The sequence below is a fragment of the Camellia sinensis genome, chromosome 13 (assembly GCF_055761805.1).
Source record: "Camellia sinensis isolate YWXY chromosome 13, ASM5576180v1, whole genome shotgun sequence".
In the NCBI taxonomy this organism is placed as follows: domain Eukaryota; kingdom Viridiplantae; phylum Streptophyta; class Magnoliopsida; order Ericales; family Theaceae; genus Camellia; species Camellia sinensis.
Genome location: NC_138973.1, coordinates 58,171,954 through 58,244,042, shown reverse-complemented (window position 1 = coordinate 58,244,042; position 72,089 = coordinate 58,171,954). Strand labels below are relative to the sequence as shown.

Genomic DNA, 72,089 nt, shown 5'->3' with positions numbered 1-72,089 from the left:
TGCCCCACAAAACTTCAAATTCTGAGCTAAAACATACACAATGGGAAGAACAAGAAATAAATTCTCTGGTTAACCATAATTGTAGTTGTGTAGAACTCTACAATCTCCATTGTGAACGTAAATGAAAAACTCAAGCTTCAGCCTTTTTAGATATCAGACATTTTTCTTCATATCTATTGCTTAGATATAATAATAGATCAATTTTATACAAATTGTAGTGTAAAGAAAAGAAAAATTCCAAGTTGGAAAAGGCATTCCCTACAGCAGGAGACCCGAGCACTTGAAGCCCACAAACGTGCCTCTTAAGCAACAAATGTATTTAAGGCCTTGAAGTTTGGGAATGGTAAAAGATATTCAAAGTTGGAGTGAAGAAAACATAAATTTTCAGGTCATAATTAACAAAATAGAAATTTGTTGGATACATAGATACAGACCAAATGACTATTTCATTGAGTTAATTTTGTTAAATCATGAACTCACCCATTGATATGATCCACATCTTCCCAAACCAGTGGTTGCTTAGATTTGTCCCTGCAAACCTGTTAACACATAAAAGCTAGCTAACTAAAATGATGGAAGATATTATATTCAATGAATTTACAGCTGAAGATCACAATTAATATCGACCAAACATGCCTGAAGTCCACCAACACCATCTGTTGCTAGAAGGGTTATCATTCCATAGTCTGAAAGAGCAGAAGCACCAAAAATTTCTTCATCAGAAAGCCCCAATTCACCTGAAATCAAAATAGAGAGGCAAAAGAGCTTTAGTTAAATAGCCATTCTTTTTAGTTCCTACAAATCAATAATCATTTCCTTAAAAACAGCTTCAATCCAATCCACAACTGTCAAATTAAAGCATAATGTTTCAGATAAAGTGCACGCAGAGACATTGAGAAAATAGTATTTTTTATCTAGTCAATTTCCAATTACATTTTCATATGCATCCTTAATTTTCTGGATTTCATCCTGCTATCACAAAGTGTTGCAATTTTACTGACAGTAAGACATACAAACAAAATGCTAAGCTCTTTTTATAAACCACACATCATACAGATTCCTGAATCTGTCCATGTATGAACCCAGATAATAAAAAGAAAGACTATACAGACAAAGCAGATAAAGCCAAATTTTGATTCAACCAGGATAGTGTATAAGACGAAGAAATGGCATTGGTGAATTGAAAGCCCCAACTTTCTCAAAGAAGTCTTCATCCAAGTTTAAAGCCAGAGCAATTAAAGAGATCAACTTTTTTCCAGCAGTCCTGAGGCAGCAAAAATCAACACCAGCCAAAAGTCACACACAGCCTTGTTCTTATCAACATAAGGAATTATGAGCTATTTGATCAATCAAAACTGCTGCACCACTTTTTACTAAGGCATCTTTATATAAAAGTCATCTAAACTATTCCTGTTAGAATTTCCCATCTTTACCTTCACCTACTCCACTACACACTCCACTTCACCTACCTCCACTTCACCACACACTCCACTTCACCTAACCCACTATCACCTCCACTACACCTACTACCACATTTTCTTCTATATATAGATTGTATAGGAATTGTAATTAATATATCTTGTAATACATCAATCAATAATCCATAAATTATTAAATGGTATCAGAGCAAGGTTAAAGATCTTGGTGTTCTCGGTGTTCTCCGCCTTCCGGCGGGCGGCAACCTTGCCTTGACCGCCCGCCGGATCCTCTGCATCAGACATGATCCCTCTCCCTCATGACCATGGCAGCTAAATTTACATGTTATCATCTTCATCATCCGAGGATTCTTCTGAACTATCACTTGATTCCTCTTTCTTCTTGACAAACGGAACAGAAACTTTGCTACCAGCAGTTGATGGCAACTTCTTGGCTTGGGAGGTCTTCTTATCATCTTCCTCATCTGACGAGTCATCAGTGCATGACTCACTCGTGTCCTCCACTTCCTCCACTTTTTGCGGGACAGCAACAGGCTCCTTCCCTCTGCCTTCTTTGTTTCAGCTGCAGAAGATGGCCTTTTTAACGAGACAACTTTGGTTGCTGGGGCCTCATCTTCATCTGATTCAGAATCCTCAGAGCTGTCACTTGTTTCAGTTCCCTTATTGGAAGCCACCACTGTTAAAGGTGGCAGTGTTGGTGGCGATGCCAGTCCTCTTCTCTGCTTTGTTTGTCTATGGCAACTCTTGAGGATATTGGGGTCTCTGCATTCATCAACATACTCGGTACTTTTGCCTTCTTGTTGGCCTTTGCTCTTCTTCGGATTCAACCCATCAATGACAGAGTTTACTTTCCCAAGTTGTACATTAGTGGGGGCAGAACCAGTCCCAAGCACCGGAACTTTGTGGGAAAGTTTGTTAATCTCAATTGCTGGACTTACATTACCTTCCTCCACTGGATGCCTCAAGCTCTTAAGATGAGTGAGTTCGAAATCATCAACCATGCTGGTCTTGATTCTGCTGTTTTTTAAGGTGGTGCGCATGTGCGTATGGGGGAGGGACGGACTCACAAACAGACCCACTATCCCTCTCTCTCTATCTGGTATATTCCCTCTCTCTCTCTCTTTTTGTCCCCCACCATCATTGTTTCCATCACCCACTTTAATTCTATATTCCCTCTCTCTCTCTTCGAAGTTTCATATATATTATATATATACATACCATACTTCAAGACCAGACACCACTCAAGCAAACCCACGTTCTTTCACCTTTTCCATTTATTTTAATATATATATATATATATATATATTTTTATTATAATATATTTTTCCCTCTCCTGGTTAGTGAGCATCCCCGTTTTTTCCATTCTCTTATTATTTTTTTTTTTTATATTCCACAAAAAAATAATAATAATAATAATAATAATAATAATAAAAAAAAAAAAAAAAAAAAAAATCACACTGCTGGTTTTCTTATCACCCATCCACAACTATTTTTCTCTATTTTCTTTATCAATTGCTTTCTTTTATTTTATTTTTCTTATTAAACAAAATAACACCACCAACTTTTCACAATCTTGTCATTTTATTCATATCAGGGGATCAACCCCGATCACACTTTTACATCCCAAAAAAAAAAAAAAAAAAAAAAAAAAAACAAACAAACAAACAAACAAACAAACCAAAAACCGACATCCCTTCTCTACTCTGCCGCCGGTCTCTTCTTCTTGCCTCCGTCTTGGCCAGTCCTTGACGGTGCTGCCTCTGTGTTTTCCACGCCGCCCAGCACGTTCACTCTCCCATACTCTTCCACTGCAGCATATGGCGGACCTCCAAAACGGAACATCACGGTGGCCTTCCGCTTCAGTTCCTTATTTTCCGCCTTTAGCACACTTATCTCTGCTCGCGCATCCTTATACATGCGTTGGAGCAGAGCCAGCTGGGAGTTTAAATGCTGCACCTCATTTGTCCTACTCTGCAGCCGGTTCGACAAATTTGTGACCGCCGTCATGCTTTCCACGCATGCCTTCAAAGTATACTGGTTGGCCTCCACATCTGACTGCACTGCCATTCTTTGCTCCACCGACCGCATCGGAAAGTTCAACGGAGCAAACTCCGGGGCGCTTGGTTGAGTTTCCAGTGCCACCGCACCAGTTCTCTCTCTCGTTGACTCGTTGAGGTCGGGAAAGAGGGTGAGCAGCCCGCGGGAAGACGATGAAGCCATTTTCTAGGCACCAGAGTGTTACACAGTATCTCTCTCAGAATTCTCTCTCAGAAAACAGAGTGTTACAGAATCTCTCTCAGAAATCTCTCTCAGAATATCTCTTGCAGGTTTTTTGCCTCAGCCTCAGCCTCTGTCTTATAGCCGAGGCAGCCACGCGTATCGCGCGCCTCTTACCACCAGCCGACAAACGGGCACGCAAGCCAAGGCGCCCACGTGCCTCGCCATCATGTCCGGCACACTTTTTGATGAATTGGGCACGCCTTTTGATGGCACGCCTTTTGACAAAATTGGGCACACCTTTTGAGGGTGCCACTTTTACAAGGGTCCGACAAGACTCTGTAAACTGTCCCGACATTTGATTCCGGTTAGCTTTTTCAAGGGTCGGACAAGATTCTATAAACTGTCCCGACATTTGATACCGGTTAGCTTTTTCAAGGGTCCGACAAGACTCTGTAAACTGTCCCGACATTGATTCCGGTTAGCTCCTTTATGGGTCCGACAAGACTCTGTAAACTGTCCCGACATAGATTCCGGTTAGTTTCTACAAGGGTCCGACAAGACTCTGTAAACTGTCCCGACATTGATTCCGGTTAGTTTCTACAAGGGTCCAGCAAGACTCCGTAAACTGTCACAACATTGACTTCTACAACGGTCCGACATGACCCCATAAACTGTCTTCTACAACGGTCCGACATGACCCCATAAACTGTCTTCTACATCGGTCTGACACCACCATACAGTGTCCTCTACAACGTTATGACACCCCATACAGTGTCTTCACCAACGGTCTGACACGACCATACAGTGTCTCCTATCCTTTTTTATTTTTATGTATTTTCTTGTTTTGTTACTCTCTCCAAACTCAAGTTGGTTAGTTTCTCTCCTCCTTGAGTTTGCGGGGGGCTGTTAGAATTTCCCATCTTTACCTTCACCTACTCCACTACACACTCCACTTCACCTACCTCCACTTCACCACACACTCCACTTCACCTAACCCACTATCACCTCCACTACACCTACTACCACATTTTCTTCTATATATAGATTGTATAGGAATTGTAATTAATATATCTTGTAATACATCAATCAATAATCCATAAATTATTACAATTCCAAGCATTAAGTATCACATCTCAGGCCCCAAAAATTAGTTAAAAAGACACAAGTTTTTCAAAATCATGTAAATGCTTAAGAAAGTCATAGAATTAACATGAGCAAAACTTCTGATTTTGTATGAAGAAATTAACGTTGATTGAAGAAAATGAACTTACTAGGCAGGCATAGTTTAAGTGAATAGATCTACTATGATTTCTGATCACTTTCTACTCTCTTTTCAGAGTGTGACACAAGAATAAACAATGGGGAAAACTTACAGGACTCTTTCATAGTAAGATTCAATAGTAGGTCTCCAAGATGGCAAAACTTCTGGAATTTCCTAGCCAGACAACACCAGAAATAATGTTATCACCTCAGGAATCATGTACCCATTGTACAACATGTGTGCTAAATGACAGATTACAAAATGTAGGAGAAATGAAATTGTTATATGAGAACATGTTAAGAGAACATAAACAAGTGAAAGCACACAAAATTATTAAAATACCTTCTGAAGGCCATTGATTCAGATTACTATGACTTGAAATGCTTTCCAGAGGACCAATATAGAAACTCTCTTTTGAGTCACCTGTACTCCAATCAGTAGAAGACAGTCAACCCTAAGTTCTTTCTCCATTACACCAATGAAATATGCATTAATGAGAAGTGTCACGCCCCAAAATTTGGACAATTATATATTAAATTAGGACTAAACCCCAATTAATATTCCATCATTCAAATCCTAAGGGTGAAACAAAAAAACTAAAACGCCAACCAAACCATCCACCATAAATTCATAACTATCTAATACTTCTAACGTTAAAGTAACAATAAATACTTCAAAACAACTTAAATAATGTAAGGTTACGACCTATGCCAAATTTTCAAAATACTAAGGTCATTAAAAAAAATAATAATTACATAAATTAGTATCAACCCTAAGCTCAAAAAAAAAATAAAAGAACTCCAAACGACATGTCCTACGATCACGGTTATTTCTTGTCACCACCAACGCCTCTACTAATCCTGCAAAGGAAGCTCAGCTGCGCTCCAACAGAAAGCACCCGAGTTGCCAAGAGACAAAACGGGTCAGTATACAGATATACTGGTATGAGTATAAGAATTGACACCCACGTGTCCACCAGACACAAACAAAAAGTACATTATTTCTTATCACGGGATAAGACAAGTAGTTCCAACCGCACCGAGACGAATGGGTAGTTTCCCGAGATACAGTGGCATTTAGTTTCTTGTCCATATATAACGAAATATAAATTGATTATAGAATAGACAATATAGAAATAAAAATATGGTGGATCAGTCCTGCATAAAAAGTTAGTAAGATCCACCATACTGCAAAACAAATAAAGTTAGTATAATTTAATCATAAGTAACTTGTTGAAACAAATATAAAATTACACCGTTTCATACTTAAATAATTCGAATTGATCAAAACTCAAAGAACAAAAGTTGTACAGAATCAAATTTCCTAAAAGACAACGTGAACGAATTTAACAGAAACTGAACAGGTTAAGAGAAAAATTTGATCTAAAAATCTAGACGGAATTCAATCGAAAAATATGAAGCTGAAAACGAACAAAAACTGCTATAAGATGATTTTTTCCGAAAAAGTTCAAAACATGAAAAGTGTGCAGAATAATGTTTTACTTCAGTTTACGTGAAACCAATAAAAATGAACTCGTTTCGTGGTTAAAACAGCCTATAAAAAATCTGCATTACCAGAGTGAATCAAACCGACAATAGCCAAGGTCATCTGATTATAAGTTCTAATCGATCTTTTTAATAAAAAGCTACAACACAAAAGTTGTCCAAAATCACGAATACACGCTTCTGCTCAAATTTCATAATTTATCAAGATCGTTTACTATTTTTTTATCATGTACATACCAATACCATACACACTATACTAATAAATTCATAATTAAATTCTTTGTTCCTTAACTCCACCACTTCGGCCCTCCCCTTCCGGCCTACACATATATCCCATGTGCCTCCCGTATACCTAACACCGCTCCGAAGCCAAACTTGCATGGGGATATCGTCCCGAGTTTGACTCACACTCCCCGGATGGTTAGCATATACATACGCGCGCAAATCAAAGCACTCGTCTACTCATGAGAACGAGGCAATAATATATATATACACAACATCTCACACATGAGAATAAACATAACAATGCCGCGCTTAAGGCATTCAAATAAATCTCATAATCCTCACTTTTTTTATACACTCTTTCTCACCATCACTCAAATAAAACAACAATCCACGGAGTCATGTGGAGTATAAGGAATTTATCTATAGGTTTTTAATTAATTTTAATTTCATATGACCATGAGTGTAATTACAACCATAAAATAAATCCATATAAAAATCCTAAACATGGCATATACAACTAATCAAAATAATTAAAAATCAATCCATCATCTACATGCAAATACAAAATCAATCCAACATCAAATAAAAATAAATAAATAAAAAAATAACGAATCAATCCATCCTCTAACCAATATCTATGGATTCTAAGTTTATTTTAATTTTATATAATCATGAGTGTGATTACAATCATAAAATCAATCCATATAAAAATCCTAAATCTTGCATATACAACTAATCAAAACAATTAAAATCAATCAATCATCTAAAAACCTTGAACCTTACATACAAACTAAACAAAATAATTAAATTTAATCAATCATCTAAAAATCCTAAACTTTACCTACACAACTAATCAAAGTAATTAAAATTAATCAATCATCTAAAAACTCTAAAGTTTACCTACACAACTAATCAAAGTAATTAAAATCAATCACTTATCTAAGAACCCTAAACTTTACATATACTATTAGTCAAAATAATTAAAATCAATCTATCATCTATAAACCCTAAATCTTATATTCACAACTAATCAAAATAATTAAAATTAATCTATCATCTTTATGTAAAAACAAAATCAAACTAACATCAAATAAATAAAAATAAATAAATAAATGAAAACAACGAATTAAACATAAATCAAGGGAAGTGGAGTTTGTACTCACAATTATTTTTGAAGATCAAAGAATCACTCAAAAAATTAATAAAGTCACCCAAAATAAAACCCTAAACCTTGCATACCCAACTAATGCAAATAATTAAAATCAATTAATCATCCAAAAACTCTAAACCTTACATACACGTCTAATCAAAATAATTAAAAATTAGTCAATCATTTAAAAATTCTAAACCTTACATATCCAACTAATTAAAATAATTACAATCAATTAATTATCTAAAATCTTAAACCTTACCTATACATCTAATCAACATAATTAAAATTTATCAATCATCTAAAAAATCCCAAACCTTACGTACCCAACTAATTAAAATTATTACAATCAATTAATCATCTAAAAATCCTAAACCTTACATATACGTCTAATCAACATAATTAAAATTAAACAATCATCTAAAAAATCTCAAATCTTACATACCCAACTAATTAAAATTATTACAATCAATTAATCATTTAAAAATCTTAAACCTTACAGACCCAATTAATCAAAACAATTAAAATCAATCTGTCATCTTCATATCAATACAAAAATCAAATCAATAGTAAATAAATACAAATAAATAAATATAACGAATCAAATGTAAACAAAGAAAAATGGATGTTGTACTCACAATATTATTTTGAAAGTCAATAAAATATTTAGAGAACTAAAGGAGCCACCCAAAACAAAACCCTAATCTTTTTTTTCTTTTTTCTTTTTTTTTTTCTTCTCTTTCCACGCCACACACACAGCACAGCACCCTTTTTGTTCTTCTTGGATGATCAATCAACACCTCTCTCTCTCTCTGGGGTTGCCGCCGCGCAAAACTTCCCTTTCCTTTCTTTTTGTTTATAACCTAATTCACTACCTATTATATATATAAACCTAAATCTCATACATAACACCTAATAAACTATCATATAATATTATACAACAAATTATAATATATATAAATATAAATATACAATAATATATATATATATATATATATATATATAAATAACAAATATAAATACACTTTTTTTTTTTATGTATAAATGAATATATAAATATAAAGATTCTGGTTAATTATAAATAATTACATACCACATTAAACAAATTAAATATCACATTAAATTAACAGAATAACACATTTAATTTTCATGTAACCACACCATTAATAAAACCAATAATAAAATAAAATCATAATAATAATAAATAAATAACTAAAAACTTACAAAAAATTAGGATCGCTACAAGAAGAGAACCTATTAGAGTTTCTCCATCTAATATCAATCATACCATCAATCAATGAGTTTCAACCCTGGCTTTAAATTCATGAATTGGAAAAAAGTTATCTTTAGGACCACATCCTATTTAGACTGAATCACAAAATCTTTGTAAAATCATTGTCAAACTTGCTATTATTTGTCAGTTTATGCTTCCACCAAAATTTGACAGCATTCATTCAAATTTTCAACATACTCAATCTCGATACTAAACTGATACACTTTTCTGAATTTATTTTTTTAATCTGAAAATTTTAGCTTACATCGGCACATTTCCCACTTTATATACAATTTGAAAGCATCACAAAATTTGTCAAAAGTGAGAGAACAGTAAAACCTTTAGAACTTGAAGAAGGGTTGAGATTCTCGGCATACAGTGGCGTATAACCTCTTGTTTCTCTGTGAAGCAATTTCATCTTCTCTTCAAGGGGGAATGAGAAGAATCTTTTGCTCTCATCAAACACTTGCTTAAGCAACTCCTGCTCTACCCCATGGTTTATGAGGTAAAAAAAACCACATTCTATGCATGCCTACACCACACATCCGAATACTAATAAATTTGGGAACAACATGATGAATCATTCTAAAAAACAAACCAAATTAATATTATCATTACTGGCCCATTTCTAACAGTTTATAAGCTTTTCAGTTAATTGGCTTACCTTAACAATTAACAACCATATGCTTATCAGAAAGAATTCTTTAAGCTGTGTTTGTGGAGAAAAAATAAAAAAGGAAAGAAAATGTGGAGGGGAAAAAAAAAAAAAAAAAAAAAAAAAAAGCTTAATTCAAATTTCCCTTCCCTTTTCTTTTCCCCATGTTACAAAATAAGGAGTTGTTTGGATAACCCAAGAAATTTAATAGTATCACTGCACCATTCATAGCTTTTAACATCATAAAGTAACATTGCATAATTAATGAGTTTATCTATTCTATTATATAATGCTAGCACCCAAGTTGGTGTGAACACTGTCACCCATTTTACCATTCCCAAACTGCCCTTATGCAATTACCTCAGTATGTAACTAGTTGATTTTCAATACACACCGTCTAGTTAAGCAAATGACTTCCCAAATGACACTATATCACTTGTCCACTATAACACTGCTGCTTTTCTAAGCTGAAATATAACTATGTAAACATTCAAGTCCAATGGGCTGTCCAAACACGCCCTAAATGCACAAACATGTAACGTGATTTTAATTTGTGGGTACTTTTGTCTTGATTTGCATATATAATATACCAAATTTGAAAAAAAATTAAATTAAATTAATTAAAAACAAAAACACACACCTGATGAAGATAAACGTAATTCTTGAAAATATTCTATTGATGATAAAATAAAGCTGATATATAAGGCAAATATGCAAATACAGATTTGTATATATATATATATATATATGCAGTGATAAGGTGTGAAGAAGAAGAAGAAGAAGAAGAAGAAGAAGAAGAAGAGACCTGACGGATGGAATTGGCAGTGGAGATTCGATCAAGAGAAGCGAGGTCTATGATGGGAAGTTGTAGAGCTTTCGCCATTTCTTCCCCTGCAAATTAGTATTCAAATCGAATTTGATACAGTCTGTCTTAGACCATCTACAACATGTATTCTTGTTTTTCAATGAAATAAGACCATCTACAACATGTATTCTTGTTTTCCAATGAAATAAGTCAAGTTGCCAATCTTGACATTATACCCATATACCCATAATGGACAATGATGGCTCGTGATCAAAAGAGCCGAAAACAATGCAAAAGCAATGCACTGTATTACATATTATATTAATCGAAAGTTGCACTATATTTATGCACTATATTATATTACTAACAGTAGGCACTATATTATATTACTAAGGTCAAGTTTGACAACATCAAAAATAATTTATTTTTTTATCTTTTTTTCATTATATTATTTCTCTATTTTTCTGCACATCTTTTCGTAAAAAGACAAAAAGTATACTTATTTAGATCATCCCAAATAACCACTAACATTTACCAATGAAATAAGTCAAGTTACCAATCATGACATCATACCCATATCAAATTTGTTTTCCAATGAAATAAGTCAAGTTGCCAATCTTGACATTATACCCATATCAAATCGATGATTATTTTTGACTTTTCATTAAATTGAAATATCTCCAACAAATTGAGGATATGGTTCTAGTTTATTTATATAAAACCAGTCGATTGGCCGGACATCTATTTGGTCGATAATTTGATAAAAAATATAGAAATTTCATTGGAACGTTTAGGTGTAATTTGGTAATACTAAGTATTAGATGAAGTTTTTATTCAAATTTTTACTTAAATTTGATAAAATAAAATAAAATAAAAAAGAATATGAGTTGGAGATGTTTTTAGAGGAAACACTTATGGAGCTTTTAATTAAAAATAAAAATATGGCATAATATTAATTTTTTTAAATTATAAGTTAAAAAAATGTCATAACTTAAAATAATTAAAAAATTCATCGATTATAACTAAAATAATGTCATTACAAAAAAAAAAAAAAATTAAAACTTAAATTTTTTTTAAAAAAAATATAATTAAAGGACATAGAAGTGTGTATATTAAAATTTTTCTTCTTAGAAACCCAGCCAGCTCATATATTGACTTCGTAGGACTAGACCAGAGCTTTCTCAAAATTCATTTTTGAGTTAATTACAATTTTTCCCAAAATAATTTGATACAATTTCATTTTATTTGTATAGTATTACTAAAATGGTTGTCAATTTTGTTAGGTATATACATACATAAAATTAATAAAAATTTAGACAAAATAATCAAATTGAAATTGAATTTTGAGTGTAAGAACCAAATTATTTGATTTAAAATCATATGAACTAAAATTAAAATTGAGTCTATATAGAGTTGAAATTGACTCAACTTTTTGATTGCCTTCACGTAAATTCAAATATTTTTCAAGACCTCAACGCAATAATACAATATTATTATTCTATTAGGCTATAATATTTTTTGAATTATGAATGAGAATAATATATGAATATGTAATTTATTTTGAGTGTTGCTAATAAAATTTCATTTCAACACAAGGAAAAAATAAAAATAATAATAATAAGGATAGATTATTTCATTATTTTTTGAAAATTTTTAAATCTTTTTATTTTATTTTCTATTTCCAACCTACTTTTATTCCAATCTTGAATTAATCATTGGCTCAAGTCACTTGTTAATATTTGTTTTCATTTTTGTATGAATATTCTATAATTTGTTGGAGAAATTTACCTTCTAATTAGCTAAACTTATTTAGTAGTAGTTTTTGGAAAGACTTCACTATAGACAATGATGGGGGCAATTTAAAAGAAACTTTCACACTACAATTTCATTTGCATTGGACTCATTGATGCATTGTGTATAAGTGGCTTTTTGGTAGTTGTTTACTTTAGCCATTTTTTTTTTTGTTGATTTTTATTTTCTTGGTCTTTATTAAACTTGTTTAAAATAATTATCAAAATTTTTTACTCTTAAAAATTGAACAAGAAAAAATTGGACATGCAAGCCTTAATAAATTTTTAATGATGCATCTCTCCATTTCAACTTCACAGAATGATTGAAATAGCTATTTTAACTCCAAAAAAATCACCTTTAATGTTCGATAACACACAAGTAGTTGTAGTATAAGCTAAATAGTAATAAAAAAAAAAAATCTTTGTAAAAAGAGTCCGATCACAAAATGAGACACAATTGTAAGTATAAATGTCTAATTCTATGATTAAATTTTGTGCATGTAGAAGAACTGAAATAGTAATAATATACTACAAAGAAGTCTCAGTCATACCACAATATGAAAATGCATTCATGCCTAGCTAATATTAAACCACTAACTAGTGCACCATGTAGTAAAACATATGCAACACAAAATATCCAGAAGACATTGTCACTACCATGTTCAATACACATATCAAACACATAAACTTCTCATCTCCTAACAGCGATTCAAAGCTTCAATGAGCTTGGAATTGGCTAGAGGTAATCAAACATGTCAGCCGGCAATTCATCAAAGAAACTATCAGCTCTTCCATCGTTCCTCCCCGTGCCATCCAATTCAAGGAATGGTGAGCCAAAGTTGATCTGTGACACATTTTCAAGTTCAACAGCTTGTCGAGTGCTCGCGAACACATCAAGAAAGTTGGATTCACTGAGGCCCAAGACGGCGTCGTGGCTTTCGGGCAAGAATGGGAGGTGGATGAAGGAGTGTTGGAGAGGGGTTTGAGTTGAGGACTTGTTGTGATGGTCAGTCTCTATGGTGTCAAGCAAGGGCATGGTTGTTGAGTCTAGATTGATCGAGTTTGGGGTCATCATGAAATTGGGTAGTGACATTATCTGCAATATTTCAGAGTTTCCCATGGAAGAAGAGGGGCAAGATTGACATTTTGAAGATGATGATGCTTCTTCTTTCATTTGGGGGGTATTGAACTCTGGTGCCTGATATATAAGACACATGCTTACTATAAGAAAACATGGGGATAATTGGGAAAAACTATGATTGAACATAGTAGCTTTACAAATTGAAAATTGGGAAACTCAAAAGATAACAAATGAGAACAAGTGAGGCTCTTGTACATTTTGTTCTTTTCAGACTTTCCCTATGAGTTGTTCTTTTAATTAGTAATTATAATTATACAGAATTTTTTATCTCTCTATTTTCTCTCTCCTTACTCCATGAAGTGCCAACTTTTAATTAATAATTAATCATTTTAACACATCGTATTATAGTTCTCATCTCAAGCAAATTTTCCATTTTTTTTAAAATAAAAAATTTACATAATGCTTTCATTCTTCCAAAGCTCACCAAATTTGTGGGAAACTTGTTTGGTTAGTTTTTATTTTTATTTTTCATATTTTTAGAGAAAAAATAATGAAAAGTTTAAAATACCGATCCTTTTCAAATTTTCTTTTTTGTGCAAAAATAGTTTTTAAAATTTGAAAATAAAATTTTGGTGTTTCCTAAAATCGGTCACGTTAGAAAAAAAATTTGAAAATAAGTTCGTTAAACAAATTGTGTGTGTTTACTGAAAATGAAAACGCAATCAAACAAATTGGATATGAAATCGCCTAACATCTGTTGACCTATCTCAAAACGATGATATTATCAACTAACTTCATGCTTTCAGTGATGCTTAGAATCTAATTATACAAAAGAACATGAACTTTCAAGTTTTCAAAACAGTAGTCCATGGTAAGTGTAAAGCAAAATTTAGTTCTGTTTCACAAAGTAGAATTTTTGGAAGTGTTTCTCAAAATAAAGAAAAAACTTCCCATAGAATTAAGGATAATGTCAGTATCAATCCATAACATGCATTTAAACACACACACACACACACACACACACACACACACAAAAGCCAAAATAAACCACCCACGATCACTTAAATAGATTAAATTGTCAAAAAAAAATGTGAAAAAATGACTAATAATTTGCAAATTGAAGAACCAAAAAAAAAGAAATCATGACCAGTGAACAAACCAGATTATATATGCATAAAATTTAAGCATTTAAATACAACACGATTAAATCAAACAAATTTTTCAAGCAAAAAACCCAAAAATGATTTAGATATTGTCGATTTTGTTACCTTTGGAGTTGGCATCTCATGAACAAGAGCATGAGATTTTCCTTTAATTTTCTCCAAGGTGCTCGTTAGAGGCGATGACGGTGAATGCAGAATTCTTGCCAACCTCTTCTGCCTAGTACTCCAAAAGTTCTTGACATCATTGTCTGTCCTTCCAGGCAAATACGACGCGATTGTCGCCCATTTGTTCCCAAATCTTGCTTGCAAGTCTATCACCACCCTCTCCTCCTCTGCCGAAAACTTGCACCCACTATTTTTTTTTTATATATAATTAACAATCCATTAGCTACATATTACAACAACAAAAAAACATAAAATTGAAGGGCCCTTTTTTTTTTTTTTAAATTTCAAAATGGAAGGGAAAGAAAAAGTTGAAGATGTTACATTTTGAGATTGGGTCTAAGCTTGTTGACCCATCGGAGGCGACAAGATTTGCCAGTTCGGGGCAAGAGACCCATGGATCGAATGGAGCTCCAATCTTTGGGACCATACTTGTTCACAAAATTCATGAGTACTTCGTCTTCTTCGGCGATCCATGGCCCTTTTTTGATCACTTGTTCATCTCTGTGTCTTTCCATAAAACAATTTCTTTGTAAATTACCCGAATGAGATTGGTTCTGGGTTTTTGATTTCTGATTCTTTTCAAGTTATGGGTCCGAGTAGTGTTCAGGTTTGATTCTTTTTGAGTTTTTTTTTTTTTTTTTTTTCATTTTGACTTGTGTGTGTGTTCATTTGAAAGTGGCGGTTAAAACGGTTAGTGGTAATGGCCATCACACCACGTTCGTATTTTTCCCTCTTGAAATTCAAAATATACTGAAATTACGATAGTGTCCCCGATTGCATGTGTTTTGTCCCTAGATTGAAAAATATATAATTCAAAAGCTTAACCAGATAAATGGTATCAAAAGACCTTATTAATCCATATTCATTCATTTAAAAAAATTAAATTATTGGGTAAATTATAAATACACCCCCTATAGTTTGATTACAATACAAATCGCCCCCTGTGATTTTGAAAATTATATTCCACCTCCTGCGGTTTTTAATTTCATAACAAATCGCTCTTTTTATTAATAAATTATCAAGTTAATTAACAGTTTTTAATGATGTTATAAATATGTTTCAATTAATAATTTAGGTAATAGGAGAGCAATTATGAATTTCATTTTTTTAGTTAATTCTGTTAAATAAAAAATACTAATAAGGAGGTATTTGTAACTTTTCAAACTACAGGGGACAATCTGTACTGTAAGCAAACCTCAAAAAGTATATTTGTAATTTACCCTAAATTATTTAGACATTTATTTTTCTAGGTATGATGAATTTTTTAAAAATGTCTGCATTTTCTTCTTTTACTTTTTTTCTTTTCTTTCTTTTTCCTATGTAAAATAATCCCGGTTCCAATATACAAAACTTGGCATTCATAAAATGAAAAGAAAAATTGTTTTCTTTCTTGTTTTCCCTTCTAATTTTAAAAACATTAGATCCAAAAAGAAAAAAATTATGAAATGATTGTCAAAAGAGAAATGATATCTAGGACTAAAAAAATCTCACATACCTCCAATATATTTTCTTATTCTCACTATTTTCCATGGAAACCAAATTAGAAGTGAACAGTGACTTCTCAATTAACATAACCATGAGCCAAGGCAACTACAATTGCACCCCAAACTGGCATTTTAAGTAATTATTTTGGAAGTTTGAACTACATAATCTTCATTTTCAATTTCTATATAAGATGCACAATGCACTTGCACAACATGATTCATTAGCTATCAAAAGGGGGGGGGGGGGGGGGGGAATGGAAAAATTTTTAAAACTTAAAATGGCAAGAGCCATGAATTTTACTTCAAAATAAAATACAAAAATTTCTCCGACTCTACATAGGATAGTATTTTCAGTAAAACTTTTACCGACACTACAAATAGAAAACAAGGAAATGGCCAATTAAACCTAGCCTTCATCCTCTGTAAAACTCAGCTCCTTGAGCCACCCCTCTCACTTCTCCCCAACTGGTAAAATCTGAAACTAGCACGCTATTCTCATTGATCTCCCACGTTACGCAATCGGAGGTATCACAGAAGGCCAAGTCTATCTTTGTTAAGGTCACAACATGAACACAGTTCATCATCTTCTGGCTAACCTGCTTCTTCTTACTCCCCTCATAGCTGTAGAATAAGAAGTCGGTCCTGTGAGTCTATCTGGACTCTGCAGTTCATCTTCGCTGGTGTCATCAGACCTCCATCTTGGTCCACCATTTCCATTTCCATCTCCATCCTCCACAGAACCCTTCTCTCCATGGCTAAAAATTTACAAGTGCAATATTAAAAAAGTGAAAATTAAATTACTAATAACAGATAAAATACCGATTTCCAAAGGTCAGGAAGAAAAGGCGGACAAATATTTTACCTCCAAGACATGCCCATTGGATCATCTGAGGGGACTGCCTTCAAAGGTTTATAAGGTCCATCTGATGGGACCCGTTTACCAGATGCTGCAAGGGAAGACGGCCTGGTATTTTGAAGTCTGTGTGTGAACCCATTTTCTTCTTTTTCTGGTGACACTTCATCAAATTGATGATCTTGGAAGGTTCTATTCTGAGGCAGTCTTGATGAACTCCTGTTGAACTCTTTTAGTGGGGTTACCATCATTGCACTAACGTGACGAATACCAGGGGTACGGGTGTCTTCAAATTTGAACTTCTTGCTAGCACCGCCTTGAGGCTTCAGGACTCTTTCTGCATTGGTAAAGAAACTCCCTTGCAGAATGGAGGGAGTACCATGGTTCCCGAGTTCAAAATGGGAAATGTTGGAAAATCCACCAAGTTTTGATGGAGTTTCAAGAACTGAATGTTTCGAGGAAGGGATTGCTTTCTCCATCCGAAAAAGAAGGGAAGAATCAATAGAGGCAGGAACCAATAAACTCGTTGAATTTGGTTCCTGGAAATTCGCAGGATCAGACCTTGCAGGAATTCCAGTATCATTAACAGGAGAAACAGCAATTTCAGGCAATTTTCCAGTCTTTGCTTCTTCTTGTTGAACTTCTGGCAGCAACTCTATGCTCTTTTCCTATTAAAAAAGAACACAAGAATAAACTTTATTTTTTGATTGGCAAAAATAAAAGCATAAACTTTACTTTTCTTCAAAAATTGTATTTGTTATAATCAATAGTAAGCACTACCACATAGGCACGTAATCCTCTATAATGTGACTCCTGAATTTCTCACTCTCAATCATTAGTCTCTGTGCTTGTCTCAGTTCATCAAAAAGTAACGATTATGTTGATTGACAGATGCAGAAAGTATAGAATTGCAAGAAACACATTCCATACAATATAGCCCCCTACCCCACCAAAAAACCAACACACAGAAAAGCATGTTTGCCAGACATTTACTGCCAATCTCAATATATTTTGATTATGGGAGAACTTAGCAAAGATTGTACTTAGCTTGCTACATGAGGATAACTAGCTGAATTTAGCTTAAGATGGTCACTTCATACTTTACTTTTCACAAGTTGAGATGCAAAGACCTTGATCATAAATAGAAATAACAAGCATACAAAGTTGAAGTCCATCAAAAACATATCATGCATGAATTCTCAATTCTGCATAAAGTGATTCACAGCCACAACACAGAACTTATTTGGAATACAAACCAACAGTCCCCAAACAGACAACAGAGTAAAGAAAGTAGTTTCTTTTCCATCAGAAATCAAGGGTGAGTAGAAAGCTGTTCATTTGAGGGTAAGGCATAATATAATTTTCAAAACTGAATTGTAGGCGTAATATAATTTTCAAAACAGAATTGTAGGCATAATATAATTTTCACCAATTCAAAATACTTACAACCAATCCTGCTCTCCAGTGACTCGCTGATCTCATTCTGAATAAGAATTCTTCACTAACAGAATTCTTTGAAATGAAGTCCTGCTCCACACTCTGAAGTTTACGGTCAATTTGGTATGCCTCAACATACCGGTAGCGCTGAAATGGGTTAAAAAAGATAGGACAAGTCAGTGAAAGTAGTAGGCAATATATGTGACAAATATTTGTTGTTACATAAGGAGGTAATGGTTTCAATTCACTCTCAAAAGTCATGAATCCACCCAGACCACAAATTTACAAGAAAAACGCCTAAAAAAATAATCATACGTGACTATCATATCTGAGTTAACAGTGTTATCTGCTACTGACAGTTGGCAAAACAACGTCAAAATCACATGAATCATAGGAAAGAACATCGTTTTCAACTTGGAATAGATTTAGAAGTTACCTGCAGATAAAAAACCACAAGAAGACTTCCAACTGTCGTTGAGGGATCATCAAGAGCAAAGTCTAAGAGGCTCTTGTGGAGATATTTCTCTTCGACTGAATTCCATGGCAATTCTATCATTCGATCTACCAAGTTTCTCCGGATGCAAAGACAACAAATTTCAGTAACCAGTGCCTCCATCCAGTCCACCCAGGTCCTGCACTCATCTTTTAGATCGTCTAAGTGCCCATGCTTCAGCTTCTTTTCCTTAACTTTCATGCAGAGCGTTCTCTGGTACATAAATGCTTCAGTCAGAAGTCCACACTCCACTCTCACTTGAACAGCAGTGACAGCCTCACCTAGTGAAACCAACTGTGCTCCACCATCAAGCCCACACCACCTTAGAACCATAAGAGCAGCATCAGGATTTTGTCTTTCCAACAAAACTTGTGCAACCTTCGGATGAGTTGTTGGGCCTGAGATTTCTGGGAGAAGGTGACAAGCTTCCTGTACCAGACAACATATGAACAATTAGCATACACAACAATGTAATGAATCAGATAACTCTGCAAGGACCAAAAAGAGGTCTACCTTGTACCCACCAGCATGCTATCAAGGACTGAAGTCAGGCTCTAATACGAAAATATCATTTTAAATGTGAGCTAAATAGGCCTAACACAAAAATATTTCTTTTGTAAGAAGGGCCATAGCTCTGATAAGACAGATAACAAATCCTCTTTCTAGACTAAGTAGAAATATAACCAAAAGTAGCTAATTCAATTTCCTCAGGTAAAGTTTGATGTAGCCAGAATAATCAACCTTGTTATTTCTAATTCAACATGTAAATATTAGTTTCATTAAACAATTAATTGACTATATTTAAGTCTTCAGTGATACTTTAAAACTGCATTCTAACCGACTTAGCGTCTACTAGAGCATTGCACTTGTTACTATAATTATAAAATCAATAATGAACAGTATGAAAGAAATAGAGTAAGAATTTTTAAGCACCAGAAGATATGGAGAAATACCATAAAATGGATAGGCTTAATATTACACGTAGGGCCTCAACCAAAAGCACAATTATGTATTCATACTCAACAAATTTCTGGAGAAAACATGACAAGTTACCTGCAGAGCATCATCAGTGTAGTCATCCAAAAGATAAAAGGTAAAAGATTCCAGTAAGGAATGCCTGGTTATATTAAATGTAGCTGCAAAGTCGTCTATAATGTGTCTCCATTCCCCTCCAGGCCTTGTCCAGTGCTGATCAAACAGGTAATAGAGAAACTGAAATAAAATTAAGGAAACAGAAGTAGGAATGAAATGAGCCAAGTCAAGCCAAACACTCAGCTATACAAAATCAACTCAGTGCTGGTGTTATGATTGACCTTGAATCGAGTTCAGATGAAGTTTTGTCAGCCTTGATCAAGCTTGGATTGTCCCACAGTAATGAGTTTGAATTTGGCTCAGCCCAGCTCAAATGAAAACAGTAAATAAAGACCAATTCAAAAAAATTATTGGATATAAAGCTGATGGCAAGATGGTCAATAAACATAAAACTTTGGGGACACTATGGTACAAGTAACATGTATTTAATGCAGGAAAAATTAAAAATAGTCCATGTCTGTTGTTCTAGTAGCATTAGCCAGATTCAACATGGACATGATAAAGCTCATATAGGTGATGTGTAGGCAAGGAGTTCTTTAATGCTTGACTTCTGTTTTCATTCCAAAAAAGCATAGATTCTTTGGTGGGTAGCCTTTAAGAACGTGAAATTATCATTTGCTCTTTATTCAATCATGGGTGTATGTAATGATTGTGGCTTGTGAGGCTTGCATCCTTTTACCGTTTGGCAGTTAACCAACCACTACATCAATTGATCCCATTACATAATTAAACCTTGTGGCTGCTCACTCTTTGATTCAGTGATTCACTGACCAAAAGATCAATGATGAATCTCTCCAAAATCTGTTCTTCAATCAGTGACTCACCAGCCACTATTATCCAGGGCAGACTTACATGCTCTTTCAAGCTGAACATAAGGTTGATCGAGCTCAGTTTATTAGATAAATGAGATCACAATTTCAGTTTATACTGAGCTTGACAGAGTTTATGAGCCAAGCCAAGCCAAGCATAAAATTGATTAAGCTGCTCGAGCAACTCGGTTCATTTTACACCCCTAGACAAAAGAAAATACTCAACTAATCACAAAATATGTTCCATCGGCAAAAGCACCAAGACACAATAATGAGAAGGATACTATTGCTTGCTTTGCAAGCACCAAATCAGAACTCCCATGCAAAAAGAGTACATCAGCAGCAGCTCGCAGATTTTCAAATGGGTAGCATCCTGCCATCCCCTCTATCTTAGACCTGAAAAATGATGAGCTTTCATCCTTCTGCAAGGATGCAATTTCTAATTCCCCTGCCCTTTCATGTGTGTATCCCTGATCTATATCAATATTCGACAGTGCATCTTCAATAAAAAGTGTGGAACCGTTGGTTCTACCGGATCCTGCAGAGTTATTTACTGAATCAGGCCATGAACGCATAATTGCAGCTGATTTCCTTTCACGGACAGCAGCACGCCATGATGTGATATTAGTATAGCGAGGCTTGACATTCTCCAGAAAGTGATGCCTTATGCACCATATCATCATCTCCATATGCTGGAAACCCACAACAATGAAGAAAAAATTAACAAAATGTAAACAAATCAAAGTGATTTTCTACAGAGCTTTAGACCTGAAAATTTTCAAAGTAGACTCAGAACAATAACCAAATTCAAAAATGAAATAATATCCTAATAAAACCATGCCAACAAATACATGAAAATAAACTAAAACACACAGAGAAAAGCATGTGCAAGAAAATGTGGCCACACATCAATGAAACAAAGTGTTAGAATTTACCATAACCCACTCCACCTACCACCTCCACTACCACACACACTCACCTACTTCACCTACTTTCCTACACCTACCACACACACTCACCTACTACCCAAATCCTCTTCTATATAATAGGAATCCTTGTAATATCAATTATAACAACAACACATCAAAGATCAATCAATAATAAGATCATCAGATACATTTATTCTCTCTGTATTTTTCTCTTTATACATTGATTATTTTTTACATGGTATCAGAGCAAGGTTAAGAACCTAGTCATTCTGCTTCCCCGGCGGGCGGCAGCCTCGCCTTGGCCGCCCGCCGGACCTCTACACATACCCTGGCTGTCCTGCTACTAAACCCCTCCTTTTTCTTCTTTGATTCATCACCATCCAATCTTAAATGTATATATATATATATATCATCACACCAAATATTTGTTTATCATTATCATACAACAGATCTGCTCAAATCCAACAGAATTCAACACACACAAAGATGGAAGAAACCTAAGATCTTTATGTCGGATCTGTCTGTAATTGAGAGGAGAAGGGAAGGTTTCGGCGGCGGCGGGTGGATCTGTAGATCGGCGAACTCTTTCTCCGATCATTCTCTGAATCGCCTCCGCCAACGAGCTTCGACTCTAGCACCGCCACAGAAGTTATCCGAGCCTCGGTGATGTAGTAGTCGAAGGAGATTGGTTGTCTCGCTAGCATTGGATTCAATGAGTTGGATGTTCGGCGACGATGTTGCAGACGGTGACGGAGCCATAGATCACGGGGATGGTGGCGGATGAGCTGCCGACGGCGTGGACTGAAACGACGATGACTAGGGTTTGGTTTGGGCAGGTGAAGAGGAGAGAAGAGATTGGGATTTTAAAGTCACTATCACAGAAGCTTTCTCTTAATAATGTGTTTGCTTGGTTTTCCAATCTCTTTTGATCTGAGCAAACCACACAGAGAGATACAGAGGCATGTGCTCTCTCTCTTGGTCTCTCTCTTAAAAAAAAAAAAAAAAAAAAAAGAAAAAAAAAAAAGCTGCACTTTCACTCACTCTCCTATTACACACCAATACACGCACTGATACATAGAGGCGTGGCCATCCTTGCATCCACTAGCCCACTTTAATCACATCTCATGATTCCCCTCTTTATTTTGTCAGGCTCTACACCCCCACATTATGATGTCGCCAGAACCCACCATTCATCCCACTAGCATATATCAAATATATATATATATCTATATTAACAATTACCAAAATCATCATTCTTCACTTTTATACCCTCCCCCACTTGTATATTATTTTATTATACATATATTTTATTATTTTAATATTTTTAAAATATCTTAGTATCATATCTCCACCAAATCACGGAGTCATACTTCCGTAGGCACTCCTCCTCATTCCACCCATAATATATATATTAAAAAACAAAAAAAAAAATAAATAAATAAATAAATACATAAATAAATAAATAAATTACAGATTTGCACAACAACTTAGTTTTATTTATCTTAGGGCTCACCCCGATCACCAAAAAAAAAAAAAAAAAAAAAAAAAACAACACAAAACAAAACACCCACACCCACAGTGGGATTTTTCTTCTCTACTCTGCTGCAGGTCTCTTCCTCTTGCCTCCGTCCTGGACGGCCCTTGCCGGTATTGCCTCCGGATTTCCCACGCCACCGAGCACATTTACTCCCTGCTCCTCCACTGCAACATATGGCGGACCTCCAAATCGGAACATCACGGTGGCCTTCCGCTTCAGCTCCTTGTTTTCTGCCCTTAGCACGCTTATCTCTGCTCGCGCATCCTTATACATGCGTTGGAGCAGAGCCAGCTGGGAGTTTAATTGCTGCACCTCATTTGTCCTACTCTGCAGCCGGTTCGACAAATTTGTGACCGCCGTCATGCTTTCCACACATGCCTTCAAAGTATACTGATTGGCCTCCACATCTGACTGCACTGCCATTCTTTGCTCCACCGACCGCATCGGAAAGTTCAACGGAGCAAACTCCGGGGCGCTTGGTTGAGTTTCCAGTGCCACCGCACCAGTTCTCTCTCTCGTTGACTCGTTGAGGTCGGGAAAGAGGGTGAGCAGCCCGCGGGAAGACGATGAAGCCATTTTCTAGGCACCAGAGTGTTACACAGTATCTCTCTCAGAAAACAGAGTGTTACAGAATCTCTCTCAGAAATCTCTCTCAGAATATCTCTCGCAGGTTTTTTTGCCTCAGCCTCAGCCTCTGTCTTATAGCCGAGGCAGCCACGCGCATCGCGCGCCTCTTACCACCAGCCGACAAACGGGCACGCACGCCAAGGAGCCCACGTGCCTCGCCATCATGTCCGGCACACCTTTTGATGAATTGGGCACGCCTTTTGATGGCACGCCTTTTGACAAAATTGGGCACACCTTTTGAGGGTGCCACTTTTCCAAGGGTCCGACAAGACTCTATAAACTGTCCCGACATTTGATACCGGTTAGCTTTTTCAAGGGTCCGACAAGACTCTGTAAACTGTCCCGACATTGATTCCGGTTAGTTTCTACAAGGGTCCGACAAGACTCCGTAAACTGTCTGCTACAACGGTCCGACATGACCCCATAAACTGTCTTCTACAACGGTCCGACATGACCCCATAAACTGTCTTCTACAGCGGTCTGACACCGCCATACAGTGTCCTCTACAACGTTATGACACCACCATACAGTGTCTTCACCAACGGTCTGACACGACCATACAGTGTCTCCTATCCTTTTTTTTTTTTTATGTATTTTCTTGTTTTGTTCCTCTCTTCAAACTCAAGTTGGTTAGTTTCTATCCTCCTTGAGTTTGCGGGGGGCTGTTAGAATTTACCATAACCCACTCCACCTACCACCTCCACTACCACACACACTCACCTACTTCACCTACTTTCCTACACCTACCACACACACTCACCTACTACCCAAATCCTCTTCTATATAATAGGAATCCTTGTAATATCAATTATAACAACAACACATCAAAGATCAATCAATAATAAGATCATCAGATACATTTATTCTCTCTGTATTTTTCTCTTTATACATTGATTATTTTTTACACAAAGGTAGCAACCCTATTAGCAAAAATTTCAAGAAACTCAACACAGCTATTCAGGAAACAACAAATTATCTTAATTTTTAAATCACTGGTGTTCCACTTCCATGCATAGGTGAATACTATCACTGGAAGAAGATTTCCCTCACAAAACAAAGATATTTAAATATCTTAGCATATAACCAAACCAAGCCAAACCTTAAGTCCCATCAAATGGGGTCGGCTGCATAAATCCTTCTTCTCCACTCAACTCTATCCAATGCCATTTTGTTAGTCAAATTAAGGAGATTCACCTATTTACTACACTAGTCCACGTTAATCTAGGTCTACCCCTTCCCCTAACGCTACCATATACCGTCACTATATCGCATCTCTTCACTACTACCTCTGTTGGTCTCCGTCGTATATGACCAAACCATCTCAATCTATTATCTCTCAACTTATCTTCTATCGGTACTAATCCTACCCATTCTCGAATAAACATAGTATAAGTTTAAATATCCAGAACTTGAAGAATCATACCTGCTTTGTCTTTAATATGCTTTCTTGAAGGTGGTGCAGATCATGAAGCTGTGCAGAAAGAGCACCCTTAAATGATGATTCCAAAACTTCCAGAACATTGGATATGCCAGCCAGCTTCACTGAAAACTTAAGAAGTGAACTCAATCGCATTTTCATCTCTTGTACTGTATGACTATCTATAAGAAGTGTTAAGAACCATCACCAAAATAAGGGAACAAAGCAGGAAGATATGAAATATATATATATATATATAAGACAAATTACATTGACTTCTCCCAAGGTTTATGGCAAATACATTAATACCCTTGGGTTCTAAAAATTACATCCCCCTCCTACTGAGGTTTATAGTCACATTACAAAAAGCTGCCTCCATTAGTAACTATCTGTTTCTTACCACAGCACACCCCAATTGCCTCAGCCATCATTTTCATTCTCTAGTTTCTCTCTCTATTGGTATAACCATTGTGGCATTCTAATTAACAAATGTAGCTTTCAAAGGACAATCTAGGTTTGTATATACATACACATATGTACAGGTATACCACCATTCATCCATTACCAGCTTCCACCACCACACAACTTTTGTGTTTTCCCTCTTTTTTCAGCCAGTTGTATACACAGTTTGTGCCGTTGCCACCACAGTTGCGGCACAACCCAGGCACACATGATTGCAACTCCATTGGCAATCACTAATGAATTGAAGAGATTGGTTAATATGTTGCAAATGGCAATGAGGAGCATCATGCAGTGGCAGGTGAGGACAGTGACGGTGAAGATCACAGGGAGGGAAATGAGCCAATCACACTTGGGACTTTCTTCAAACAGGTTGGCTTCGTCTCCGTGATCTGTTTCTAGGTTTTCCGATCGCCATGGTTAGAGAAGGAGAAAATAGACGAAAAAGGGGAGAGACAAACAGAGACGGCCCTATTAAGTATTATATAGGTTTTCTATATTGGGGGGAACCCATCACTGATTGTGAGAGAAAGAGAGAGAGATGATGATGATTTGGGTTTTAATGGTGATGTATTTATAGTGATGGTTGCAAATGGTGATCGTTTTGAAAAAGAGAGAAAAGGGAGTAGTTGCAGAGTAGAGTTGAGGTGAAGGTGAAGGGAAACAAAGTATTTTTATTTACTTTCTTCTTCTTTTTTCAACGCTGTTAGTCAACAAAATCTGACAGAGGTGTTTGGTCAAATTTCCAAAACCATGGGGGAATCTAATATTTAGTCAAAAACCTCTACGGATGTCACCGTAATTCACCCAAATAAATAGAAGGCAATAGACAATATAAACATGTTTACTATGTGTAAGGATACAGAATCCTTGAAGTTCTGTAAGAATATTTTTGAATGTCCGCTTGCACCAATCCTTGACAACCACTTCATCCAATAAGAAAGCAATGACAGGATCACTTGAGACAGCATTTTCATCCATACAAACATCTGTAACATCTGTTAGCCCTTCCGTTAAAGAAAACTGAAATCCCAATATACAGAAAATTTAATAACAAATAAAGCAGAAGATTCTAAAAAACTACTAGGCTTATAACAAATGCACAGGGAAAACAGATGGAGGATCCCTCTTACCAAGCACATTTCAATTCACCATATTCTTGATGAATATTCTATTTCTATTGCTCAATCAATCCTTAAATATTAGGAGTCATAATTTGAATAATAATTCTTGTGGTATATGTTTTATGGCGTGCGATATAAGTAGACCAAACAGTAATTTTAGGAAAAATATCTTTTAGATCTCTTTCCTTTAACTTTCCTCACAATTCTCTAATATCGTAATCCTTTTTGTTATTACTCTAGATCATATGTATTTGTATATTTATATTTTGCATATTTATATTCCCTAAGTTGATTTTCTTGAGCTACACATAGACTACCTTAGGCTAGGCTAAAAAAAAGACTATTACAAAAACTAGTCAATGCCCTCCATCCCCAGAGTGTTCATGTTTGTAAGAGCATTTTAACAAGCATAGCTATTAGCTCCCACCATTTAACTTTAAAAATAAGGATACAGTGGCAAATCAGAGAAACCAAGTTGTTCTCTAGGGCAACATCAAACAAAGAATAAAGCCGTTCAATATCAGCAGCTATCTGCCTCTCTCCATCTTCTTTTTCCTGAAATCTGTCATCACATTTTTTAGAGATTAGACCAGCCTCTATGCACTCATAGTAAAGGCGAAGGCGAAGTCTATTTCCATTCTTTGGTATTGGAATTCTACAAATTGGGCAAATATCACAACGCTGACAACACTCTGTACATAAAGATGCATGCCCACATGAGTTCAATACACTTTCTACATGGCGTCCACAACTTCTCAAGTCTCTGGTTGCCCGGCAACGCTCAACTTTAGCTTCATTGCACAATTCAATCAAATCAATCGATGCCAAGTGTTCCAATGCTTCCTGAAATTGAAACGAAGAACCAAACATGATTTCTGGTACAATAGGCAAGAGCTCAACAATCTAACAAACATATGGTATCTGACAGGTACATGACAAAAAAGATGATGAACGGTCTTACGCATTTATCTAAATAGGTTGTACCTAATTTAGGTGGCAGTTAGCTTACCTCTGATCTGACAAGAGAAAATAATTGAAAAATCTAGTGAATGCACAATGTCAGAAACTGATTCCCACAGTACTCTGAAATAGGCCATCCAATCTCCCCAAAAACTCCTAATTCAAAAACTACTAATGAAATAGTCACATCCGTTTTCAAAGTATAACTTCTACAAAATGTAAGCATCTTCAATTAATTGTCTCACAGAATACATCTTCCAGTTAAACTAGTTTCCCATCATCATTGGTTGATTCTTACATGCAATTTCAATTTTCAGGCCCCAAAGATAAAAATTACTTCTATCTTCCTACTCTGAATTCTACTCAACCTTACCTGGCTTCTTGCTCATCTAGACACACTAATCCACCTTAATTCCAGCAACACCCGAAACTGCTAGTGAACTAATTATTTATGACAGCTAATCACCTATGATGACAATTAAAGAAGGCATGTATAAGAATTTATTTTATTAAAGGCATTAATAGGACAAATATAAAGAAGCAAAGCTTTCATTCCTCTATTTGGGGTTAGCTACATGAATCACATTTTGCCTTTGCTCCATCTTGAGCCACATTTTTTACAATATACCTTATGCAAAGTTTTTAAAGATGAATGCGTAATGTGAGACGTTTTACTCCTCCTGAGGCGAGGCATAAATTCTGATTTTTATATTTAGTAAATAATTTAAAAATTTTAAAATAATAAATAAATACATCAAAATTAAATATAAATGTGTAAATACCTTTCTAATCAAGGCTCACAGCAGAGAAAGAAACTTTGCTTTTTTGAAAGTGAAATTGGTATTCTTAGCTTTAGTGACTGAGCTTCTCACTGAGCATTAACTTTTTTTTCTTGATTGGTCATTTACTTAATTTTTCCTATAAAATATAGTTGCAAAAGGAGTTCTTTTTTATTTTTTACTTTTTTATATTTAAACCATCTACCAGACTTAGTTTAAAAAGAACCTAAGACAAACGCTTCATATGCGTACCCTTCACATGCTTATATTTAAAAGGCATACAAGACGTACCTAAAGCGCATGTCTCAGATTGTGTGCGCAAGCCTTTGGAGAGTAAAGCTTAAAAATCAAAGTCTTGAGGCGTTTCCTCGAAACGAGCCTTAATAAAGCCTTTTAAAACTTTGCTTGTATGTTAGTTCTCTACCTAGCACATGTCCCTTTAGGCCTTCCTCTCATTATTGCAACACCATCGGTTAGGATAAATAGGACTAAATTGTCGGTCAAGGTAGAGAGAAGTTTATGATCTAGCAGAGAAAATGGCCCAAGATTAAGTTAAACAAAGAGAAGAAACTAAAGTAGGCAACTAAAAAGATGGGATGTAATCTTTCTAGAGTTTAGAAATGACTTGAGTCTAAACCTTGACATGGACCATGTTAACATTAACACGATCACAACAAAGTAATACTCATATGATATATCAATTCTGCCCTCACTTAATGCCTTCGTTGACTTATATCCAGGAATGATTTTGTTATGTGCTAAATAAATCACCACAATGAATAAGGTCTACATTTACAGTCCTTACCTATGTGAACAAAACGAATTCAAAATATCAGCCTGTTTGGTTCCATATTTTGGAATTCAATTTTTAGAAAAATTTAAATTTTCTGTTTGGCTATCCAAAAAATAAAAATAAAAATAAAAAATTTCCAAAACTCAATTTACTGAATGCACCTTGGAAATAGAAATATTCTATCTTCTTTATTCCTCAATGGTTGGTTGTTGTTCCTCAGACCCAAAATCCAAAGCATCCCACTTACGCTGTGTTTGGTTAGGAAGTTTAAAAAGGAATTTGGAAAGGAAAAGAGAAAAAGTAACTGAAATGTGAATAAAATATACTTACATTTCCCCCAATGTCACACACTTTTTCACTTTCCTTTTCCAAATCCCCCAACCAAACAAAAGGTTAGTCATTGTATTTTGGAGGGAATTTTGAATTGTTGTTCCAAAATTCAAAAAAACTGGAACAACCAAACAATGATCCATTTTCTAAAAACATTTTTCAGAACAAAATTTTGAAAATTAACTTAGAAAATTGAAACCAAACAGGCTAATATGACTCCTCAAAAACTAGTCTTTTATGTATTCCTTCTTTTGAAGTGTTCCTTCCAACAAAAACTATGTCTGCGCTATTATCCATAGCCTAACATCTTGACAACAGTAAATCATTTGCAAAACATAATTATGACACACCTCAATACTCAAGCCTCCTCAAAACGAATCCAAATACCAAATGTAAAATTAAAAAACAAAACTTGAAAACATCAAGAATACCACGCAGTACAGTCTTAATAGCAACCCTAATAAACAAACCAATGCGGCAATTAGGGTTCATACAATTGGGTGTGATGTAGATAAAGACGAACATGCAGACCTGAACACGAGTGAGGTCGTAGTTCGGTTGGCGAGAAGGAGGAGGAGCCCCAACTGCGGCGGTGGAGGCGCCATTGGGGGTTAAATTTGAAGGGAGCATCGCTTCGTCGAATCTTCTTCCCATTTTCTGAACCAGAAAGTGATTTGTGTGTTGCAGAGAATGAAACAGTATTGAAAGTCTAACGAGAAATGGAATCAGAGAATTGTACTATTCGATGATTGCTCGCTCGCACTCGAACAGATTGGAATTTGGAGAGAGAGTGTGAAAGTTCGCCTGAAAGTTGCCAGGGGAGAGGGGCTTTGGAGGAGGGCTTTGTAAGAATGTGTTTGGGATTTTGGAATTAAGAATACTACAAACACACCAATGATATGTGGCTTGGTTTTTTACTTTTTAGTTTTTTATTTTATTATTATTATTTTAGTTTGGGGTTAAAATTTTTTTGTTTAAAATGAGTTTTTTGGTTTTTTATTTTTATTTTTGTAAGATAAAAAATAAAATAATTATGATTTAAATGTGATAATTTATTTTATTTGACTAAAAAGTCTATTTTATCTTTTTGTGACTAAAATAGCCACAACCTCACCCAAATACACATGCCAAACGAGCACTCAAAATAAAATTAATAGCTCAAATTTATTTCATATGTAAATTTTATATTTCATCAATCAATCTCCACCAAACAAACATATTTCAAATAAATTCATAAACTTTAATGTTGTCTTTAGTTGGGAGATTTGAGAAGGGATTTGGAAAATGAATTGAAAAAAGTATGTGAAACTATGTGAAATATAGGTATATTTTATTCACATTTTACCTTTCTTTTCTATTTCTCTTTCTAAATCCTTCTCCAAATCTCCAACCTAACACAGCGTAAGAGTGAATTCTTAACATTTTTCTTTCTGAATATGCTTTTAATTTTAAAAAAAATAGAGACCATTGTGAGGAAACCCTGGTTTTATTATGATTCCAAAACACCAACAAATTCTTATGAATCCAATCTTTACAAAAAAATAAAAAATAAAAATAAAAAATTGGAATAATTATTAGTAGGGTCTTATTGAGTGAACTTATTTACTCATAATTTTGAGTGAATTTTTATTTTATTTTATTTTATGTATGGTCTCTCATTTTGATAATGACAAAATTTTAAATTTTTTTAAATATATTGTGTCTGTGTAATAATAAATTGTAGATTATAATAATATTAATAAATGTATCAAAGTGATAAATAATTGAGACATAAGACCATCTCCAACGGTGAATCAAAATTGATATCAGATTCAAATTTTGATGAAAAAGGCACTTTTTTATGCTCCAACCGTTGCACCAGATTGATATCAAAATGAGATTTCAGCAAAAAAAGCATCAAACTGAGAACGAGACACAGATTTTACCAAATCACTGTTACTGGCCGTTGAAAGAGGTACACCGGTCAACTAGTAAAAGATTCAAACAGTTCAGCAAAAAAAGTTCAAACCGTTAAAAAAAAAAAAATTTGCCTAACCGGCCGGTCGACCACCCGGTCGTCCCGAAAAAAGTTCAGAAAGTTCAAAAAAAAGTTCAGACAATTCGCGAAAAAAAAAAATTTTTTTTTGCCTAACCGGTCGACCACCCGGTTGTCCCAAGATAGATTTGGTGAAAGGTGAACCGTTGGAGTGAGTGGTATCAAATTTGGTAAAATAGGTCATTTTTGACTCAGATTTGGTGAAAAATTTGAGTTACCGTTGGAGATGCTCTAAATGTATCATAGTTAACAATTATGAAAGTAGTAATTATTTTTATTAAATTAAATAAATATATATAATTTAAAAACAAAATGAAAGTAATTTTGTATTTTAATAAATTAAGTTTATTTTCTTTATTTTTCATGATCCAATAAGCAATTCTAATTGTTGTGATGTACTTTAAATTTTTATAATAATTCCGCATTTTTTATTTTATTTTTTCCAATGAGCTTGGAACCCAAATGTTTAAGTCTGTCTGGGCTTTAAGGATCTAGAATGAGTCAGTTCAAATCTGACCCGTTGACCAATTAAAGAATTTTACTTTGGATTAATATCTTCTTTAATCCCAAAAACAAACTATAATTTTCAGATCTCTCCCAAAAAAAAACAAAAACAAAAACAAAAACTAGTTCACCCATCGCACGTTTGGAAAACCTATGTATTCCATTTCTAGTACACAAGTTTAATATAATAAATCCTTGGAATAAATATTTAGTACACAAGTTTAAGTGAAAGGTATCACAAAAATGTTCAAAGTTAGACAATTAACATAACCATTCTTAAACTAGTATAATTTGAGTCCCATTGGCAGCAAACAAACTCAAGACTTAAATGACTCTTTAAACACAACATTAAGACGATAATGGAGCTTGACCATTCGGACAAAATCCAAATGGCGGTGGTTTTAAGAGCTTCACAATTAAATAATTACACAAATTTCTTGAAGGAAAAACCTCCAAGTGTACCTTTTGCCCAAACAATGTTTTCACAAGCAGGAAGTATTAAGGGTGAGCAACTGATATTCAGATTCATCTAAATCGACCGAATTGATCTAACGTATTTTGAACGGATACGTGATGACAAACGGACGGTTACAGATTAATTTTTTTCAATTTGTCTAGTTTTTGACGGATGGTAAATTTGAGATTCCTTTAGCCTAATCGAACCGTTAAATCACGAGCACTCCTAATAATTTGTAAGACTTTGTTTTTCAATTTATTTAGATATTCTATTTGTATTTTTAATTGAAAAAGAATTTAGATATTCTGTTGTGTTTTTAATTTGGGAAATCCTTTTATCAAATGGTAAGGGTTGATATTTGATATTTTTGTGTGAAAAATATATGACTTAATTTTGTCATTTAAAAAAAAATCAAAATAATTAGTTTTTGAATATATAAAAAAAATAATGAAATAGTTTTGATAATGCATGGTTTTCTTATATATTTTTATTATTTGTATTTGACAATTTACTTGATAATCTTTTAGTTATGTTAAGTTGAATTATTATCTAAAAAAAAATGTTGACAAGTTATATTATGTTCAAAATTTGTAAAAGTTTGAACTGTCAAACTGATTTGCATCCATCCACTAATCTACCAATTCGCTCAATTTACATCCGTCAATTCGGCGAATAGATGTGAATTGATTTTTTTCCGATTCACTCATCCGACAGACGGATGCCAGATTAAAAAATTTCCAACCGCAACTGAACCGCAAACACCCCTAGAAAGTATAATTAAAAAAATAAAAATAAAAAAACTTATCAATAAAGAAAGGGAGCTGTTAAGATGTGCACCTCAATAATATGTGCACATCATATACACATTTATTTTAAGCCATTAGATTTTTACAAATTAATCTCAGCCACTGAATAATTTGATTAGGAATATTGACAACCTCTTGAACCGGTTACCTTTTTTCAAATTTGTTCAGTTTTTTTCCCAAAGCCCCTGTTTTTGAGACAGCACGCAGACACTCTTCTTCGCCCTCAAAGACCATCCTCGAAGACCATCCTTGCGAACAAGACCTACCCTCGACTTCGCCTGAAGGTATCTCTCTCTCTCTCTCTCTCTCTCTGCAACTTTTTTCTCTCCCCCTTTCTCTATATCCATTCTATGAAACCCTAGACCGCAATCCCTTTCTTTGAAACTACCCCTTTCACGTTTGTGAACTCACTGGGTTGGTTTATAAAAATAGGAAAATACCTAGACCGCAATCCCTGGGTTGGCCTATGAAACCCTAGACCGCAATCCCTTTCTCACATTTTATATTTTCATGATTCATTATCAGTGTTCTGTTGCTCTTTCTCGTATTTCTATTTCTTAGAATACTATATTGCAGCTTCCATCTTTTTCATTTTCTCATGGGTAATGTGGAAGATTTTAACATTATACGAACCTTTATCTAACTATATTAATATAAATAGACAGTTTATCATACTTGAAGAGAAAACATACAGAGAATTTTTCTATTGTGGTGTGGGAATTGGGCACATGAGTTAAAAAAACTAATTTTGTAATGATTTCATAACTTGGTTCTTATGGGTACTTAGGCTATTGTGGGGTGGTTTTTAACATTGTCTAATGTCTATCAAAAGTATCATAATACCATATCTGTTCTGTTTATCACAACCAAACCACTTGTATAGATAAACTCATAAAGGTAATAATTTTTTTAACCGAACTATAAACTAACTAATCAAATGTAAATAAAATTGCAAAATTGAGTTATCAATATTTTCTTTTAAATACTAAAAAAATTGGACAAATTTTAACCCGCCAGAAGAAATTTAGAGTTGGAGACTTATTTTACTTGCTCTTTTATCTATTGGGTTGAAGAAGAAACTCCTGCAAGTGGTTATCTCCTTTCTACCTCCATTTTTGTTCTTTTAGATTGACACACAATCCATGCATGGTTCCAATCATTTCAAACAAATGATCAACTTCTTTGAATTGGTTTTAAACTTCTTGTTCTATTTGTTCTCTAAACTTCTTTTCTTCATCTCCTCTATATGATCTAGTATGAAGACAGTCGTGGACATTTAATTTAGAGTTTTTTTTTTTTTACTTTCTTAACAATATTGATACCCTCATTTATTATTTATCCAAAAAAAAATTTTTTTTGATACCCTTATTTAATATCAAAATTTTCCTCTAGAAACCAAGCGATAGAGTTTCTTAGGGAGGTAGTTTCAACATTATCACAGGGTACAAATCGTAAGGCATCATCAAGTGTCGATGGCAGTTTCGAAATAATGTCACTTTTTTGGGTCTTTTGATTCAAAATGGATGAATATAAATTTGACAAATAATTATGTATAGATGTTGTGAGTAAATTTTTTATGGCCACGGCTTCTGTCCAGTCCGACGGACTGGACCGTGCTGTTGGGACTGTGGGGGCCCACCATGGGTCCCGTTTTGATAATCTGAACCGTTCAATGTGTAGAACTCGTCGAGTACTATATGCCTGTAAAAAATCACGTTGATCGGATATCGATAACTATGTGAACAAAACAGTTTTTTATCAACCGTTAATTTTTTCACCGTCCATTTTTTTTATACAAAACTGATTTGATCACATAGCTATCGATATCCAATCAATGTGATTTTTCACAGCCATGTAGTACTCGACGAGTTCTACACATTGAACGGTTCAGATTTTCAAAACGGGATCCGTGGTGGGCTCTCACGGACCCAACAGCACAGTCCAGTCCGATCCCGGACTGGACAGAAGCTGGACCCATGTTTTATTTGTATATCATTATTCTTTAAATAAACATGAATCTAGCAACCTCATCAAAGTGTAAAAACATGTCAAAGTCAAAAAGTAAAACAAATTCTCAAACATTTGAAAATTAAGGAATGCATATTTACCTTCATCTGGCAAAGTTTTAGACTCTGCCGTAATAACCTGAAGGATTTCAATAGCATGAATTAAGGCATGACCTTTTGTAGGGTGAAAGGTTATTGTCAAAGTTCTCCCATTAACAGCAACAGTCTTGTTCAGTACAAGAGCACTGTAAAGATCCCCGCTCATGTTCACAATGTCAATATCTTGAAAAGCAATATCACCATTTATTAGGATGTCAAATACCCTTTGACCTATACCAGTGACAGAAGTATCAATCTCTGCAAAATGCAACCAAATGGAGTAGTTCCTATTGGGATCCACATCCATTGTATACGCTAAATCTGCTTGTGTGTGGAATCCTATGAAAGAACTTGTAGATTTTGGTGCACTGTGTGCTTGTGTGTGGAATCCTATGAAAGAACTAGTACTTGAACCTCATATTTATATTACGGTCTCATTTGGCAACTTAGTGTTTTTCTCTATTTTAAACTATATACAGAAACAAAGAAGGGTAGAAGTTAAAAAACAAAAAAATACATGTACATATATATTGATGCCTCGTATATTTCTATGCCCTAAATTTATATTCATATACATAAACAATAAAAATATTTTAAAATTTTGCCCACCATGTAGGCATCCTAATTTTTTTCAAAATCATTATGTCCTATGTCCACTGTCGTCTCTACTTCGTTGTAGAAGATACTGATCCTATATCATCTCTTCACTCATAAAACTAGTTTATATTACCAAGAACAAGGTTGTCCATGAAAATGAAAGATCTAGAAGAGCTTTCATGGAACTTTCAGTGTGAACACTATGGAGCAAGCTCCCGAGTTAATGGAGACAACTTTATTTGTTTTTTTTTTTATTCATAGCAATAGTGGTAGTGACAACACATACTCATCACTTCTGCTACTATGTCCTGCATACTAAAAATTTCTTCAAATGTCACTGTTTTCATGATATATTATAATACTAGTGAAAGCAACTATCTTTAAATACTTGGTAAAGATCCAATGAAGGTACCTGTATAACATAGTGAGGGGTGGTGGGCTGGCTTCTTTGTCAATTGGCATGAGTGCATTCAATATAAGAATTGTATATTGAAAGCAAAGAACTGATGGGTGTGCTTATTTGTTCATTTTCTTTTAAGAATTGATAATTTATAGCAGAGCAATGGCGGGTGTGCTTTTTTCTATTTTCTTTTAACAATTGACAATTGAAAGCAGAGCTCTGGCAGGTATGCTTTTTCTATTTTCTTTTAACAATTGATAATTGAAAGCAGAGTAGCGAGTGTGCTTTTTTATATTTTTTTTTAACAATTGACAATTGAAAGCAGAGCACTGGTCGGTGTACTTATTTGTTCATTTTGTTTTAATAATTGATAATTGAAAGCAGAGCACTGGCGGGTGTGCTTTTTTCTATTTTCTTTTAACAATTGATAATTGAAAGCAGAGCACTGGCGGGTGTGCTTATTTGTTCATTTTGTTTTAATAATTGATAATTGAAAGCAGAGCACTGACAGGTGTGCTTTTTTCTATTTTCTTTTAACAATTGATAATTGAAAGCAGAGCACTGGCAAGTGTGCTTATTTGTTCATTTTGTTTTAATAATTGATAATTGAAAGCAAAGCACTGGCAGGTGTGTTTTTGAATTTATTTCCTTTGAATTGATAGCAAAACATTGGCAGGTGTGCTTATTTATTTGTTTGCTTTTAATTTATAGCAGGGTACTGATGGATGTGCTTTTTTATTTGTTTGTTTCATTTTAATTGATAGTAGAGTACTTGAAGGTGTGTTTTCTTATTATTTGCGTTTAATTGATAGCAAAGCACTGGTAGATGTGCTTATTTGTTCGTTTTCTTTTAAGAATTGATAATTGAAAGCAGAGCACTGGCGGGTGTGCTTCTTTATATTTTAATTTATAGTAGGGTACCTGCTGGTGTATTTTTATATTTATTTGCTTTGAATTGATAGCAAGGCACTGGCAGGTGTGCTTATTTATTTGTTTGATTTTAATTTATAGGAGGGCACTGGCGGGTGTGTTTTTTTGTTGATTTGTTTGATTTTAATTTATATAATGGCATTTACGAGTGTACTTTTTTATTATTTGCATTTAACTGATGCAAAATTTGCACATCTGTTGTCTATGCGATTTGTTATGTAGATATGACGGATGAACCTGAAAGTAGTAGGCAGAAAGAGGTCAACAGTAAAATTGACAATCAAGTTGCTCCGGATGGCAAGGATGACGTTATCGATAGGAAAGAAGAAGGGTTAGCTTCCCAAACCTATGATAGTTTACGAATGCTTACTGAGGTTGATGTTTTGCAAATGAAATTCAATTCAGAGGAGGATGCTTACTCTTTCTACAATGCATACGCTAAGGTCATCGGTTTTAGCGTACGACGAAGTAGGAAACGAATTTGTGGAGACAATAAATTTGTTGAGAGTAGGAAATGGGTTTGTTCAAGGGAAGGTGTAAAAGAGAAGAAATACTTACAGCGTGTGGAACGGGTGAGAACTCCCAAGCCAGAAACTAGACTTTTTTGTAGTGCCACATTTCGTGTGCGTTATGACAAGACAATTAAAAAATATGTTGTGACCCACTTTGTAGGGGAACACAACCATCCCTTGGCAGCACCACACTGCGTCCCTTTTTTGTGGTCACATAGGTTTGTAACAAGTGCAGACCAAGCTCAAGCAAAGGCCATGCGCAATATGGGTATGAGAACAGGTCAAATCATGGATTTTATGGTCCATTAATCAGGGGGTTATGAGAAGGTGGGCTTCATTCACAGAGATTTGCACAACTAGTTCCAAGCTGAGCGCAAAGTATAACTCGCAGAAGGGGATGCAGAGGGTGCCTTAGGATACTTATCAGCTAAACTAGATGCAAATCCATTATTTTTTTTCAAGTACAACGTCGATAAGGATAACCGATTGGCCAAGATTTTCTGGGCAGATGGTAGGTCTCGGATGGACTATGCTGCATTTGGTGATGTATTGGTATTTGATACAACTTATCGTACAAATCAGTATAAGAAGCCATTTGTGATTCTAGCTGGTGTGAGTAACCATTTTATGACAATCATATTTGGATGTGCTTTGTTGCCTGATGAGACAATAGAGACATACACGTGGATGTTGGAAACGTTAATGGAGGCCATGGATGGACAAAGACCCATCTCTGTTGTAACAGATGGTGATAGGGCAATGCGTCAGGCAATCGAAAGAGTTATTCCAAATTGCAGACATCGTTTATGTTCTTGGCATCTGGAGAAAAATGCCTCAACAAATGTCCACATACCAGAATTTACTAGTGATTTCGCATAGTTGATGTTAAAGAAATGTAAAATTGTTGAGTTTGACAATGTGTGGGCTCGTACGGTGAAAACAATACAAGTTGGAGAACAATAACTGGGTGTTGGAGATTCATCACAAGCGTGATAAGTGGGCTAAGGCGTATCTTCATGGTCACATGTTTGCTGGGATGAGGAGCACTCAACGTGTCGAGCGTATGAATGCATATTTCAATATGTTCCTAGAACAAAAGGTAAGGTTGTACGAATTTGTAGCATAATATGATAGGGCTCTTGCTAGGATGCGTGTTAATGAGGCAGAAACAGAATCTAAAACAGATAATAGTTTCCCGATTTTGACTACGCCATTGAGAAGTTTGGAAAAACATGCAGCTGAGCTCTTACTCGGAAGATTTTTTTATTGTTTCGACGTGAAATCAACAAAAAGGGTAAATTGTTTGTGAAGGAAAGAGTTGAGTTGGAGGATCGTCGTACCTATCGTTTTGGTGAGTATAAGGCACCAACAAGCACATGGATGGTTGAGTATTTTCCAGTAGATATCACAATAAAATGTTGTTGCTTGAAGTTTGAATCATTTGGCATCCCTTGTTGCCACATGGTTGCTGTCATGAAATCTGAACAATTAATGTGTATTCCACTGACTTGCGTCTTGAAGAGATGGACAAGACGTGCTAGGTCAGGATATCAACAACCAAGTCTTACCCAAATTTCTAGCACCCTAACACAGACAGCCCAGTTCGGTATACTAAGCTCATGTTTTAGTGAAATGTCATATTATGCCTCACACGCAGACAACGATTTTGAAGAGGCAAGGGAAATGGCTTTCCAGATGACATTGAAGATGAAAAAGAGCTGTGCAATGCGAAAAAAATATAATACCGAGGTTGGGGACAAAAATATTGCACCCAAACTATGTAGCGTTGGTGATCCTAATGTAGTAAAGACCAAAGGGAACCCTGGAGGGACATCTTCTATGGGTAAGCCTCCAAAACCAAGGCGCTGTGGGTATTGTAGGTATGGTACTTTAATTGCATGTCCTTTTTCCATCCTGTTGCATGTACATGATTATTAAAATTGTTTATGCATTATTTGCTACTGTAGGAGCATCGAACACACGAAGCGAACGTGTAAAAAATTGGCTTCAACTAGCCGGAGAGAGGGTAGCGACTCAGACATTGAAACATTCTTGAACACAGAGTTGGAGCCCCACATGGAAGATATTGATGAACCGGCAAATTCGTAAGTGTAGTTTAGTTTTATGATGAGCCTTATAGTGATTGATACGTTGTTTTTGCAAGGAGACATTAGTGCATATTAGTTACGTTTTGTTGATGTCTTAGGTGTTTTTATCTTTCACAATATCCATAAATTCTTAGTTTGGAGAATCATTTAAAAAATAAAGGTGAATAACTCCCAAATATGTTTGCTCGAATATTGTCCTTAAGTTGGATGAGCTGTCCTTACGTTGGATGAGTTTACAATCACTACTAATATTACGTTGGATGAGTCTCTCTCTCTCTCTCTCTCTTTTTCAGCTCTATTATTTGTTTTTCTTTTTAATGAATAACAAAGAATGCATAAATATGGCTATGCCACCCCAAACGTGTGGGGCTCCCTTCATATTTCAGTTTTGATTTTTTGAAATTGCCTCGTTTTCTTATCAAAATTGACATCTGTCTACCTTGTTCTACTTGTAAATTTCTTTGTTTGGGGATTCATTTAAAAAATAAAGGTGAATAAATCCCAAATCATTTTGTTGAAATACTTGACCGGTATTTCGGAAGTGTAAGCCTGCTAGACCTTGGAGAATCATTTCCTGATATGTAGTTGTAATATCTTAATCTTAGTTTTGACACTCAAATTTAGTGTGATGGTTCGTTTTTTGGTTCCTTGGCACTTATGATTGGTCTCTTATGCTTCAAATATTGGCATTAAAATATACAATTGCTATCAATTTTCTCGTCCTGTGCTTTGAAATTGGGCACTTATGATTGGTCTCTTTTTATTGAATGTTTTTATCCAATTAGTCTTTATTTTCTTTCCTGCCTACCTATGTCTCAAGCAATCTGTCATTTTTCTAAGCAAACTAGTGTGAAACTCAGTACCCAGTTTACTTTTTGTTTTTGTTATTTGTGGCCCCACCCCCAGGGAAAGAAGGCAAAAGGATAGTCATAGAAGTTTTATGTAATTGTATAACCTGTTGCTCTTTGCCACCCTTTTGTTTTGGTATATGTCCTTTGCAATTGGTGGTGGTGTGCCATATTATTCCTTATTGTGATAATTTCTGTGGACAATTGATAAAATCTTGTTTAACTTCCTTGACTCTATCTCAGAGGTCGGATGGCCCCGGTGGGTAGGCGAAACTAGTTGTCAGAGATGGGGGCACGGAGGGGGGTCTTGGCAGGGGATGGTGTGGGCTTGTGAGGGAATTGGTGCTGGAGTCGCTGACGAAGGTGTAGATTAGAGGGGAAATGAGGAGAGGGAAAATGATTGGAATGTAAAAATTCTAACCTATAGAAGCAGTAATGTGTGAGAGATAGTGAGATAGGTTTGTTTGAGGTTCAGGCATGAGACAAGTGTCTTTTCAAGAGGCTCAAAATATAATTCGTTGGCAAAAATTGTATAAGCTTCAAATTTTCTGTCTCCGTTGTCTAATAAAATATATGTAGTTCAAAATTTTTTACTTCTGCAGTAGATGGCATCAAATTTCTGTGTTTTGCAGAAATTGAAAACAAAACATAAAATGAAAACACCATCAAACAGGCTTAGCTTTCCATTTTCTTTTTTTGTTATTTATTTATTTATTTTTACAGCAGATGGTTCTTGATATTTTGTCTAATGAAATTCATGCTTGATTACCTCTTTGTCCCGGTTTATATATATATTCTGATTGTTTGCAGGATTATGGAGAAGAAACCGAGGGTCTCCATATAGTTCAGGAGTACGTGAAGTCTCATTAAGCAAACATGACTAGTGACTGAATCTCAGGATGTTCTACCTTCGACAGAGAGCCTTTTCTTAGCCTGTTCATGCACTATTAGTAAAGTTGATGCCATTCTGTTTATTTTTTTAGCATGGGAAGTGATAATCTTCCCAAAATACAATATACTTTTTCTCGTTCTTCGGTAAAAGTGTTTAATTTATAATTTTAGATTTCATCTTCTCATTAATTGAATTGGGAACCACTACATTTTGGTCCCAAATCTCTGCTATCCTAGAATTGTCTTCAATTTGTAGATATGTTTTTTTGTTTCAATGAAAAATTAGATCTGGAAGCAGTGTGTGAAGAAATCTATATATATATATAAAGAGCAATAAATGTCATAAAATGAGAAAATATACTGAATTTATATATTTATTTTTTGTTTTTAGTGATTTACAAAAAAAATATTTTCACAATTTTTGTATCTTTTTAAGTGTATCTACATTAATTTGATTTAAAAAGTTAAAAAAATAAAATAAAATATGAATTTTAAAACAAATTGTAAAACAATCAAGATGAATTTTTCCTTCTTCACTTGTAAAACAAATTGTAAACAATCAAAGCCTTCCTATGAATTTTTGGAGTGATTGTAAATGTCATAAAATGAGAAAAATTAGATTGATCTGATAATGAATCCAAAAATTAATCCAAAATCAAATAATATATGTGTAAAAATTAATATTATTAAAATTAATATTGTTTAACCAAAAACTGGTTTTCAAATAGGAATCTTAACACCAGTTTGCTTTAGCTTGTCAATTTCTCCATATTATTCAGCTTGTTTGGTTCTGGTTTTCGGAAAATATTTTTCATAAAATTCTAATTTTTAATTTTTCGTATTTTAATGTTTGCAATGACATTTTGTAATATTTTAAGCATTTTTTTTAAAAAAAATTCTAGACACACCTAACATAAATACACTGAAAAAGTATAATATTTGTGAAAAAAAATCTTTACAAAATACACTAGATACCAAAAAAAATAAAAATGAAAAGTCAATACATTTCTCGTATTTTTGCATATTTTTAAAATATTTTTTCACAAATTTTTTACTATTTAGATACATCTAAGTAAGGTGCATCTAAAAAAGTGAAACCGAACACACCGATTAGATTCTTTTCACTTTGGTCCAAATTGTAACAAATGTTATAGTTCTGTGACGGAAAATGCCCCATGGGTCAAGTTCACCTAAATTTGTACCAAATCCTCTGCTGTAGACCACCTCAACATGCAACCCTCCATTATAGAACCCTTCCATTTACTGCCTACCATGAACCATCTATTTTGAAGTGTGAAAACAAAGGTCTCCAAGTGATCAAGGTAGGAAAGTTAATTTTAAAAATTCCAAAGTTTCCCTCAGAAGTTAGCAATTGGACCAAAGTAAGAAAAGAAAATTAATGTAGTCATTAGGGTGGGTACAGTGAGAAACAATATATATCTACGAATGAAAATACAATTTATTATTTTTAAAACGGAGTAACGGTAAAAAGGTTGTGACCGTCTATGAGATAATAGGCAAGGGCTAATACCAGTACGTGCTAGAGTCATAAATGTGTCAAACTGATTCATAGGTGACGTCATCATTTCGACATGAAGATAACGTGACACTAGTAGCGGTAACAATGCTATTATAGTGGTCTAAGTCGATGATGAAAGTTGTGTTTCAGTTGACCAAAGGACGTGATTAATCAAAGCTTTTATGATTTTTGGGTGGGAAGTCTAAATTCTCCATAATTTGGCTCAATGTTGTGCCAATTACTGAGATCAACCCAAATCTTCATAATTTTTTTGTGACAAATACAGAAATAGTACCTGGAAATGACAGGAGATGCCTCTTTTGGTTGGATATTTGGATTGGAAATCACAGGCTTACAGATGTGTTCTCTAGATTGTTCTTCGTGTCTTAAGATAAAATGGAGTCTCTTACAAGTTTACTAGCTTAAACCCAAAACAATAGGAATTATCAAGGCTTATTACTATTTTGAATGATGTAACACATCTTAGAAAACGTGTTGAAGATAAATTAAGATGGAGAGCAGAACCCTTAGGGGAATTCAGTGTTGACTCAATTTGTAAATGGTGTGAATATTCTCAACACCCAATAATGCTACCTCCTAAGCTGCTCTGGAACAACATTAGTCATCCAGAAGTTCAATTTCTAAGCTGGTTTGCTTGGAAATGGAGAGTAAAAACTAAGATATTACTTCAAAAAATTGGGGTTGTAAATACTAATGCTAATACTACTTGTGTCTTATGTAATGGTTAGGCTGATGATGTGAATCACTTATTCTTGAGTTGTAAACATGTACGATGTTTGTGGTCTGCAATGTTAAAGTGGTGGTGAGTTCAATGGGCAATGCCAAACTTAGTAGAGGGAGTTCTACAATGGCAGGCAGGGTATAGATGGAAGAAATTTAATAAGAAAATTTAGAGAGCCATTCTACTCACAATACTTTGGTCCATATGGAAGCAAAGGAATGACTATATGTGTAATACATCTCATTTTGATATGGAGGAGTTATGTCAACTTGTCAAAACAAGGATTGTTTTTCGGAGTAAAAAGCAAATCACAAGAGATGTACTGTTCCATAATCGACTTCATTTCAAATTTAAATCAGGTAAGATTGTGTTTAGAAGGAAGGGGTGCTGTCTGATTTTCTGCTTGATGCTACTGCTGTTCAAGCTTTTATGTGGGGTCATTTTGGATACAATGATCTCATTTGCAAATGGCGTGTAGATTTAGTTATTGTTTGATGTCAGTCCATTGTATTGAATGTTGTTTGATGTCAACCTAAACCACACCAATTACGAATGGCCAACCAATTGAGAATGGCAAAAATTTAAAGCAACCCCTGATCCACCGTGTGACTCTCATGGATAGCTTCTCCATGACAAATAAGACTTGTCACAACTGACGGAACGTAATTCGGACCCGTACGTAAAGAGTTAAAGCCGAATACGCCTTAAACTTACTCAAAAAAGAGCTTTTCGAGGAAGAAAATTCAAAACAGCCTCCGAACGACCGTGTGACTCTCACAGATAGCTTTCCCATGATAAATAGGACTTGTGACAACTGACGGAATGTAATTCGGACTCGTAGATAGAGAGTTAGAGCCGAATACGTCCTAAACTTCGTCGAAAAAGGGCGTTTCGGGACGAAAAATTCAAAACAGCAACCGAACCACCGTCTAGCTCACATGGACAGTTTTCCAATGACAAATAGGACTTGTGACAACTGACGGAATGTAATTCGGACCCGTAGGTTAGGTGTTAGAGCAGAATACGTCCTAAACTTAGTCGAAAAAGGGTGTTTTGGGGGCGAAAATTCAAAACAGCACCCTAACCATCACGTGGCTAACACAAACAGTTTCCTAATGACAAATAGGACTTATGACAACTGATGGAATGTAATCCGGAGCCGTAGGTTGGGAGTTAGAGTGGAATACGCATTAAACTTACTCGAAAAAGGGTGTTTCGGGGGCAAAAATCCAAAACAGCCCCCGCATGACCGTGTGACTCTCAGGGATAGCTTCTCATGACAAATAGGACTTGTGACAACTGACGGAATATAATTCGGACTTGTAAGTTGGGTGTTAGAGCCGAATACGCCCCAAACTTAGTCGAAAAAGGGCGTTTCGAGGGCGAAAATTGAAAATAGCCCCCGAACCACCATGTGGCTCACACAGATAGTTTCCCCATGACAAATAAGACTTGCAACAACTGACGGAATGTAATCTGAACCCCTAGGTTGGGAGTTAGAGTCAAATACGACCTAAACTTAGTCGAAAAGGGAGGTTTGGGGGCAAAAATTCAAAACAGCCCCGAACCACAGGGTGAATCTCACGAACAGCTTTCTTATGACAAATAAGACATGTGACAACTGACGGAACATAATTCGAACCCGTAGATAGAGAGTTAGAGCCGAATACGCCTTAAACTTACTCGAAAAAGAGCTTTCCAAGGGCGAAAATTCATAACAGCCCCCGGACAACTGTGTGACTCTCACGGACACCTTTCCCATGAAAAAGGGGCTTGTAACAACTGACGGAATGTAATCCGGACCCGTAGGTTGGGAGTTAGAACCGAATACGCCCTAAACTTAGTCAAAAAATGGCGTTTCAGGGGAGAAAATTCAAAACAGCCTCCGAACCACAGGGTGAATCTCACGAACAGCTTCCTTATGACAAATAAGACATGTGACAACTGACGGAACATAATTCAGACCCGTAGGTAGAGAGTTAGAGCTGAATACGCCTTAAACTTACTCGAAAAAGAGCTTTCCGAGGGCGAAAATTCATAACAGCCCCCGAACAACCGTGTGTCTCTTATGGACAGCTTCCCCATAAAAAAGAGGGCTTGTGACAACTAACGGAATGTAATATTTGGTTTGAGACTTTTAAATCCTCTGCTTTCTCAGCCTCGAGACAAAGAAGTATGTCATTCAGACTCTAATGTTATGCCTTTTTAGTTTTCTCGTTTCATTTAGAGTAGGAAATTTAATGAAAAATAAAAAAATAAATAAAATCAAGATTATGGTTTGTAGTACTGAAACAAAAAGTCCACCGGCCAAATTTTAAACCAAAGTTCCTAAGTAATCTTTCCAGATTAGAACACTTAGGTTTCTCATTTTTCGATATTTGCCTGCTATTACAGAAGTAATAGCTACAGGAGTTGGAAAAGTGGAGGCTCCAGCACAATGTCATTTGACAGGAACAATGATTTGATGCAGTTAACTTCATGTGACAAGCTCTTGACCTCGAACAGCATTGTGCCTTCACCTCAACATTCAACTAGCAGAATGATTTCTTCACTGCAATATCCAATGTGCAATCTTGATCTTTAGTTTCACTCCAATGGGAGTTCATCCAATCAAGATTCCGCTATAGATGTCAGTGATTTTTCAGGACCGCCTAGTTTTCAATCAACTAAAATGTCCTGTGAAAATTTGGACTATTCCCTCACATCAGATGTTTCCAGGACTTCTGGCTCTTCCCAAACTTCGGTAAGTTCAATACAACAGAAATTCTGGGTACAAGATATAATTATTAATCAATGGGATCATAATTATGGATCATCTATCATGATTATCTGATTATATCTTAATCAACAAATGGAGCACCCTAATTGAATGATCATGATAAGTAGCCTCATATTATATTTAATTTGTTATGGGTGTGACTTAAATTTGACCCAAGGATGTCTTGTAGTTGGTACTCACATTCAAATGCTACTCCTGCCACAGTTTCCAAAACCAAATATAAGACATTCTTTATAATTCTAATGTGTATTTCTTTAAATTAGTTTCAAGGAAAGAAAAATAGGTAGCACAATGGACTGATAAACTCATTGCATATGTATTTAAAACAAAATAAACTGAGGTATGTCCAAGCATACAACAGTTCTGCAGTATTTTCTAGCTTTTAGTGCCTATAAAAGAACTTTGCTGTTACAGGGTGTCATTTCAGTGGCACCGAGCAAGCATCCATCCAATTCACGAGCAAGAAACATTAACTTAAAGCACCGAGGAAGGTACTTTGTTCTCTTTATTTGATTGAAGGGATAAAACCCACAATTTTTCGACCCCAATGGTCAATATATTTCAAAGTTTGTAAAATACTAACACATATGTTAATTATGAAATTGCATATGCTCTATGCTTTATTAGCTTTGTTTTCTTTTGTTGGTTGTCAATGAGAAGGTTGAAATTAAACACATTGTTGTGCACAAAAAAGATAAGGTCATGACATGTAGTCTTGCAAAGTTTTGTTATAGCAGATTGACTTGCATGCCTCCATTTGAATGACTATATTACAAAATGAACTAGAGGCCGAAATGAGGAGATTAAGAGATCAATTGAAGCAAATGATGGAGATGTACAATTCAGTATGCAAAGAAGCAATCTCTTCCAAAAAGAAGGTAAAAATCTTGACTTGAACTAGATTGATGTTTCCTATCTTCTACATGGAAGTTATCTCACAATAAGTCTTTCCAAATGTGACTACAAATCACTTGTGTTTCCCAGGAAAAGGAGATTGACGAATGGAAGCCAGAGGAGGAACGCAAGGTTCTGGAAGCAAAGCAAGCCCAAGAGGCTGCGATGGCTTTGGCCGAGATGGAAAAACATAAAACCAAGGTTGCAACTGAAGCAGCACTGATGGCACTAGCAAAATATGAGATCCAGATGCGAAAGAATGCAGAGATGAAGGCCATACATGAGGTAGGAGAGAGGAAGAAGGCTATGGACGCGTTGACTTGCTCTGAAATTCGGTATAGAAAGTACCCCATTAAAGAGATTGAAGTTGCAGTAGACTACTTCTCCAATTCATTAAAGATTAGTGAAGGAGGACATGGACCTGTTTATAAAGCCTTTCTTGACCACACACCCGTTGCCATTAAGGTTCTAAGGTCGGAAATGTCACAAGGGAATAAACAATTTCAACAAGAGGTATTATGTATTCCTTGTTTCTGTTGCCAATTTGTAGATGTATACTCGGATCATGTAGAAAACTATCCTGAACAAACACCATATATGAAGGTTACAGCTTTAAATAAGCTAATTATGTTTGTCTGTGTCCAAACACCAACTTAAGCATCTAACTTTCTATTATTGTTCTCACCATGCAGGTTGAGGTACTAAGCTACATAAGACATCCAAACATGGTTCTTCTTCTAGGTGCCTGCCCTGAGTATGGATGCTTTGTTTATGAATACATGGAAAATGGTAGCTTAGAAGATAGGCTCTTCCAGAAAAACAACTCTCCTCTATTGCCATGGAAAACACACTTCAGAATATCTGTTGAGGTCACCACTGCTCTTCTTTTTCTTCACCGAACATAGCCAGAGCCTCTAGTGCATCGAGACCTCAAACCCGCAAACATTCTTTTAAACCGAAACTATGTGAACAAGATCAGCGACGTTGGTTTAGCCAGGTTGGTCCCACCATCTGTCGCTAATGGTGTCACTCAATATCAAATGACCGCAGCGGCTGGGACATTTTGTTACATCGATCCCGAGTGCGAACAAACGGGGTTGTTGGGTGTGAAATCTGATGTATATTCATTTGGGTGTTATGTTATTACAAATTATTACAGCAAGGCCTCCGATTGGTCTATCCTACTATGTTGGCAAGGCAATTGAGAGACGAACATTTTCGGAGATCCTTGATCCGATGGTGCCAGATTGGCCTTTTGAAGAGGCGTTGTCATTTGCTAAATTGGCTTTACAATGTTGTGAGCTGAGGAGGAGAGATAGACCAAACCTTGGTTCGATCATATTACCTGAACTTCAGCGACTTAACAATATTAGTAGAAGCTATTTATGTATTTAATTTTTTTTTTTTTTTACGTCTCTCTTTTCATTTCCCTTCACAAATCCAAGATTCAAAGACGATTCTTGATCTTGATAGCTGGTTCTTAAAGGATTTGGATCTTTCATACAATATGCTAGGTTTGATTTATGCATAAATGTTGAACGCAAATATTTTTTTCTTCTTTGGATACCCAAAGCCATAATAATTGGATTCTTTCATCCAATCTGAAATCAGCATTCCCCTCTTTATACAAATATAACTGCATCATCTATTGGGACATGAAACTCTTAACTAAATTTTGTTGATATGATCTAATCAGAATCTATGGAGGATGAAATCTCCAACTACCCACAAGGCCTTGTTCTGGTCCCCCGTAGAGGTGGTGATAGTAGCAGTGTTGTAGGCCCTCATATCAGAGGTAGCCGATTGAAGGCTGCATCTGCTACTGGTGATGAGGAAGTGGATGTGGATCTCCTTCTTCCTGGTACAGCAAGGTATGATCATTAAACCAGAATTCTTTTTAACTTTTGCAAAAGCATCCGAAGAAAGCATGCATGATTGATTCTTGAATGCGAAATCCTGTTTACATTTAGTGTGTAGGTGAATTCAAATGGAAGACTGAAATAATTTTAGTCGCTAATTACCTTTACTGACAATTCTTTGACGACGACTATTGCGACCAAATAATTTAGTTGCTAAAACCCTTCGGCGACTAAAAATTAACTTTTGGTGACTAAAAATTTAATCGCCAAAAGTGAAAATTCTTGTAGTGTATTGTGGTTATGATTCATTAATAAAAGTTATGACATTTTGTTAATCTTATTATGATTGTGGAGAAAAAAGTTGTGGTTATGATTCATTTTAGTAAAAGTTATGATTTTACTACCAAAAGTTATGATTTGTCATGGTGAATCATAATAAAAAAATGTTACGATTCAAATATTATGATAATTGATTAGAAATAACTATATTTGTTATGAGTTGTCATTATATTGTTATGATTTATAGTGTCTTTGTTATGACACTTTGGTGAATATTATGACATTGTTATGATTCATTGTAATATTGTTATGATATTTGAAAAAAAAAGTTATGATTCTTTCTGTAACATGTTACATAACCGGTTTAGCAGGTCATTTTTTATGATGTGGCACGATATGGACCATACAATAAGTGCATATCATATGCTCTTTTATAAGGTGCACATTGTACACTTTCCCATAAGGGGCATAATAGAAGAAATGACCATTAGATATATAGGTGATGTTTAGTAAACATTTTGGACTAAAAAAGCACAAAAGGACACACACAAAAAAAAAAAAGGTCAAAAAATCACAAAAGGACAAAAGGACAAAATAAGCAAAAAGACAAAAAAAAAAAAAAAAAACATCATTCCAAAGCCAAAAAGCTAAAAAAGTCAAACAAGAATACCAAACGACTAAAAAAGTCTCGGGCTAAAAAAGTCAAAAAAACCAAAAAGCCAACTAAAAAAGTCATTGCCAAATGAGCACATAATCTAAAATCATACAAAACTGAGCTGCTGTCTTGAATTTCCTTGCGTAACACCTGTGCTAAATCTCTTAGGTCATGTTTGTTTGGGTGAATATGAGTTTGAGATTAGATAGTCCAAAAAAATTATTAATTCGATATTTAGTTAAACAATTGAAATACGGGCTAACAATCCATTCGGCTATGCTATTCCATATATAATGGACTATTCAATCCTATAGAGGAATGTGGGATATAAATTGGAAGATTAAGCCAAAACCTGAACTATTAGTCCCTCCTTATAATTCTAACTCAATCCAAACATATGATAGGATACACAATCCAAAGGATTCGTAGTCTTAAGACTATTAGTCATGGGAATGCTAATCCAACCTAATCCAGCTTGTCCAAACAAACATGGCCTTATTGTTTGCACTTCTCTCTTCCCTAGGGCTCCGTTTGTTTTGGGAGATAGAGGTGGGATTGGGATTGGGATTGAGATGAAGGTGGGACCCACTATATGTTATGTTTGTTTTGAGAGATAGAAAGGGAATTCATAATTCCATAGGATTAGGATGGATCTTGGTGTTGGGATTGAGATGGAGGCGGCGGAGATGGTATTAGGAAATTAGTCTCATGCGATTAGGTTTTTTTTATTTATATGTTAGGCATTTTTTTTAACATTAATATTTAATGTTTTTGTATTTTTGTTAAATAAAAATCATAATTTTATTTGTTTTAATATTTTATATTCCTGTTTTATGGTAATAATTTAACAATCTCCATATTAACAATTATCATCAAAACAAATATAATTTTATTTAATTCCCTCACTATTAATTCCCTTACTATTATTTCTCACTACCAATCTCTTTTATTCTACCTCTGAAAACAAACGAGAACTAAATTACATCCACATGATCCGGTACAAAACACTTGGGAAGTGAACGAAAATAGATCCCGCTTTAATTTAGCTAGTATAAAGAATTGTATATATCTCCCTAGTATAAGGAATTGTATACATCTCACTAAAATTTCTTTACTAGTGTCAGTTAATTAGTTGTCAATGTTATTTAAATTAAAAATACATATAAATATATTTAATAAATATAATCAGGACAAGAGAACCAAACCTACTACACTTCTTTATCGGAGCAGAAAAATCCATGCGGAGCTAGGGTGAGGATGTAGCGGCGGAGCAGAGTAGGAAGAAATGATCATTCCTAATTTGGCCAAATAAAGCCTCCCTTTTATATAGGCAATCTTACACTCCTTAAGAACTGTGAGAACCCATATTTAATTATTCTAACAAATGTATTATATGATATGAATAATAAATCTTATCTAAACTATTTAATAAAATCAATATTGAGTAAATTAGGTGAAAATTATTTCAATTTAAATCACAAACAAAAATATTATTGAGAATAATAATTTTATGAGTATTCAATGTTTGTTGTTTGTAATTATTTTTTATAAGAATTTAGCTTAATTATTATCCTTACTAATGCTATGTTTGGTTGGAGGATTTAGAAATGGATTCAGAAATGAAAAGGGAAAAGATAAGTAAAATATGAATAAAATATATCTACATTTCACTTAATTTCACACTTTTTTTTTTCTTTTTTTTCTTAAAAAAAATTTATTCTTAAATCTTTCAACCAAATATAATGTAAATATCTTAATTAAAAAATTTATTTAATTGATTTTTAAAAAAACCCACATAAATATATAAATATATAAATTTATCATTCAATTTAAATAAATAAATAAATGGCTGGTGAGGTGAGTGACCCCACCACTTATCACTTTTGCATGGTAGGCTAGATACTAGATAGACTACTATGGGGACATGATTTTTGAATGGCAACACGTGGCCGAAGTGGCACCGAAGTGTCAGCCGATGTGTCACGTGTCCTGATCATGATGCCGAGGTAATATCGGCTAGGTCAAGGTTATCTGTGAAGATACCGGAATCCGGGGTAAACGGATTAGGGACAAGAGTCTTAGAGTGAGAGAAGACTTCAGTGTGGATAAAGATAAGACTCTTAGGGAGTTTATCCCAATCCTACTGGGAGTCCAAGATTAGAAGTAATCCGGAGTCCATTGAGGCTAGGCTTCTATTGGGACTAGGTTTGTGTTGGCTATAAAAGAGAGGCACCCTCATGGGTCTAAGGTACGCTTTTGATATTCTGAATAGTGAGTTAAGCATTTTCGCTATCTTTGAGAGATAACTGACTTGATCGTCAGAGTGCCCCTAGGTGGACGAACCACTACTAGAATCTCTTCTTTCTGTGACAGGTCGTTCAGGTTTAATCTATTCTGCCGGTGCTCTCCAGCTAAGTACTAGTTTGGCAGTGTGGTCAGAAATCGACACACACAATTTGGCGCCGTCTGTGGAAAAGAAATGAGAATAGATGGCCAATAACGGATAGAAGGAGAAGGTTAGGGACGGCACTCCTACTGAAAGTGGGAAACCTATTAACCTCGACATTGAATAAGGCAACTGCAACAAAGAGACTCATGATAAGAATCACGGAGAAAAGGACGTCGGCCAGGAGGGTGATACCTCAAAGAAATCAGACCGAAGCGGTTATTATAACGAGGACGACCTCTAGGTGTGAAAAGAAAGATACTTGCGGAGGGACGACGAGATGAAGGAAATGGCAGATCTGCAAATGGTCAACTTCATGACGCAGAACAATGTCATGCAGCCACCATTCCCATTACAAGATATGCCGATTCCAGCGGCCAAGAAAGATTCCCGCAAGGATGGGTAGAAAACAATCCCTAGAGTCCCCCAGCACACCAGGACCAAAAAAAACTCTCACCGGCCTTCAAGGGAGGTCGGGCGAGGAGAGTCAAGAAGGGAAGAATCTAGGAGGACGCATCACACCAAGGAAGCTGACCCCAAAGAACATCAGCATGTTCAAAGGCAGAAGTTGTGCTTCAACGCAACTAATGGAGAAAGGTCTAAAAAGACTCATAATGAAACTGGGAGTAATGCACCGAAAAGGCTAAAGTCAGGAGATAGCCGAGCTCCTGGATGGGCCAAGAAGGATCTAAGGGATTACCTACAGAGGAAGTAACAAGATGCCGAGGTAACTTCCTCGGTCAAGCCGAGAACGCCGTTCTCAGTAAAATTCGACAAATTCGAAGCCCTGAAGAGGTTTAGCATGCCGAGATTCCAGAGCTACGACGGTAAGTCGGACCCCAACTTTCACATCGGTTTGTACCTAAACTCGATGGCGTTGTACACTGGGAACGAGTCGTTGCTTTAGAAGGTGTTCCCCTCATCCTTCGGAGAAATTGCATCTAACTGGTTTCACAAGTTGCTGAAAGGAACTGTGAAAACCCGGGAAAGCCTGGCCGAGATGTATGTGGCTAGGTTCGTGACAAAAAAGTTACAACACTTGAGGGTGGACGCCCTGATGGCCTTGAAAATCAGCGAGGACGAAAGCCTTAGAGCCTATGCCAAAATGTATTATAAGGTATTCAACCGAATACCAGGATGCAACCAAAAGGTGGCAGTTGTGTCATTTAAGAATGGCCTAAAAGATGACTACCTGCTTCAAAAATCACCGGCAAAGACATTGCCGAAAAACATAGAGGAGCTTATGGCCAGGATAGAGAAGTATGCTAGGGCCGAGGAGGACACGCCGAGCACAAAGGCGTCAAAACAAGAAAAGAAAAGCGGCTCGCCGAAGCGAGGCCGAGGTGATGGTGGTTACAACAAACCAGAGACAGGATTAAGGGCTGCACAGGCAGTCACAATCGTATTCCGAATACTGGTTTACAAAGTCCTAGAGAAAATTCGAAATCAACCCTATTACAGAGCACCAGCAAGGGTACTAGGCGAATTTATAGGAAGAAGCCTTGGCAAGCACTGTGCTTACCACAATGAAGCTAGACATCTGACTCAAGGGTGCAGAGCTCTGAAGACACATCTAGAAGACCTAGTAAGACAGGGCCATTTAAGGGACTTGGTGGACGAGGCTAGGACAAGGGAAAAGCAAGCAAGACTGTCCCAAGCACCGACAGCACCACCTCCACCAGCACCACAATCGTAAGCAGGACCTCGAGTGATCAATGTGATCCACTCAAAGATGAATGAGAATGAGATAAGGGGGAAAACCCAGAAGGTAAAACACCTACAACATATGTATCAGGTCGGGAAGAAGAGACCTAGGGCAGACGAGAGCCAAGGACCAGTGGTATCCTTTACTGAGGAAGACCTGGAGATGGTGCAGCATCCACACAACGATGCCCTGGTAATATCCCTTCAGATTGGAGAGTGCCAAGTGAAGCACATCTTAGTTGACTAGGGCAGCTCTTGTGACATCATGTATGTCAGGTGTTACAAGGAGCTTGGCCTTCACCAAGATGATATAGAGCAGTCCAAATGGCCCAATGGTTGGATTCAATGGAATGTCGACGTGGCCTGCAGGTTGGCACTAAGAAGATAAAAACAGAGTTCACTATAATCAACACCCCTTCGCCTTACAATGCTATCCTGGGAAGGCCATGGCTACATGCAATGAGGGTTATTCCCTCAACATTGCATCAGTTATTGTAGTTCCCAACAGAGCATGGAATATAGGAGGTCAGAGGGGATCAGTTGCAGGCAAAGAATTGCTCCATGGCGACAATGAAATCTACCTGCAATATACAAGAAGCAAAAACAGCAGAGATTGAAGACGAGAACGTAGAAGTCCTGGAGGACGTCGGCAAAGAGCCAGCCGAGAAAGTGAGGAAGCCCTGAAGAAAATCCTTGTCCAGGAAGGGGACGAAGAACGCTTCTTCCTTGTCGGCTCGGGCTTGGTCGAAGAAGAGGAAAAAGAGCTAGAGGCATTCCTGAGAGCAAATCTAGAGGTGTTTGCATGGACACCATACGAGATGCCTGGCATTGACCCCGAGGTCACTTGCCATAGACTGAATGTGGACAGGTCGGCCAAACCTATCATCCAGCAAGCAAGGAGGCCGACATTAATGCATGTTGAGGTAGTAGAAGAGGAAGTAGACAGACTTCTGGAGGCCAGAGCCATCCGAGAGGTAATTTACCCAACATGGTTATCAAACACAGTGGTTGTGAAGAAAAAGAATGGTAAGTGGAGGGTCTGTGTGAACTTTACCAGCCTAAACAAGGCTTGTCCCAAAGACAGTTTCCCATTACCCAAGATTGACCAATTAGTGGATGCCATTTCAAGGCATAGAATGATGAGCTTCCTAGATGCCTACAGGGGGTACCATCAGATAGCCATGTACCCCCTAGATGAGGAGAAGACTGCATTTATCACCCCAAAAGGGCTATATTGCTATAGAGTGATTTTGGATTGAAAAATGCAAGAGCAACTTACCAGAGATTGGTGACTAAGATGTTCAGACATCTACTTGGCAAAACTGTAGAAGTATACATAGATGACATGGTCGTGAAGAACAAAGAACCTGAGGGTCATCTGGAAGACTTAAAGGCAGTTTTTGACATCCTTAAAACATATCAGCTCCGACTCAATGCATCGAAGTGTGTATTTGGAGTTGGGTCTGGTAAGTTCTTAGGATATTTGGTTACCAGAAGGGGCATTGAGGCAAGCCCAGGTCAGATCAAAGCCATCTTAGAACTAAAGAGCCCAATATCGGAAAAACAAGTGCAGATGTTAACTGGAAGGGCTGCAACCCTGAATGGATTCATAAGCAGAAGCTCTGACATGTGCAAACCTTTCTTCAGATTAGTGAAGAAAGCCACAAACTTCTTGTGAACAGAAGAGTGCGAAGCCGCCCTGACTGACTTGAAGAAGTATTTGACCACAGCTCTAGTTCTCTCAAATCCAGTACCTGGAGAGGAGTTGTTCTTATACTTGGCAGTTTCAGAGCACGCAGTGAGTGCAGTAGTAGTCAGAGAAGAAAATGGAGAGTAAATGGCAGTTTACTACGTGAGTAAAACCCTGACAGATGCAGGGACTAGATACCTACCATTGGAGAAGTTAACCCTGGCTTTAGTAATGACTTTCAAGAAGCTGAATCATTACTTTGAAGCCCATAAAATTGTGGTGTTAACTGAACATCCTTTGAGGTCCCTGTTACAGCAAGGAGATTTGACATGAAGAATAGCCAGATGGGCAGTGGCTTTGGGCCAATATGACCTGGAATTCAGACACAGGACAGCAATCAAAGGCCAAGTCTTAGCCGACTTTGTGGCCGAATTCACACCAGACACCGTCATACATCGGGCTCCGTTGAGTCGAGGTATACAACGTCCAAGTGAGCAAGGAAAAAACCCAGTAGGGGACAGCAGAACAAAGGAAGGAAGAAAGAGAAACTCAGGCTCTACAGTATTTACATCGGTGACTCCTTTTGACTGTTTGTTGATGGGAGTTCAAATCGACAAAGAGCGGGGACAGGAGTAGTACTAGTGTCTCCAGATGGGCAGATACTAGAACAGTCCATTCGTTTAAGGTTTAAGGCCTCAAACAATAAAGCAGAGTATGAAACACTGATTGCAGGACTAAAGCTGGCAGTAGCAATGGAAGTTGACGAGGTAATAGTCTTCTGTGACTCCCAACTTATAGTCAACTAGGCAACAGGCGAATACGCAGCCTGAGATGAAAGGATGTCGGTCTATGTAAAAGAGGTGGGCAGACTGGTAGCCCTATTTCAGAACTGCCAACTACAACAGGTTAGCTGAGATGATAACAGCCATGTCGATGCTCTGGCCAACCTGGCTAGTGCAATGAAACCTGGAGAGGCAAGGACAACAATGGTTGACTACTTGTCAGGTCCAAGTATAAAACCACTGAACACAGAGCGTGAAGCAATCTGTGTGGAAATGAGACTAAGTTGGATGGATGTAATAATAGTATTCCTCAAAGATGAAAAGCTGCTAGATGACCGTAAAGAAGCGCACAAGATCAGACTGAAGTCGGTAAGATTCAGTTTGACAACAGAAGGACATCTCTACAAAAGATCTTTTACTATACCCCTTTTGAGGTGTGTGCATCCTGCACAGGTTGAAGATTTTCTGTACGAGATACATGAAAGGGTATGTAGAAGCCACGTTGGGGGCAGGTCACTTGCTCATAGGGCCATTACTCAGGGATACTGGTGGCCCTACATGCAGAAAGATGCTAAAACCTATGTCAAGAAGTGTGAGAAGTGCCAAAGGTTTGCACCTTTGATATATCAACCAGCAGCAGACTTGAACCCAGTGTCCAGTCCTTGGCCATTTGCCCAATGGGGTATGGATCTTGTTGGAAAACTGCCCTAAGCAACTGGACAAAGGAAGTACCTGCTGGTGTAGATACCCCATTTTTGACCGTCCTCAAGACTTGGACGTCATCGCTTGAACACTCGGTGATCATCCATGTTTGTGTTCGTCTTGAGTTCCCGGAGGCCTCGGCTGCGCGCCTTGCCTTCAAATCTCTCGACTCGACTGCTTTGTGTCTGGTTTTGCACCAAGAGCTTGTGGATGTGTTCCTGAGGAAAGGGGGGAGCCTGTCGACCAAGTCTCCTGCCCACCGGCCACCTTGATCTTAAATCGGCCAAATGTGATGGCCAGCCGACCAATTTGACTGCCGATCGGCCACTTTGATGGCCGGCCGGCCAAATGTGGTTTTCAACAGATATTTCTATAGACAGCTGGCAGCTGTCATTCTAGGCCATACCCCAGCCCATACCTGGACGTGGCTGTTCTAAGGAGCTGCAGATTGATACATATCTATATCAATCAAGCTCTATCAAAAAGAAAAAAGAAGGAGGAAAAGATATAGAACTTGGAGCAAAAAATCTCTCTCTCTCTCTACATTTTTCTGCCTCTCTCTCTAAGGTTTAGGGCTTGTTTGTGCTCAAAAGTGCATTTTCTTTGCACTTTTGCATACAAACACCTAGTTCTCTACTCCCTTTATTGAGCTGAGGTCCTTGAAGGTGATTTTTGGGGTGATTTAAAGCCTTTTCTTGGTCCAAAAGTTGCTGATTTGCTGCTGTGCTTCAAGGGTGAGCCTTTACCTCTTTTAAGCCTTGTTTTCATAGCTTGTTTTGCCTTATTTGCAACCATTTTTGAGCTTAACATATAACATAAAAAAGTCTTGTTTTTTAGTGCTCTAAATAGTTTGTTAAGGGTGTTTTAAGCTTTGGAGTTGTTTGACCCCTCTTAAGGCTTGTTTGGCCTTTATTTTGTGCCATTTCGGTTGAGCTCCAGGACCATTGTGTTTGGGCCTCCTCACCACTGAAATCTTGAGGGATTTCAGTGATGAGGATGGTGCCTTGAGGTCCTAGGAAGGAGAGGGCCACCCCCTCTCCTTGTTGTCCTTGAAAATGGCCATTTTTAGCCTCTTGAGGGAGCATATAGTTCGAGCGTGTATTGACCATGCCTTGACTGATTTTCATGCTTATTATGTCATAATATAGCATTGTTTTATGTTGGTTTTGGTACATCATGCTTGCTTAGCATACATGCCTTGTAATGCCTTGTTTTAGCCTTAACATGTCCTATGCTTTGAGCCCTTATTCAAGCATGTTTAGGCCTAGCTTTATGAAGCTTTTATGTTTGTTTTTCCATGCTTAAGGTCTACCTTTAGTTGTTTTGGTCGACCACGGCATGCATTGCATAGCCCCTTTACATTGTTTAGCTTGTAGGCTTTAAATGTGTGAAGTGTTGAGCATGCATTGTTTGATTTATTTCAGTGGTTTGACACCACTTATAGTATCATTTCAGTCCTCTTAGCATGCTTGTATGCTTGCATTTCATGGCCCCTTTGATGCTTCAAGAGGTTGTGTCCTATGCTCCATGTTTGGTCATTGTGTATGCTTCCATGTGTAAGCCATTTAGTTGCCATCTAAGTGGTATTTTGGCTTTGTTTTAGCATGCTAAAACTCTGGTTTTGGTCATTTAATTCATGCCGTGTGCGGTTGCATTAAGTGTAGTTCAATCCCCCCTTGGGCTTGCCTTGAATCTTGGACCATTGTTGCATGCCATGCTTACCTTGTTTACTTGATTTAGCACCATTCTTAACATGATTTTCAAAGCTTATAATGCATGCCATTAGCCCATGTTTGCATCCTCTTAAGTGTGCTTGAGAGTTGTTCTTATATGCCTAAGTGTTAGTCCTTGTGTGCATGAATGCTTGCATGTCATTCGTCCTTTCATTCTTGAGCATGTTAGCCATTGTTTTGGGCCTAGTTGAGAGCTGCCTAATTCAGTTCAAATCCACCTTTTGCATGCTATTCAAATGTTGTTGCATTAATCCACGTTTGCATGTTTTGGTTGCATGAGTTGCATACTTGAAATCACTTGCATTTGGCATGCATTCCCTTGGTCAAGTTGCTAGCATGTTTGCATGTCTTGCACACTTGCATGATTATATCACATCTCGCATGCTTCATTAGCTTGCATAGTTGTGACATGCTTGTTTGCCTTGTTTGCTTAGGTTGCGTACCTAGTGTACATCGCATGTTTGCATGCTCTCCTCCATACCATATAGCATACTAGTTTGCATGCCAAGGTTGCATTCCATCTAGCATGCATGCCTTGCCCCTTGATCCAGTGATAGGGATTGGGCCTTTGTTTGTGTGTGTGTGCATTGCATTTAAAATCAAAATGCATACTTGGTCTCTTGGGCCATCATGCATCGAAATGCGCGATTGATGGTCCGAGAACTAAGGAGCACACCCCTTTGAGTCATAAATATGATAAGAGATGTGATTGGTGCATACATTGCTTGAAATGCATTGCCATGCCATGTTTTGTCCTCTGCTGCTGTCAAACTAGTTTTTGCAGGAAGATTTGGCTGGCCGGCAGTGTTGAGTGCCGACCGGCAAAGAGTGTTTGGCCGAGAGCATAATGTTTAGCCGATGACCATTCAAAATGGCCGGTGATGATCCCACTCAGCCGGTGGTGTTCCAAAACACTCAGAGAAGCAACCTTGGGAGTTATGCAATTTCCAGAGAAGCAGAACAGTCAAAGCAGAGGCAACTTGTGCATGGCAGTGACTTTCCGAGCGGAGCCAAGCGCACATTGCATTGGGCCCTCTTCCCGAGGCCGTTTACTGCTTTCATTAGATTAGTTAATTTGTTAATTAATTAATTGGTCTGTAATATTTAATTAGCTTGTAGGTTAATTAACTTGTATTATTCTTTTGGTCCCTCAGAGCGAGGGCAAATCTGTAATAAGTGTGGGTGCGTGTATACATATCTTCCAACCCCCACTTCTTTCTCCCTTTTACTTACCTGCTTTTGATGGTTAGTATTAGGATATGTTTACTTTAGCATACCTTATGCTATGCATGCGTGCATCATTCATCAGTATTGCATGCACCAGGCTCGGCGCATCATATTAACTGCATAAGTATTTCAAATATAACTTGAATACATGCTACTTGTGCATTTTCACATGTCATTTATAGACTAGCTGAGCCTACTCTAGTGACATTCCGTATGCGTTGCATTAGGCATTTAAACATGGACTTGGATCATGCATGATTGCTAACATGTTCTTGTTTTGGCTTGGAGTACTTGGTAAGCATTTATGCTTTAGCATACCGCATGCGTGTGAGTGTTGCCATAACAGCATGATTACCATGAGGCTAGCTGCTTATGTGATATAACTGCTCGAATGCCTGTGGATGGAGGTTGAATTACCTAAATTGGAATAATGCATTAAAACTGTGAGTTTTAAGCCCACTAGATAGTGGCAAAACCATCTTTTCTAAAAGCCCACTTGAGGGTGGCAAAACCTGCATTTTAGCTTACTTGCGAGTAACAAACCATCTTCAAAACGAACATGCAATGTTTTGTTCCAATTTAGGCGATTTGGTCTATACTTGTTTGCTGTGCGCATAACATAGTAATTCTAGGCTAATAAATGGAATAAGAACACATAACGTTTTCAGAAACGGATATCACGGTTAGTAGAGGCCGATCTTCGGATCGGGCGAGAGGGGGTGCTCATAGCTGACCTTCCCCAATCGTACCCAAGCTCCCGAGCCGAGGCAACTTTAGTGATGACGGACACGTGGCCTTGGCACCGAGTCAGGGTTTCCTAAATTTCCTCATAAAAAATATTTAGGTGGCGACTCTGTATCTGGCAAAGCAGTCCATGTTTGGCACTTCTTTTCAAAAATATGTTTCTCAAAACGATTTGTCGGATTTGGACTCTTTGGTTCAAATTAAGGACCGTGACACAAATTGAGTCCGAACTGTAGTGAGGCCCACGGGCGCGTCTACAGCTGGTAGCAACAGATTACTTCACCAAGTGGGTAGAAGCTGAACCCCTTGCAAAGATTCGGGACGTTGATGTAAAGAACTTCATCTGGAACAACATCATGACCAGGTTTGGGAAACCAAGAGCAATAATAGCTGACAATGGTACACAGTTTGACAGTAAGCTAATCAAGAGCTTCTGTGCAAAGTACAAAATCAAGAACTATTACTCTACCCCAAGCTTTCCCCAAAGTAATGGACAAGCAGAAGCCTCCAATAATGTTATATTAGATGGGATTAAGAAGAGGCTGCAAGCAGCAAAGGGAAAGTGGGTGGATGAGTTACCCAGTATACTCTGGGCATATCGGACTACGCCGAGAAGATCAGCTGGGGAGTCCCCATTTACCATGGCTTATGGCACAGAAGCAGTCATTCCACTGCAGGTCGGCATTCCAGGGATCAGAACCTAAGGAGTAGAAAATGGGACCAATGAGGCAATCTTGGCCCGAGATCTGGACTTGCTAGAAAAAAGAAAGGAGAAAACAATAATTCAGCTGGGGGCATACCAGCAGCAGCTTGCCAGGGCTTATAATAAGAAGGTCAACCTAAGAGAGTTATAAGTTGGTGACCTTGTCCTGAGAAAGGTCGTCGGCAACAAGAAGGATCCCAGAGAGGACAAGCTTGGCTCGAATTGGGAGGGACCCTATAGAATCATCTCGGTCTTAGGCAACGGGGCATATCAACTTGAGGACAGTGAAGGCAAAGAGTTGCCAAGACCCTAAAATACTTGCAATGTGAAGTTTTTCTATCATTAGATTTTCTTGTGTTTTAAGCTTTCTTTTGTTTTGTTATTAGCCAAAGTAATAATAAAGTTTTAGCTTGATTTTTGAACTTATGCAGTATGACTGATAAGATACTTGACGATGTCTCTAAGCAAAACATGACGAAGAACTTAGACTTATTATATGGCAGAGTTCCTACTTGCATATAATAGAGTTGAACTAAATTGGCGATGTTTCTGATTGAAACATGACGAATAACTTAGACTTATTATATGGCAGAGTTCCTACTTGCATATAATAGAGTTGAACTAAGTTGGCGATGTTTCTAATTGAAACATGACGAATAACTTAGACTTATTATATGACAGAGTTCTTTGTTGCATATAATAGAGTTGAACTAAGTTGAATTAACTTGAACTTGTCATATCGGCAGAATCAGACACAGATTGAAGCTAAGTGCATGTCAGTCAGATTAACAAAGAGGCCTAGGTTTTGGTTCGAATCTGACCTCGGCAACAAGTTCAAAAGCTAAATGCTTAATGGGAACCCAAGTGAAACTTAGATTCACATTAGGGGGCAGAGAGTTAGAAAATGGTACTTGGAAGTCGGAATTTACAAACTAAGACTGGTTTAACACTTGTTGAAATTTTAAGAAAAATTTACAAGTTGAAGTTAATCCAAGGTTATGCTCAAGGAAGTTTGGTTTAAACACTTGTTGAAATTTTTAGAAAAGTTTACAAGACAAGCCAAGGTTGTATTGAAAGAAATACTTCCGAACTTGCCGAGATAAACTGTTGGTTTGTATAACCGAGGTATATCACCCCGAGAAGATTACACAATTAAAGTGTATGAAGAAGACATTCAAATTATTTTAAGTATAGAGTCATATAAAGAAGACAAACATGCAAGCATTCAAAAGAGGAAGTTGTATTTACATTCAAAGAAATGGCACTTCGGCCTACGAAAGGATTACTTGTACGAATCACAAAAACAAGGCACATCGGCCAGATAAAGAGCTTACATTCAAAAAGTAAGAAAAAAGTATAAGGTACAAGAAAAGAAGAGAAAAGCATCAAAATAGACTATTCGGCGTCATTGGCTGGTTGGGTCTGGGGCTCAAAGGACATCTAGGAACTTTTCTCAGCAACCTTCTCAGCCGTGAGCTCAGCATCGATCTCTGCAAGTGTCTGGTCGAGGCTTTTTTCGGTGATAGGCGCCTCGGATGATATCCTCTCAGGAGTGGCATCTTTGGAGACCTCACCCTCCTCATCCTGAGATAAGTCTACGACTTGCTCATTTAGAGTAGGAGACTTGGCCCCAGCAGCTTCCTTCTTCTTCCTGACCAAAGCTTCCTCTTTGGACTCAGAATCGTTTTCGGATTGGCTTGAAGTAAGGGGGAATAGCAGGGGGAGGTCACCAACATTCTTGAGGGGGGAGTCCTCGGGGACATTCAGCTTTTTGAGCGCAGCCATCTAACCAAGGGTGAAACCCTTGTTGTATGTCTGCTTCACTTGTTTTTTATAGTCCTCCTTGACGTCGGCCGCCCCCTCGGCGTACGCCTTTTCATCGGCGGCCTTAATCTCGGCCTCTTTTGTGGCCAGGGCATCTTGAAGCTTTTTTTGGGCCTCAACCATCTTTGCCTCGGCCTCTTTCTTTTCGGCTGCAAGTGTGACACACCTCTAATTAGCGTTAAATTGTGATTAAGCATGATAAGTAATTGATTATGATGAAATCCTAAATTGTTTGCTTGAGTATGTTGTTTTGAATGCATTTCTATCTGTTTGTTACTGAATGATCTATTCGTGTTTTAATTTCGAATTGTGAATTGAAAACCTTATCGGCGACCGATTCAGAAATTGATTGGTGTTTTGCGCTAATTAGGAATTGTAGGATTTTATGGTAAGTTTAATTAAAATTCAATTTGGAATGATTAAATTGAAATAAATAATGTTAATTTACATTAGCTTGAGTTATTACATTTTTGCCATTGAGTGGGTCACCTTTACAAACATTGTTTGGAGCTCAATTCACACCATTCTTTAGTCATCTTCTAGACCAAAACCGTGAAAGAGAGAGAGAGTTGGAAGGAATATAGATTCAACAAGAGTTTGGCTTGAAATTTAGAAGAATTTGAAAGAGACTTGAGGAATTAGGCTTCTACATTTAGAATCCAAGACTAAAGGTAGGAAATTCATCCCGTTAACCATGAATTGAAGTTGTTACATGCATTGTTCATGAAAGTTTCATTGAAATTATGTTCAATTGGTGAATAAAGTCAAGAACTTGCTTAAAGTGTTGATTTGAGAGTGAATTCATGCATGCATGTCCATTTTGAGGTTGTTTTCGTGAAAATCCTCCATGCATGTTCATATTTTAGTTGTGGTTCAAGAATTCATCATGTTTTAGAGTTCAATCTTGTATTTGATCATGTTTTGGAGCATTAGAGTTCATAAGAACTCATGCATGTTATGTTCTTGCATTGTTCTTCAAGTTTCATTCAAAATTGTGTTCAATTGTCACACCTTTGGGCTTGATTTTATAAAATGATCTTTGAAACATGTTGTATTATGGGTTTCTAAGTGTTTTCTAGAAAATCGGCCCAAAATGTTGAGTTTTGATATGTTTGATTCTTGGTTTGAGCTTTGGAAGCAAATCTAGAAAACCCATATTTTGGCTTCCACGCTCGAGCGACCACCTTTGTGTTCAGAGCTCCGCTCGAGTGACGGAATGCTGGCTTAAGCATAGATTGTAAGCTCTCGGGTTTTTGTGTGTGCAGACGCACGCTCGAGCGATGAGATCCACGCTCGAGCGAGGAACTGTGTCTCACGCTCGAGCGAGCATCGAGCGGAGATTTTTAGTAATCAGTACTTTTGCATTTTTACAGACCGCTCGAGCGAGGGAGTCTACGCTCGAGCGAACCCTCTGTTTTGGTAAGCTCGCTCGAGCGGAGAAAGCCACGCTCGAGCGAGACCCCTGTTTTCAGCAAATTTTGAAAAGTGTTTTAAAGTACATTTTTGCATCCTCATCCCATCCTAGGCATTCCTAGGCCATGTTTAAGGCATCTTAATGAGGATAATGTTATAGAACCACACTAAGCCAAATAGGGGCTAAGTTATTAATCCCAAGTGTGTAACTTAGTGTGTGTTCATTCTGCAACTGTGTAGGGTTGGCACCCGAGGACGCTAACTAGCCTGTCTATAGCCCAGTAATCTGTGAGTAACAATATTGTAAAGCTACGTTCAATTATGATTACTTTTTGAACGATTAACTGTACTATTTTCTGAAATGATATTGTTTACTAAATGAATGTTTGTCCTATTTTATGAGTTGTACTTGTGGCATCCATAGCAACTGACTGCTATTGTTACTACTACTGTTACAGAGATCTCTGTCAGTTCCAATGTTTGGAACTACTACTGGTTACTGTTTTGATGGCCATCAACTGACTGTTCGGTCTATTAAGACCTATTGTACTGTTCTGCTATTGGATGTGTCACTTATAACTGTTATGATTTCTAATTGACGGATATGGCAAGACATATGAGCCACTGATTGAATAACTGATCTACTGATGTAAAATAACTGTTTTAATTACTGAAAGGACATTCATTTTTAACCCCTTTACACAGTTATTGTTCATTGGGCTTTAGCTCACTGTTTATATATATATATATATATATGTAGGTGACCAGGCACCGGACCGAAGCTAGGAGCGTCAAGTTAAGCTCTCGTTTTGTCAAGCCAACTATTGTGCCTCACTTCGAGGTTCCAAGTCTGTTCAAGCCAAGGCTGTTTTGGGGTGTCTCAGATTCACCCTTTTGTCTCTGTTTTGTAGTAAATGCTTAAGACTTTTGACTGTACAGTTGTGGTGAAGGAATTGGATCCCTAACCTGTATGTTACGCGTATCTGATTTGTATATATGTTAAGGGTTATGCTGTGGACTAGTCCATAAAAGTCCTTTTCCATTCAGATTTTCACAGCTCATTGGATATCTTTCATTTACTGTTTGGCTTCCACCAGCCCCTTACTCTGTATTATTGTCATTACTGTTAAGTAGGCCTTTGGTAATCACAGATTACTGGCCGGTTACAATACTAAACCTTTAGGGGCGGGTTTGGGTCGTGACAGCAAGGACCTTAGCAATGGCCTCTGCAGCGTCAGTCTTTTCCTCGACCTCCTCCTGAGCCTTCTTGGCTGCCTCGGCCTGATTTGTCAAGCTCTTCAGTTTGCCCTCAGCCTTGTTAAGGGCCTTCTGCAAGCTTGTAGCTTCCTTGGTTTTATTTACCAACTCCTTGTTGATAGCAAAGGCCTGCATCGCAAAGGAGTGGCCATGCTGAATCGCCTAGAAGAAATGAAAAAAACAAGTTAGTAAAATTTTCTAAGTATGAGAAATAAAGAAAGTAAAATACCAAGTGTTAGGGGCTTACTTGTACAGAATGCTGTAACATTAGAGCGAAATTTTCGTATTCGCTCATCTCGGCGTTACGATTAAGATCGTTGGAAATGACCAAAGCCGTAGAGAGGGCAACGCCAACTTCGAGGTCAGTCGTACTGTCGTCGGCTCTGATCGGCTTGTCCTTGCTGGTGATTGGAGGGGCCCAAGGGGCATCGAATTTCATAGACCCAGAGGTTGTTGCCGATTCAGACCTCGGCCTCTTCGACCGAGTTGATTGGGATGGTTCGACCTCGGCGGGCCTCTTCTCGACAGCGGAGAGGGTCTTCTCGCTCTTAGTCAATTTTGAAATTAGCAAGGTGTCCTCAGTGTCAATCTGAGTCACCATTGCCTTGAGCTGTGCTTTCTTCTGCCTTTTGGGCTTTTGCTTCGGCTGAGATTGCGAAGGAGATGGTTGAGTGTTGATAGTGTCGGGGATGTCGGCCAGAAGATCGTCTGCAACTGCTTTCTTGCGACCCATCTCGGCAGTAATTGCGGTTCGGCGTCAACGTTTACGTTGAGGTGGAGGAATCAGATATAGAGCCGAGGTTGATGGTCCCTTAGCTAGATCGGAAGTTGATCCCTGATCTGGCCGAGGTGATGAAGTTGCTGGTAGTGTTGTAGTGGAATGAAGAGACTTGCTCTTCTTCTTCAGGACGTTGGGCAAAACGGACTTGTAGGTCAGGATGAAGTTAAGCAGTAAGAGAGCTCTCTGCCTCTGAACTGTCAGGTCTAACAACTTCTTAAGGTCCTTGCTAAGGAAGAAGGACTTACGGAAGTCTTTTGGCGGCTGTGGAAAGAGCTGCAAGAAAAACAAACGTTAGAAACATACAGAAAGAATAAAGTATTAAAGACTTGAAAAATAAGTGAATGCAACGCTTGGCTCTTACCATCTCCCTCTTTGAATAATGTATGACTAAGGGGGTAGAGATGAAGGTCCTTATCTGGAGCGAACTCCCAGTTGCCGAGACAATGAAATAATCGTCCCTGGCACCCTTGTTGGAATCAGGGAGGTCGGCGATGAGTTTGTATTGGGTCGATCTCAACTTAAGGTAGTAGATATAGCCTTTTTCTAAACTAAGGCCACACATGGTATAGCAGTATTGAATATCGGCAAGAGTGACCCTAGCGTTCTTTTTTTTGGCTAAGGCTATTATGTTATTAATAACTCGGTAAGAGTTGATGGCGAGCTGCATTGGGTTCAATTTATAATAATGGAGGACTTCTCGGAAAAGGATGTCTAGTGGAAACCTAAGTCCACATTCTGTAAAGGCAACGACAGGGAAAGGCATAAGGTTTCCATCAGGCATGATGGAGTCGTCCTTCCCAGCCAACCTCAGGTAAATGTCAGACGGGATGTCAAACTCTTGTCTGAAGTACTTTAACTTAGTTGGGGTGCCTACCCTATGCCTCCACATACCCATGACGTCGGCTTAAAGGGAAGTTTTTCCTAAAGTCTGTACGTTCTACGACAAATCTCAAACCTAAGTCTATGTAAGCAAAGGATTGAGGGCAAGAATCTAGAGAAAACACAGAAAAAAAAACAAAAACAAAGATTCAGAATCAAGAATGGTGATGCTCTATTAAGAACACTGTGACAGAGTGTGTGCAAGGGTGCAAGGCTAAGAACAGTGGCAAAATATGCAAAGTATATGGATACATGTGTATACCCAAAAATGGGTGAAACAGAGTATGTTTTGAGTGCACAAAGGGTGAAATTTGAAGCACAGACACAAATGGGAGCATATGAATATGTTCAAACGTGACCAATAAGCAGAGGCAACAGTTTAAAGTGAAACAAGAAATTAAAACGAAGGAAGGAACAGTGACTTACCGAAGAAAATGAGGCTGGTGCAGAATACGCCGGTGTCGGACGGTGAAAGTGAGCAAAGAAGTGCAGCAAAAGCCTCGCCGGAAGGGGAGATTGAAGGTGTTTGTAGAAAGCTTCACGAGAGCAACAATGGTGGATTTGGGAGAGAAAGTTAGAGAGAGGGAAAGCTGGGAGCTTGGGAACGAAGATGCAAAAGTGAAAAGACGGAGAGAGGGAAGGGATTTTGATCGAAACCATGGAATGGCGGCAAAAATACAATCAATGTGCTTAGGGCGACGTGCTTGTCAGATGGCGCACGCACGAGTGATACGACTTGATTGCGCGTGTCAGGTACGGTCCAGCAAGGGAAAGATGCGTGGCAAAAATGGTTGGGTTGCTGTGCATGACAGCTCACACGCGTGTTGAGACTCCTGAAGTTCTTGGTTTAATGAAGCAAAGACCTTGGCTAATAAGATGATCTCGGCTAAATAAATTTGAACCGACTTGATTATTTGCTCTAAAGGCATTGGGGAAAACATATTACAAATCTTGGGCATATTGAGCCGACGAGTCTTGACTTTGGCAATAAATAATGGAGTTAGCTTAATCGACGTACTATGAGTTCAAATGATATAGGTTCCATCACCTCAGTATGCTGAGGTAACAGAACCTAGGGGGCAGTTGTGGGGACATGATTTTTGAATGGCAACACGTGGCTGAGGTGGCACCGAAGTGTCAGCCGAGGTGTTACATGTCCTGATCATGATGCCGAGGTAATCTCGGCTAGGCCGAGGTTATCTGCAAAGATACCAGAATCCGGGATAAACGGATAAGGGACAAGAGTCCTAGAGTAAGAGAAGACTTCAGTGTGGATAAAGATAAGACTCTTAGGGAGTTTATCCCAATCCTACTGGGAGTCCAAGATTCAGTAATCCAGAGTCCATTGAGGTTAGGCTTCTATTGAGACTAGGTTTGTGTTGGCTATAAAATGGAGGCACCCTCATGGGTCTAAGGTACGTTTTGATATTCTGAATAGTGAGTTAAACACTTTCGCTATCTTTGAGAGATAACTGACTTAATCGTCGAAGTACCCCCGGGTGGACGAACCACCGTCGGAATCTCTTCTTTCTGTGACAGGTCGTTCGGGTTTAATCTATTCTGCCGGTACTCTCCAGCTAAGTACTAGTTTGGCAGTGTGGTCAGAAATCGATACACACAACTACCATGATGAAGGTCTTGGATTTGGAGAAGATTTGTGATGATATAACATAAGAAGGGAAATAGGTGGCTGAATAGACAAGTCCATGGGTCATTTTGATAAGTTGGTTAAAAATTAATGTTTTGGTTTTTTTAATTTTTTTGAGTCACATTATTATTATTTTTTTATATATTTTTTTAAAAAAAAAGTTAAAAAATTAATTTTTAACCAACTTCTCAAAACATTTATGCATGCAACTCTCCTTAATAGATCGGGGAGAGAGAGAGCAGAGTAAAAACAAAATCTATAAAGAAGAAGGTTAGAATTTTTTTTCTATCATTCACCATCTCATTCCAATCTTACTATAAAATAAGAAAATCCTTTCAACCTTCTCATTTTTTTTATTTGTTTAAATTTCCAGATTATATTCATATGCTAAAATGACTAAAAAATTTTGATAGAATTTTGGTTGTAGTTATACGTAAATTTGTGATATGTATATTAGATGTTTGAAGATTATTTAAATATTAGAAGTCTTAAAATCATGATATAATCTTAGATTTAAGGATGCATGTGTTGTTTGTGACATTAAATAGATGATTAAAGATTTTATTTGGTTTGATCATGTATTTCTTAAATCAGTCAAAATTTTGTACGAAGTTTTGGGCAATTTTATAATCAAAATTTCGGGATCATTTATTCTACAAAGTTGTCAAGAATGATGTCTAGATCACCCAAAAAAATTTGTATAAATTATTTTATCTTTGTACGAATTTATATAAAATTTTAACTAAATTTGAAATTTTAGACAGATTCTGCTTCATCTTTGAAAAATCACTAAAAATCTTATATTGAACCAAATCTGGTATTTCTAAGTTAAAAATGAAATTTGAGAAGTTTAGTTTCATACTAAATTTTTAGATTATAGATTTGACTTATAAAGTTCAGTGTGAAATTATTTTAAGAAAATGTAATGAATTTGTGTCATGTAATTTCTTGTAATTTTACAGAATTATTTATAACTTATTTTTAGAAAAACTTTTCTGAAAAATGATCATAGCATGTTTGTTGAACATTCCAGAACATTACATGAATTTTAGAATTGTCTAAATTATTTAATTGTAATTTTAACCACAACAATTGTGTTCTAAAAATTCTAGACAGAATATTAAAGAATTAGGATTACCAATTCAATTATTTATTAGAGCAAAGAAAAATAAGTGTTGTGCTTAATCTATTTAATTAGATCTTGTAAATTAGTAGTTCATGCATGTGTGTTGTTGTGATTTATTTTAGTATTTAAATTATTATTTCATACCATGGTTTGATTTAACTGTTTATAATAATTTGTAAACATTGAAGGGTTATTGTAAAAGGTACATGTTAATATTTTTTGTTGAAAATGGTATTAAAATGGTATAATATCGACTATTATATACATATTAGTTATTATTATGGAAATTAATTAAAATAATCGATGAAGTGTACAAAATTAACAGTTGACAGTTAATATCGGCGGTTCAAGGTGAGTCATGGTTTTAAATAGTGTACGAAATTAATGGTTGACGGTTAATACCGGTTGTTCAGGGCGAGTCCTGATTTTGAGAATTCTTACGTAAATTGTATCGTGAAACCTTGAGATGGCACGGGACTTATTTGAACCATTTTCGATATTTAGTTTTGGAATAAGGGTGGATGTGCAGGTGGCACACATGGAGATCACATACCCTGGCAAACCGTTTCCTTAGAATAAACCACGGATGCCACTACTTGGATATGTAACTCTAGACGTGGATATCCTTGTTAGTTACATTTAGTAACACTTAAATATT

At 36.8% G+C, this 72,089-nt stretch overlaps 4 protein-coding genes and 2 pseudogenes across 8 annotated transcripts in view; 3 read left to right on the top strand and 3 right to left on the bottom strand.

Moving 5' to 3' along the window:
* LOC114300178 (kihadalactone A synthase LFS) overlaps positions 1-10,853 on the bottom strand; it is a 12,447-nt gene extending 1,594 nt beyond the window's left edge. The window contains exons 1-7 of one of the 3 annotated variants that reach the window (XM_082903840.1): positions 10,531-10,853; positions 9,410-9,602; positions 5,260-5,340; positions 5,030-5,081; positions 1,143-1,264; positions 637-737; positions 481-539 (exon numbers count right to left, since the gene is read on the bottom strand). In XM_082903840.1, the coding sequence (XP_082759966.1) occupies positions 481-539; positions 637-737; positions 1,143-1,264; positions 5,030-5,081; positions 5,260-5,340; positions 9,410-9,602; positions 10,531-10,608 (686 nt within the window). In that variant the 5' untranslated portion in view covers positions 10,609-10,853. Of the gene's footprint in view, positions 1-480; positions 540-636; positions 738-1,142; positions 1,265-5,029; positions 5,082-5,259; positions 5,341-9,409; positions 9,603-10,365 lie in introns of all 3 variants that reach the window. The other 2 variants (XM_082903842.1, XM_082903841.1) reach the window with 2 other exon arrangements.
* Positions 10,854-12,896: 2,043 nt separating this feature from the next.
* On the bottom strand, positions 12,897-15,337 carry LOC114300185 (transcription factor DUO1-like; annotated as a pseudogene). The gene is made up of 3 exons (XR_014349862.1): positions 15,051-15,337; positions 14,670-14,916; positions 12,897-13,518 (listed from the first exon to the last, which is right to left on the bottom strand). The product of XR_014349862.1 is annotated as a transcription factor DUO1-like (transcript).
* A 1,139-nt stretch (positions 15,338-16,476) lies between these two features.
* LOC114300189 (E3 ubiquitin-protein ligase HOS1) lies at positions 16,477-30,747 on the bottom strand. 2 transcript variants are annotated; one of them, XM_082903839.1, is made up of 11 exons: positions 30,384-30,747; positions 29,021-29,253; positions 27,443-27,833; positions 26,730-26,864; positions 25,414-25,589; positions 21,182-21,589; positions 20,050-20,208; positions 18,940-19,425; positions 18,513-18,650; positions 17,076-17,734; positions 16,477-16,968 (listed from the first exon to the last, which is right to left on the bottom strand). In XM_082903839.1, exons 4-11 carry the CDS (start codon positions 26,845-26,847, stop codon positions 16,794-16,796), a joined length of 2,319 nt encoding a protein of 772 aa, XP_082759965.1. In that variant the 5' UTR covers positions 26,848-26,864; positions 27,443-27,833; positions 29,021-29,253; positions 30,384-30,747; the 3' UTR covers positions 16,477-16,793. The 2 variants fall into 2 exon arrangements, with proteins under 2 accessions (XP_082759965.1, XP_028100875.2); XM_028245074.2 differs by lacking the exon at positions 29,021-29,253.
* A 7,163-nt stretch (positions 30,748-37,910) lies between these two features.
* LOC145805413 (protein FAR1-RELATED SEQUENCE 5-like) lies at positions 37,911-39,077 on the top strand. The gene is made up of 2 exons (XM_082900544.1): positions 37,911-38,258; positions 38,661-39,077. The coding sequence occupies exons 1-2, from the start codon at positions 37,911-37,913 to the stop codon at positions 39,075-39,077; spliced, it is 765 nt and encodes a 254-aa protein (XP_082756670.1).
* A 7,900-nt stretch (positions 39,078-46,977) lies between these two features.
* Positions 46,978-49,520, top strand: LOC114300184 (U-box domain-containing protein 34-like; annotated as a pseudogene).
* Positions 49,521-54,275: 4,755 nt separating this feature from the next.
* On the top strand, positions 54,276-54,914 carry LOC145805412 (uncharacterized). Its single transcript, XM_082900543.1, has one exon. The coding sequence runs from the start codon at positions 54,276-54,278 to the stop codon at positions 54,912-54,914; it is 639 nt and encodes a 212-aa protein (XP_082756669.1).
* Positions 54,915-72,089: the final 17,175 nt, after the last annotated feature.

Bases quoted from the DNA above. Each gene is read 5' to 3' on its own strand.
- LOC145805412 (XM_082900543.1), top strand. From the start codon at position 54,276: ATGGCCTTGAAAATCAGCGAGGACGAAAGCCTTAGAGCCTATGCCAAA.
- LOC114300189 (XM_028245074.2), bottom strand. From the start codon at position 30,506: ATGGGAAGAAGATTCGACGAAGCGATGCTCCCTTCAAATTTAACCCCC. The intron at 25,590-26,729 runs GTATCCTTACAC...CACTTCTTATAG, and splicing joins TACAGAACTTCAAGGATTCT to ATAGTCATACAGTACAAGAG. The intron at 18,651-18,939 runs GTAACTTCTAAA...AACCCATTTCAG, and splicing joins TTGTGGTTTTTTATCTGCAG to CGCTACCGGTATGTTGAGGC.
- LOC145805413 (XM_082900544.1), top strand. From the start codon at position 37,911: ATGACGGATGAACCTGAAAGTAGTAGGCAGAAAGAGGTCAACAGTAAA. The intron at 38,259-38,660 runs GTGAGAACTCCC...TTTTTTTTCAAG, and splicing joins ACTTACAGCGTGTGGAACGG to TACAACGTCGATAAGGATAA.